Raw genomic sequence first — 60,948 nt, forward strand, 5'->3', positions numbered from 1 at the left:
GGCTGGTGTGTGGCTCTAGCTGCCACCGCCGGCGGTGGCAGCTGGCTTTCGCCCGGCTGGCACCGTGCCTTGCCGGCCTGCTACGCGTTCGATGGATTTGGTCGCGGGAGGTCGCTGCGGCCATCCTCGGCGGGCACTGACGGGGGCGCTGCGTCGCTCCCGCTCGCTCCGTTGGGCTTGCGGTGCTCGGTCATTGCCGTTGCCGCCATGTCCCTCGTGCCCCGTCCTTGGCAGGCGCCGCTGGGGGCGTTGCGCTGCTGCCGTCGGGTTGCCAGAGTCCGACATCGCCGCCTTCTCCTCCTGGTGCGTCGCGCCTCGGTGGCCCTTGTGGACTAGGGGCTGCGACCTCCGCCTTTGGGTGCTTCGCCTGGCCGTGGGGCCGTGTGCCCCTGCCACTCTCGGTTGTCATGAGTCGTGGCTTCCGCTACCGGCTCGGGGTCCGTTGCCGCGCCGCCTCTTGACCGTCGGCTCTGGGTTGTAAATGGGCGGTGGCGAAAGCCTTGGATCCTATTGTGGACCGATGACGACGACGCCCGGGGGCGCCGATTACCTTCTTGAAGGCGTCATCCTTCCGCCCATTTCGTCCCTCTCCAGCTAGCCTCCGGGTGAAAACCTGGACCATATTGGTCGGACAATGTCGGCGCCTGTGGCGTCGTTTCCTTCCTGGAGGCGTTATCTTGGAAGCTTTGCTGGTGGCGGTCACTGGCTCTCCTCTGAGAGTTTCTACTTCTGTGCCTGCCTTTGCTTCTGTTGATGCTTCTTAAAGCGTCAATTTACGTACCGCAAGCGCACGGATCGTGTATAGCTTTTCCCTTAGAGTATTCCCCCAAGGTTTATCAATCCACGGAACAAGTGTATTACTATGCTTAACTAAGCACTAATGATGTTAGTAAAAGATCTATATTGAATGATTGAGTGTGAAATAGATCTAATCTAACCAATCTAATCTAATCTAGACTAGTGAGCAATGATAGATGTGTGCACAAGATATGAAGAGCATTTGTCCATAGGGTCTAGGATCACTAGAGATGTAATCGCCAAGCAACGAAGAACAGATCTAATCTACCAAAGGTGTGTTCCAAGATCAAAACCTTTCCCTCCCGCATACTGTCACTACATGAGGATAATCGGTAACGAATCAACAAGAACACGATAGTTGATGTAATCTAAGTAAACCATGCAAGAGCAAAGCAAACTCAAAGCCAAGTCGCGAACTATTAGGCATCAAAGCATCATCAACAAGAATCGTGATAGATCAATCTCATAAAGGATTCGGCAATTACAACTCAAGATCTCCTTACAACCCCATGAACAAACGAGGACTTTACCCCATGAAGCTAAGCGAAGCGTAGTCGATCATGGTGGTGAAATCTCCGGCAAGGGATGGATCCCTTGCTATCCTCCAACTTGCAGCGGCGCCGAGGAACGATGAGGCCTCCGGTGTCGCCTTTCTCTTGTGTCTAACTCGAATGTATCTCTGGATGCTCTTCTCTGCGATCTCTGCGATCCCTCTGCGGTCCTCCCTCGATCTCCCCTTTTTTGACGGCGGCTTCGGGGTATTTATAGGCAGATATGGTCGGTGGTTTTGGTGAAACATAGATTAGGGTTGACGCATACTTCGTGCCGAAGAAAACCGAGACCGATTGGGCTCCGAAAAGGGCTAGGCCGGCCGGCCCAAGGACTCCAGGCCGGCCGGCCTGGGCCTTTTCTGGCCCCTTTCGGTCCCATCTCTTGCGTGTTGATTCTTCCTTTTATTCCTCATCTTAGCCCAGTTGTAACCATGCGTCAAAACATCTCCAAAAATGTCCAAATTCCTGTCAAAATGCAACATGCTCCAAAATCCAGGACAAAATCGAAAACGGTCAAGTTCGGGTGCCAAGTGGCGGGTTAGTACATGAATCATCCCGAAGAATTTACCAAAACAACTCCTAATCATATAGTAAAATGGGTACTTAAGGAGTGCCAACATTCCCCCCATGCTTAGCTTTTGCTCGTCCTTGAGCAAATCAAATCATCAAATCATCAAATCCTTCCATGGGTTGCTCAAGAGTTCTCGAACTGCAAAATTTACTTATGCAAACAAGTCTAACAATATTTCTTCAAACAAAGGTCAGAGGAGCAGCGAGGATAATCATATCATGGGCATTTTAAAAAACTCATTCAATATTACTCCACAACTCTTACCTTTAGCCGGCAACTCGAATATCGACAACACTTGCTTTTCTTGCCATCCTTGGAGGTTTTTCTCTTTTTTTTAGAAGCAAAATACCCTGTAACAAAGGTTAGACCAAAAATTCTTGCACAAGCCCTTTCATGTCTCTCAATATAAGTGGCTATCCTATTTTTATTTGCAAGCTCTTATCTCCCGAAAGTCTCTCAAGTATAAAGTGGGGCTATAGGTGAGGCTTAGCAAAGTATATACATATATTGTCAAATTAAGAAAACCTTCTAATGATTGCTTACCTTCCGAGCCAATGATCATGAGAGTTTCTCCATAATGTAAAGGGTTCAAGGGTAAGAAGATTTAGAATGGTGGACATGTGCAAAGGCATACAAAAAGATTGACTTCAAGGCACAAGCATCGTCCTCGTTGTCGGATTGCACATGGTTGGAATTGAGGATATTGTTCTCAAACAACAAGGTAATATCTCTTTGCACTTCTCTAACCATAGAATCCCTTCATTTTTTTTCTTCTCATATATTTTTTTTCTTTCTTTCTTTCTCCCGAATTTTCTTTCTCTTCTCCGAACCTTTTCATAGGACACTTTCTATAAAACATAGATAGGCAATTCTCCGAAGTGTCTCCCTGAATTTTTGGAGCCCGAACCGAGACCAGAGAGGCCTAGGCCGGCCGGCTCAAGGGGTATAGGCCAGCCGGCCCGGGGCTTTCCCAGGTCAGATTCGGTCCATCTTTCGAATACTCCTTCCTTTCTTCATCCCAAAGTTATGTTTTATACAAATCATGCGCAGAAACAGAACGTATCCTCACAATTGGGTTGTGGTCAAGGAAGACGATAATAAACAAGATAATCTCGGGTTCGAGTTTTGGAATCCGGTAGATTTCATGAGTTGTTCCAATGAGGAATTCTCATTTCCGAATATTGACGTGACTAGCAATTCAGAGATGAAAAATACGGACATGATCATTGCTCGAAATTAAAACTCCCAAGAGAAAGATATCCTAACTCAACTCAATGTACATCCAATACTTATGGTGGAACGAATAAAGCTTTTGGATGATAGGATTTTTACTCTCGACTTGTCAAGGACTTGATCAACCTTATGTTTGTAGGGGTTTTATTATTTTTATGAAATTAAAGTCCTCCAAATCATGCCTTACTCGCAAGCGTAATCAAAACCAAGTGCTAGATCAAAGCTCAAGTGTGGGTATTAACATGGACGAATAATCTACTAAGCTCCACAAATACGAAATAAATTTCAAGACAACGCTCATGAACAATTACTTTAAAGAAAATAAAGTAAAACTGAATGCATAAATAAAATTGCACGATCCAACAAAAACAAAGACTCTTTTTATTTTGTTTTCATGACTCAACACTAATTTAAGACTCACTCTCACACATGCGAAAAATAAAGCACACAATGCTAAACTATGACTCTCACACATGCGGAATTAAAGCACACTCACACGACGAACTTTCGAGTAAACAAAGACCAAAATTCAATCTAGGAGCCGTCACACCTCCCCCCCATGCTTAGATTATGCGGCGTCCTCGTCGCAATGATATAAAAGACGGGTGTGATGCTCGTCGGCGTTCTCAACGGCACCTCAGGCAATTGCATCTTGGACGCCCTCCTCCTTGCTTTTGTAGATCTCCGACCATCCCAAATAACTTCCTTATATTGCGGACAAGGAAGTTGTAGTCTTTTTCGGCCAAGCTCTCGATGTCGTCCATCCTTTGATCCATTGCCACGGTTTGATCGTGACACCTATCGATGGTGGCGCGGAGATCCGCGATTTCATTGCGGCACTTGAAACAGCACCCGAAGTGATGCCCGCCGCTGTTGGCACTGTCATCTTCGGGTTTGTCGTCGTCCTTCTTCTTCTTGCCGCTATCACCTCCGGAGGGGTCATCTTCCTCTTTTCTCTCCTCTTCGGCCCACCCCGGCCAATCATCATCGTAGTCACGACCGGTGGCACCCCATGAACCAGGGCTCATGATGCTCTCCCAATCGCTGTCCCCCGCATAATCCTTCGGCTCCGGGGTGTGCTCGATGTAGTTCTTTCTTTTGACTCCGAGGAGGCGCAAGGAACGCCTAGGTGTGGGTGGCTTTTTGTCTTGTCGCTTCTCGCCTTCGTCTTCGTCGCTGCTGATGACGACGACCACCCTTTGGGCTTGAGCTAGCCTCTCGTTGTACCATTGACGGCCCTTCCCTCCGACGCTCATCCGTGCTTGGGTATTGAATTTCTTCGGAGGGGCCTTCGCTTCACATCGCTTTGCTTCAACAAGGAGGGGCTGCGCACCGGTTGCCGAGATGGGGCTAGGCGTCTTTGGCGTGGGGGTGTCAAGCGTCCAACCCCTCTCCTCGATCTGCGCACCGGTTGCTGAGATGGGGCTAGGCGTCTTTGGCGTGGGGGTGTCAAGCGTCCAACCCCTCTCCTCGATCTCCATTGCTGCAATCATGGCTCTTGCGCTCGCTGAACCGGCCATTGTCGACGTCTCTCTCGAGGTGGTGGTGTAGATTGAAAAGTATGAGAGAATAGATCTACCCTGCCCCTCTATTTATGTCCCGAAAAGACTTGAACGAAAAGTCCAAAATCTCTTCGGTTTTGGCATGCGAAATATATAAGGCACAGGTTTGAAATTTCCTTATCTCGCACCTACCAAAAATTGAGACCGATTCGCACACGAGGAGGCTTAGGCCGGCCGGCCTAGGGGTGTTGGGCCGGCCGGCCCAGGGGTTTTTTCAGCCCCCTGGACTCCAACTTTTTCCGAGGTGCACACCAATAAATTAGAAGCCTATGTTTTACTCAAAGTTCGTCCAGAATAGAAATAAAACTATGAAAATAAAATCTAAAAGAGAATATTTACAAACTTACCTTGCTTAACGTCGTTAGGCTTGACGTTCCGGTTCCTCCTCCATGGTGTATATGTCGATGTAATGAAGGGGCACGACGTCGGGCTCCAAGAATACCTTTAGTCGCTGTCCATTCACCACATATTGGTCTCCTTTCGCATCCATGATTGTCACCGCTCCCGTGGGTGAAACCGAGTGTACGACGTATGGTCCATCCCATTTGCTTTGTAATTTTCCTTTGCCAAAGAGTTTGAATCTTGAATTGTAGAGTAGGACCTTGTCTCCTTCTTTGAATTCCTTGTTTTGTAATCGTTTGTCGTACCATCTCTTCATCCTTTCTTTGTAAATTGATGCACTATTGTACGCTTTCAATCTTAACTCCTCCAATTCGCTTATTTGGATTCTCCTTTTAATTCCAGCGGCTTCCGCGTCAAAGTTCATTTCCTTCATTGCCCAATACGCCTTATGTTCTAGCTCAACTGGCAAGTGGCATGTTTTTCCATAAACAAATTGATAAGGAGTCATACCAATCGGGGTTTTGTGTGCCGTTCGATATGCCCATAGTGCATCATCTAGTCTCTTCGACCAATCTTTTCCTCCTTTTACCACGATCTTCTTTAAAATGTCCTTCAATTGCTTGTTCGAAGTTTCCGCTTGTCCGTTTGTTTGGGGGTGATAAGCCGTGGACACTCTATGTTCAATTCCCAATTTCTTCAAGCATTTACCAAAGTCTTTGCCCGTGAAGTGTGTTCCTCCATCGCTTATCAAGATTCTCGGTACGCCATATCGAGGGAAGATTACCGATTTAATCATGTGTATGGACTCCTCCGTTGATGCCTTCCGACATGGCATAGCTTCAACCCATTTCGAAACATAGTCCACCATCACCAATATATGCTCAAATCCATGTGAGTTCACAAATGGTCCCATGAAATCGATTCCCCAGACATCAAATAGATCTATTTGCAAATTGTAGTTCAATGGAATGGCATTCCTTTGCGAGATATTCCCCGTCCTTTGGCATTCCGGACAAGTCGAAACGAATCTTTTCGCATCTTCATGCATCTCGGGCCAATAGAATCCACTAGCCCATACCTTAGCTTGAGTTCTAAAGTGCCCATAATGTCCTCCATATCCCGACGAGTGACACTTTCTTAGAACTTCTTCACGTTCCTCTCTCGGTATGCATCTTCTTAGGACTCCATGTTCTCCATATCTATATAAGTATGGTGGATCCCAATAGTATTTTCTTCTTTCCGTGATCACTCTTCTCTTTGCATTCTTGTCCAAGTGATCCAAGGGCATCCCTTTTATTGCCCTTATTATTTCATTCATCCAACTATCTTTGTCGAGAATTCTATATAGGTGATCATCTCTCATTTGATCCTCGATAGGTTCTTTTCCATCATCTCCATGGTTCATCCTTGATAGGTGGTCGGCCACAACATTTTCTGCCCCTTTCTTGTCCCTTATCTCCACATCGAATTCTTGTAGCAATAGGATCCATCGAATCAAGCATGGTTTAGCATCTTTCTTGGACAAGAGATACTTGATTGCTGCATGGTCGGTATACACTATCACCTTAGAGTTTACTATGTATGATCTGAATTTTTCGAAGGCGAATACCACGGCAAGCAATTCTTTCTCCGTTGTTGCATAATTAACTTGGGCTTCATTGAGAGTCTTGCTTGCGTAGTAGATAGCATTTACCTTCCCCTCTTTCCTTTGTCCAAGAACGGCTCCTACGGCGTAGTCGCTTGCATCACACATGACTTCAAAAGGTAGATTCCAATTCGGAGGCTGCATGATAGGAGCACTTATGAGGGATTGCTTGAGTGTTCGAAATGCGTGAAGACAATCACTATCGAAGATGTATTCCACATCTTTTTGGAGAAGTTGTGTCAATGGCTTGGTGATTTTTGAAAAATCCTTTATAAACCTCCTATAGAATCCGGCATGACCGAGAAAGCTCCTCAAAGACTTGATGTCCGTAGGTGGTGGCAACTTCTCAACGGTTTCTATCTTTGCTCTGTCCACCTCTATCCCTCTCTCGGAGATAACATGACCGAGAACAATTCCTTCTTTCACCATGAAATGACACTTCTCCCAATTAAGCACAAGATCAACCTCTCCACATCTTTTAAGAACTTTCTCCAAATTTGCCAAGCAATTATCAAAGCTAGTACCATGCACCGAGAAATCATCCATGAATACCTCCATAATCTCTTCTATGAAATCTGAAAATATAGCCATCATGCACCTTTGAAAAGAAGCGGGCGCATTGCACAACCCAAAAGGCATCCTCCGATACGCAAAGGTTCCATACGGGCAAGTAAATGTGGTCTTATGTTGATCATCCGGATGAATAGGTATTTGGAAGAATCCCGAATATCCATCAAGGTAACAAAAGTGTGAATGCTTTGCCAACCTTTCTAGCATCTCGTCAATGAATGGTAGTGGAAAATGATCCTTCCTCGTTGCCTTATTCAATTTTCTGTAATCGATGCACATCCTCCATCCCGTGATGGTTCTTTGTGGTATCAATTGCTCCTTCTCATTTTTCACAACCGTGAGTCCTCCTTTCTTTGGAACGCAATGAACGGGGCTTACCCATTCACTATGAGGCACAGGGTATATTATTCCGGCATTCAACAATTTGATAACCTCCTTCTTCACCACATCACGCATCGCATGGCTCAACCTTCTTTGATGCTCTACGACTGGTTTGTATTGCTCCTCGAGCTGTATACGATGTGTGCAAAAAGCGGGGCTAATACCTTTCAAGTCGTTAATCGAGTAGCCGATCACCTTCTTGTGCTTCTTCAATAAATTCAGCAACTTCTCCGTCTCTTCCGGGCTCAATTCGTAGCTAATAATCACCGGAAAAAGTCTTGCCATCTCCTAAAAATTCATATTTCAATCCCTTAGGTAGTGGCTTCATCTCAACATCGGGCGCACCGTCCTCTTCTTGATCTAATACTCCAATGTCTTCAAATTTTTCTTCCTGCAAATTCCCGTGTTGCGGCTTCAATTCTTCCATTGTTTCCGCTAGTTCTCCATCTTGATCATCTTGAGCGTCTCCATTTTCCAAAGCGCGTTGGAGAGGATCCCTGAAAGAATCGATGGAACGAATGCTCTCTACCTCTTCGTTATCAAGAGGTAGAGGTGAAGCAAAAGACGGTTTTGAATGAAATTCGAATGAGCGCTTCTCTCCATCTAGATCAAAAGTGACAATCCCTTTTCCAACATCTAGAACAGCATTTACTAATTTGAGAAAGGGTTTCCCAAGGATTATGCCTTCATGCTAATCATTACTAGCATTAATCACAAAAAACTCGGTAGGAATTTTTTTACCCACTATGGCAACATTTAGATTTCTAAGCACTCCTAGCGGTTTGATTAATCTACCATCTCCCATGATCAATTTAATGATTGTGGCATCTAGGTTTGATGTTTCGTTAAAAAGCTCAACATAAACTTTGGAACTCATCACACTAACATGGGCGCCAACGTCACATAAAACATTGCAACATTTTATTCCTTCTATCATGCAATCAACGCGAGGTGTAGGTGATGGGTTACCTTCGCCTTGATCGCTTCCAATCACATATACTTGGGCTATGTGCGCGTAGGGTGACGATTCCGAGTTCACTCCTAGGGTCCTTTTGATTTCCAGCACTTCGTCCAAGTCGATCTCTTCCTCTTTTTCTTCAAAAAGTTTCCGAATAATATCACCGGCTGATTCCTTGCCAAATGTGTATCCCGTGTGATTATCCGGCGGGAAGTCTTCTGCTATCACCTTCGCCATTCCTCACTGATTTGGATGCGGTCTTGCTTTGTCGAACAATTTTCCGAAGTCAATTGGTATCCAATCCATTTGCTCGAATTCCCTTAGCGATTTGGCGGTGCCCATGGTTCTTCCTTTCTTTTCCGGGTCGTCTTTCGTTGCACTCCGGATCGATGCTTCTTCATCGTGGTTTGTCCCTATGACTTTCCCATGCTTCGGTTGTTCTTCCCTCACTTCCGATGCCTCTTTTCTGAAAATTCCAGCAAGCACCCGCACTTGAGATTCTTCCTCGGAGCTTGCCGAACATCGTTTTTCCCAATCTCTTCGCATGGCCGCCCCCTTGCTGATTTTTTGTAGGAGTTGGGCAGCTTCCGTGAGTGTTTTCTCCATGAGATCTCCTCCTGCACACATTTGAACAAATTGCATGCACTCGGGGGTTAGGGAAAAATAAAAGGTATGCAAGAGTACTTCACCGGAAAATCCGAGCTTCGGTCCTTGTTCAATCAATCCATTGAATCTATCCATGCTTGATCTATCCCTTCTTCTTCTCCTTGCGCGAAGTTGATCACTTGCTTCCGAATATGTTGAACCTTGCTTAACGGAAAGAACTGCTCGCAAAATTTCTTCATCAAGTCATCCCAATTTCCTTTTACCTCGAATGATGCAAGTGCAAACCATCTTCTCGCTTCTTCCGCAAGTGAGTATGGGAAAAGATTCCATCTAAACCAAGCTAGCGGAACTCCGTCTTGTTGTACCGTATTGCATAGCATTGTGAACCACTTGATATGTCTATATGGATTGTCCGTCTCATCTCCTCTAAAGGGGTTTGCCGCTGCCATCTTGATGATTTGAGGCTTGATCTCATACTCGGTGGCTCGCAACACCGAATCTGATTTTTGCATGTCGAAGTCCTCCGATCGCGGGCTTGCATAATCCCTTAGTGATTTTTCTCCTTCCTCCATGTGTTGAATGAGATGGCCCATCTAGACAATCAAAACAAAAACAAGAAAACAAAAATTTTCTAGGGAAAAGGTTAGGTGTTAGTGACCAACAAAATTAATACAAAGTTAAACGTAGCAAAATCGCTTGTTCCCCGGCAACGGCGCCAGAAAAGCTTGTTGACGCTTCTTAAAGCGTCAATTTACGTACCGCAAGCGCACGGATCGTGTATAGCTTTTCCCTTAGAGTATTCCCCCAAGGTTTATCAATCCACGGAACAAGTGTATTACTATGCTTAACTAAGCACTAATGATGTTAGTAAAAGATCTATATTGAATGATTGAGTGTGAAATAGATCTAATCTAACCAATCTAATCTAATCTAGACTAGTGAGCAATGATAGATGTGTGCACAAGATATGAACAGCATTTGTCCATAGGGTCTAGGATCACTAGAGATGTAATCGCCAAGCAACGAAGAACAGATCTAATCTACCAAAGGTGTGTTCCAAGATCAAAACCTTTCCCTCCCGCATACTGTCACTACACGAGGATAATCGGTAACGAATCAACAAGAACACGATAGTTGATGTAATCTAAGTAAACCATGCAATAGCAAAGCAAACTCAAAGCCAAGTCGCGAACTATTAGGCATCAAAGCATCATCAACAAGAATCGTGATAGATCAATCTCATAAAGGATTCGGCAATTACAACTCAAGATCTCCTTACAACCCCATGAACAAACGAGGACTTTACCCCATGAAGCTAAGCGAAGCGTAGTCGATCATGGTGGTGAAATCTCCGGCAAGGGATGGATCCCTTGCTATCCTCCAACTTGCAGCGGCGCCGAGGGACGATGAGGCCTCCGGTGTCGCCTTTCTCTTGTGTCTAACTCGAATGTATCTCTGGATGCTCTTCTCTGCGATCTCTGCGATCCCTCTGCGGTCCTCCCTCGATCTCCCCTTTTTTGACGGCGGCTTCGGGGTATTTATAGGCAGATATGGTCGGTGGTTTTGGTAAAACATAGATTAGGGTTGACGCATACTTCGTGCCGAAGAAAACCGAGACCGATTGGGCTCCGAAAAGGGCTAGGCCGGCCGGCCCAAGGACTCCAGGCCGGCCGGCCTGGGCCTTTTCTGGCCCCTTTCGGTCCCATCTCTTGCGTGTTGATTCTTCCTTTTATTCCTCATCTTAGCCCAGTTGTAACCATGCGTCAAAACATCTCCAAAAATGTCCAAATTCCTGTCAAAATGCAACATGCTCCAAAATCCAGGACAAAATCGAAAACGGTCAAGTTCGGGTGCCAAGTGGCGGGTTAGTACATGAATCATCCCGAAGAATTTACCAAAACAACTCCTAATCATATAGTAAAATGGGTACTTAAGGAGCGCCAACAGCTTCATTTCATCTGCATCGTTCGGGTCGCACTTGGTCGTCGGATTCTCTTCGCTGGCGGATTCTTTGCCGCCGTTCCATCTGGCGGACGCTTTGCCGCTGTCGTCGCGTTGGTTCAAGTTTGCTTCGGGCGAATGCTTTTCCGCCGTGGTTGGTTGTTCGGGTGGATGCTTTGCCACCGTTGTTAGGTCGTAGACCTTGGCACCCTGGACGTTATTGTTTCTGCTAGCAGGTTCAGTTGTAGGGTTCTAACTAGGGATATGGGTCATGTCCTTCGTCTTCTCCGTGTTGCTTTGCTGCTGTTCGGTTCAGTATTTCTTAATTTTTAGTTTTTTGTGCTCTTGTGCTAGTCAAGCTCTGCTTGGGCGCATCAAGATTGTGTCCATAACAGCTTTCTTCTTAATAAAAAACAAGCTTAGGCACTGTCGCGAAAAAAAAACTATGAAGCGCAGCGCGCTGCTGAAGCGTCCCCACATAAGTAGAGACTAAATGTGATACAAATATCAGTCCCAGGAGGCTGATAACACATTTATTCAACATATAGTACAGTCACTGTACAAACCTCCGAGGAGGCGGACACTCGATACAAACGATAATAAGTAATAAAATAGCTACGGTGATACACCAAAGCACGACCCAGACAGTCTTCAGCTCGGGCTCAGAGTGATGCGCTAGCAGAATCATCTTGAAGAGGGCCAACACCACAGGCAATGTTGGGGTTCGGACACAACCTCTACTCGACATCTTCAACAACAAAGTCCGGATCTTCTTCTGGAGAAAAACCACAAAGATATATCGGGTGAGTACAAAAGTACTCAACAAGTCCAACCACATCCACGGAGGGGGTACACAGATATGCGCAGGATAAATCAAGGATAGGGCTGAGGTTTATTTGCGGTAAAGCTAGATTTTACACATGCAGGGGTTTAGTTTTGAAAAAGGTTTTCTTAAAGCGGTTCCTTCTTAACCAAATCATGAGTGGGGTTGATCCTACACAAAGAATCCAAGTTTTAATGCTACCGGACTCCTCATCCGCAGTAGCTCACGGCACAACTGCCGGACACCTTTCCAAAACAACTCACACCACGAAAACATCCCTCCCAAAAGTCTAGTTGTGTGACCAAACCGTAACCCGCTCAATACTGTGAGCACGGCTATTCGAATAGGTTTTACACTCTGCAGAGGTGTGCAACTTTACCCATAAGTGGGGTAGCACAGCACAATCACCTTAGTGTCGGTGCAGATCCCATCAAAGCCATTACCCATCTTAGCTAGATCTGACTAGCCAACACGGGTTCCACCAAGGGGCCATTGACCTGACACCGAGGTTTAACCGGGGCATAAGTCACCACGACCTTATCCCTTCTCCTTGGTCACCCGTTGCTCTCAGCTCTCCTGATGGCTATTAGACTAACTAGTGGGGTTTATGCTAAGCCGTTGCCACATACAACGGTCGAGTTGTTTGCACGATAGTTGAGTCAGGCAAGATGACACATCAACTCGATCCTTAATTGTGACGGGATGGCTATCTCCCAACCTCCTTGTTCTACCACAATGGTACGAGCCTCCAACGCATGACAATCCACCCAGGGAATGCCATTCATCCATCCCATCTTACATTTTATTCTTTATAACCCAATTTCCCTTTTCTCAATACTGATGCATTTTCCTTTTTATAAAGCATGTTGCAACCATTTTAGAGTGTAATAAAATGAGTACCGGGTCCTAAGCGGCGCTCTAGCAGCGATCAACATCCAAATAGAATAAATCATATTTAGACATTAATCTAGGTGGTCAAGGAATGGTTATAACAAATCAAGGGGTGGCTATCCAACCATGTTTTCAGCAGTAGAAATATATGCAATTTTATAAAACAGGCCAATAGGTTGTGTTTATAAAACTGGGTCGAAATATGCAATCAAAGGATGAGATTGAGCTTGCTGTCTTCAAAGCCTTCCGGGAGGTCCTGATCGAGGTACTGTCCTTCGGGTTCCGGGCCTCGGTACTGATCCTCGCACACCTGCTTGCAGTACTACTCATCGACAGGTTCTCCCTGGTTCACACCATGATCTATGGCGCACACAACCAAACACACAATAAAGCAAAAAAATAAAGGTTTTATCATTGAGCTCGAATTGGAAGAAATTAATATATGGAGATGAGAGTAATATTTTTGGGTGGTTATCTAATGGCATGGCTGAAATTATCTTAGAAATAGCGTGGTAAAGTTTTGGGGCAAACGGATGATTTTTGGCGCATGAAATGATAGGCCGAAGAGAGGATTAGGGGCTAAACGGGGGTTCAAGGTCATCTTTGTAATTATTTTTGAGAGTGGAAGGACTTGATTATAATTTTTGATAATATTTGTGTTACTCCGGAAAGGGGCAGGGGTCTATTTAAAATTATGTTTATATGGTGGGATGGCTTATTCATTAAAAGGATAATATTTTTGATAATGTTTGAAAAAAGAATAGAGAAGTGGGGGGTTCTTATTGGAAATCAGGAAAGGGCAGGGGGCTAAGGGCTAAATCGCCCTTTCTTCTTCCTCCTGTCGACCAAAACAGGGGAGGGGCACATGGGGGCGGCGGCGCTAGGGGTCGGCGGCCCTGGGGACTTGGCGGCGGCCGGGGAGAGAGGGAAAACAGAGAGGGGAGCGAGAGGATTCGATTACCGCCCTCACCTTGCGCGGAGGCGGCCTGTGGACGGCTCCCCATGGCGGCGGGCGGAGGTAGGCGGCGGAAGCAATGGCGGCGGTGCTGCAGGGCCGGGGAGGGGGCGAGCGGCGGTGGCAAGGGTTTGTGGGAGTGGAGAGCTGCGGTGGGGGGTCTATTTATAGGCCGAGGCGAGGCGGAGGGGAGGGGTCTCGGTGGTGGCCGGTGAGCTTCAAAGGACGGCGATTAATGGAGGTGGGGCTTGCTTCGGCATCGTGGAGTGGCACGGTGGTGCTTGGAGGTGATGGCGAGGTGACGGGTGGCGCAGAGAAGGGCGGCAAATGGGCAAGTGGAGGGGGGCGGCGCAAGGGCCCGGCGTGCTCGGGGCGCTCGCTGCTTAGCTCGGCATGCTCCGAGCTCGCTTGGCCGGCGGCACTGTGCTATACGAGCGCCGAGGCGAGCAGGGGGGCGGCGTGGCAGCGCAAGTGGGAGGTGGGGGGCCGGCGTGTGGGCGCTCGGCGTCGAGCAGAGCGCTCGGCGTCGTGCAGCTCGTGCGCGGCAGGGAGAGAGGAAGGAAGGAGGAGAAGGGAAGAAGGGAGAAAAAGAAAAGAGAAAAAAGGAAAAAGGGGAAAAAAAGGAAAAAGAAAAGTGTTGGCGCTCCTTAAGTACCCATTTTACAATATGATTAGGAGTTGTTTTGGTAAATTCTTCGAGATGATTCATGTACTAACCCGCCACTTGGCACCCGAACTGGACCGTTTTCAATTTTGTCCTGGATTTTGGAGCATGTTGTATTTTGACAGGAAATTGGACATTTTCGGAGATGTTTTGACGCATGGTTACAACTGGGCTAAGACGAGGAATAAGAGGAAGATTCAACACGCGAAAGATGGGACCGAAAGGGGCCAGAAAAGGCCCAGGCCGGCCGGCCTAGAGTCCTTGGGCCGGCCGGCCTAGCCCTTTTCGGAGCCCAATCGATCTCGGTTTTCTTCAGCACGAAGTATGCGTCAACCCTAATCTATGTTTTACCAAAACCACCGACCATATATGCCTATAAATACCCCGAAGCCGCCGTCAAAGAGAGGGCATCCAGGGAGATCGCAGAGATCATAGAGAATGAGCATCCAGAGATACATTCGAGTTAGACACATGAGAAAGGCGACACCGGAGGCCTCATCATCCCTCGGCGCCGCTGCAAGTTGGAGGACAGCAAGGGATCCATCCCTTGCCGGAGATTTCACCACCATGATCGACTACGCTTCGCTTAGCTTCATGGGGTAAAGTCCTCGTTTGTTCATGGGGTTGTAAGGAGATCTTGAGTTGTAATTGCCGAATCCTTTATGAGATTGATCTATCACAGTTCTTGTTGATGATGCTTTGATGCCTAATAGTTCGCGACTTGGCTTTGGGTTTGCTTTGCTCTTGCATGGTTTACTTAGATTACATCAACTATCGTGTTCTTGTTGATTCGTTACCGATTATCCTCGTGTAGTGACAGTATGCGGGAGGGAAAGGTTTTGATCTTGGAACACACCTTTGGTAGATTAGATCCATTCTTCGTTGCTTGGCGATTACATCTCTAGTGATCCTAGACCCTATGGACAAATGCTCTTCATATCTTGTGCACACATCTATCATTGCTCACTAGTCTAGATTAGATTAGATTGGTTAGATTAGATCTATTTCACATTCAATCATTCAATATAGATCTTTTTACCAACATCATTAGTGCTTAGTTAAGCATAGTAATACACTTGTTCCGTGGATTGATAAACCTTGGGGGGAATACTCTAAGGGAAAAGCTACACGATCCGTGCGCTTGCGGTACGTAAATTGGCGCTTTAAGAAGCGTCAACAAAAAGAAAAGAGACAGAGGGAAAGAGAGAGAACTGTTGGCGGGATTCGCGGCGGCGGTCGGCCACGCGCGTGCTACGGCGTTCGGCCGCCAAGCGACGAGCACGCGGAACGAGAGAAAGGGAAAGGGGAAAGGATGGCAATTGGTACTGGTGTCGGGACGGCAGATCGCCTGGAAAAATATTTCGGGGAATCAGGAGCTCAGACAGGAAAGAATTTGGAATGATTTGAGCTCAGCGAAAAAGATTTTGGAAAATAATATTTTTAGCGGGTGATTTATTTGGGCATATTTTCGGGATGTTACAAACCTACCCCACTTAAAACGAATCTCGTCCTCGAGATTCGGCTAGTTCCTAAAGAGATGGGAAAACTCCTTTTTCAGTGCATCTTCGCGTTCCCATGTAGCTTCTTCTACTCCGTGTCTGCTCCATTGCACTCTGCAAATCCGTACCTCTGAGTTCCTTGTTCTTTTTGTGACAGTGTCTAAGATTTTGACAGCCACTTCTTGATACCGAAGATCCTTTTGCAGATCAATTGTTTCCACTGGTACTATTTCTTCCTCAGGTACCCTCAAGCACTTTCTGAGCTGAGACTCATGAAATACTGGATGTATATCCGACATTTCTTCAGGCAATTGAATACGGTATGCTACTGCTCCAACTCTTTTCACTACTTGGTATGGTCTGATATACCGAGGAGCTAATTTTCCTTGAACTTGAAACCTTCGAGTCCCTCGAATCGGAGAGACCTTAAGGTATACAAAATCTCCAACCTCAAAATATAATTATCTTCTTCGCTTGTCTGCATAACTCTTCTGCCGTGATTGGGCTGCTTTTAGCTTCTCTCTAATCTCAACCACACGGTCTTCTGACTCTTTTATGAGAGCTGGTCCGGTTAAAGTACGTTCCCCCTATTTCTGACCACATCAAAGGGGTTCTACACTTTCTTCCATAAAGAGCCTCAAAAGGCGACATGCCCAAGCTTGCTTGTTAGCTGTTGTTGTATGAAAACTCCGCATAGGGCAAACTCTGTTCCCAATCTTTACCATAGGTAAGGATACATGCCCTTAACATATCCTCCATAATTTGGTTTACCCTTTCAGTCTGTCCATCAGTCTGCGGGTGATAGGCCGAACTAAAATCCAACTTTGTGCCCATGGCTTTATGCAGGCTTTTTCAAAACTTAGAGGTAAATTGGGTCCCTCTATCTGAAATGATTTTGCTGGGCACACCATACAACTTTACTATGTTATTCACATAGAGCTGGGCTAGCTTTTCTCCTCCATAGTTGGTCCGTACGGGTAGGAAGTGAGCGACTTTGGTGAGCCGGTCCACTATTACCCAAATGGAATCATAACCTTTCTAGGTCTTGGGCAATCCTACCATAAAATCCATTCCTATCTCGTCCCATTTCCAAACTGGGATAGGTAGGGGTTGTAGTAATCCTGCCGGCTTCTGATGCTCAGCTTTGATCCTTTGACATGTGTCTCAATGGGCCACGAACTGGGCAATGTCCGACTTCATTCCATTCCACCAATACTTTTGTTTTAAATCCAAATACATTTTGGTGGACCCTGGGTGAATGGAATATGCCGAGTTATGAGCCTCGTCCATGATCATTTGTCGGAAGTCCCATTCTTTGGGCACACAAATTCTATTCTTGTACCACAAGGTTTCTTTTTCGTCTACTCGAAAATCTGGTGCTTTGTTTCCTCCGGTATGTGTGCGGATTCTCATTAAATCCTTGTCCGATCCTTGGGCTTTTCTGATTCTGTCCTCCAGGGTGGGTCGGACACTCAGCTTGTGGCTGGAGCCTCGAGGGACAATGTGCACATTCAATCGTGTAATTTCCTCTTGAAGATGGGGATCCTTGGGTCCATAAGATTCTCGGCTTAAGGCATCGGCTACCACGTTAGCTTTGCCGGGGGTGGTAATGGATTTCCAGATTATAATCCTTAACCAATTCCAGCCACCGTCTTTGCCTTAAATTCAAATCTGGTTGGGTAAAAATATACTTCAGACTCTTATGGTCAGTGTAAATCTCACACTTATTCCAGATCAGATAATGTCTCCAGATTTTGAGGGCATGCACTACGGCTGCAAATTCCAAATCATGTGTTGGGTAATTCTGCTCATGAGGCCTGAGTTGGTGGGAAGCATATGCAACTACTTTTCCATCTTGCATAAGGACACACCCTAAACCTTGTCAGGATGCATCACAATAGACGACAAAGTCCCGATGGATATCCGGTAGGGTCAGCACTGGGGAGGTCGTCAACCTTTTCTTCAATTCTTGGAAGCTCCTTTCACAGGACTCTGTCCAAACAAACTTCTTTTCCTTCTTAAGCAGCTCCGTCATGGGCCGGGCGATTTTGGAGAATCCTTCAATAAATCTCCGATAATACCCAGCTAAACCAAGGAAGCTTCTGATTTCACTAACATTGGTTGGCTGCTGCCAATTGGAAACTGCCTCAACCTTCTCGGGGTCGACTGCTACTCCTTCTGTGGTCAGAATATGACCAAGAAAGGCTACTTTCTCGAGCCAAAATTCACACTTGCTGAACTTAGCATATAACTTATGTGCTCTTAACTTTTCCAGGACCACTCTAAGGAGTTGCTCATGATCTTCAGCACTTTTGGAGCAGATGAGTATGTCGTCAATAAAGACTACGACAAACTTATCCAACTCGTCCATAAATACCTTGTTCATAAGGTTCATGAAATAAGCAGGTGCCTTAGTGAGTCTAAATGACATCACAGTAAACTCAAACTGCCCATAACGGGTGACAAAAGCTGTTTTTGAGATGTCACTTTCCTTAATCTTGAGTTGATAATATCCTGACCTAAGATCAATCCTGGAGAAGTACTTGGCTCCTTTTAGCTGATAAAAAAGATCATTAATCCTGGGGAGGGGTACTTATTCTTGATGGTAACCTCATTCAGTGCATGGTAATCTACACACAACCTCATACTCTCATCTTTCTTCTTGACAAATAGGACTGGGGCTCCCCACGTGGATGAACTAGGCCTGATAAAACCATTTCGTTGGAACTCTTCTAGTTGTTTCTTCAGCTCTGCTAGTTCTGAGGCTGCCATCCTATTGGGTCTCTTGGCAATAGGAGAGGTTCCGGGGATAAGTTCTATGACAAACTCTATATCTCTGTCTGGTGGCATTCCGGGGAGTTCTTCCGGAAAAACATCAAGGTACTCATTCACAACTGGAACTCCTTCTAGGGATTTCCCATCCATACTGAAAACCATTGGGTCTGGTCCACTTCCCCGAGTATGGCAGGTCACTTGCATCCCATCTGAGTTGGTTAGGTGTACTACCTTGTCAGCACAACCTATGAGGCCATTGTGTAGGCTTAACCAGTCCATTCCAAGGATCACATCTATTCCCTTAGACTTAAGTACTACTAGGTCTGCTAGAAATTCTACGCCACTTAAAATGATCCTTACCCGTAAACAATCTAGTTGACACTTGATGTCACCTCTAGGCGCCCGGGTTAATAGGGGTGTTTTTAGTAGTACCGTAGGTATTTTATGCTTATCCACGAAGCTTGATGATATGAATGAGTGTGATGCTTCAGAATCAAATAATACTGTTGCCAGAGTTGAGCTGACTAGAAACTCACCAAGTACCACTCCTTGTGCACCCTGAGCCTCCTGCGCATTGATGTGGTTGACGCGGGCTCGTCCATAAGGCTGCTGGCTGTTGTTGTTGCCCTTGTTGTTGCTCCGACGGGGACACGGTTGGCTCCGGATACAGGTGGCCTAGGCCCATTCACCGAGTTGGAGAAGGCTGATGCAGCAGGCTTGTTTTTGGCATATGGGCAGTTGGCAATGTAATGCCCTGTCTCACAACAGTTGAAACAGACCCTAGCATTGTTGTTGTTGGTGGTGACTTGGCTGGCATTGTTCTGCGGGGCTTTCATGGTGTTCTGGCTCCGGAACTGTGTGTTAGGGGCCTGGAGCCCTGTCACTTGAGACTGGGTCCTATACTGCATTGGGGCCTGAGATCCTGGTGCAGAATAGCTGGAGCTTCTTGGTCTCTGGAAGCGGTTCTGCTGGCGGGCCTTATTTTCCAGGAACTTACGCTTGTTTTCTTTCCTTTCTTCAGCTTTGGCCCTTTCTGTGAGAATGGCCATGTTCATCAGAGTATTGAAGTTCGGGTATATCTGAGGGGTAAGCAAGATCCGGAGTTCTGGGCTTAATCCCTTCTTGAACATATCATGCTTCTTTTCATCCTTGTCAACTTCCTCTGGTGCATAGCGGGCAAGTTCCATGAACTGGTAGGTGTATTCTTCCACAGACATGCTCTCTTGCTGCATTGCGCAGAACTCATCCGCCTTGCACTTCAGGGTGGCTGCGGGGATATGGTAGCGACGGAACTCTTTCAAAATTCGTTCCAAGTGATGGTGGTGGCATCTTCAGCAGCGGCACAGTAATTCTCCCACCAAGCTAAGGCAGTTCCTGTGAGTTGGTGAGCTGCCAAAAGAACTTTATCTCGGTCTTGGCATTCGAATGGCTCGAGCTTCCTTTCGATCACACGAAGCCAGTCATCTGCCTCCAAGGGGTTGCTGGATCCGACAAAGGTGGGTGGCTTGGTTCTCAAGAAAGCTGTCGGCTTGTCATTCATGGTCTGCTCTCGTGGCTGCTTATTGATGATGGCATTGGCCAGGGCTTCTAGTATGAGGGTCTGATTATTTATCGCCTGTGCCAGGTCCCCGACAGGTGGAGGTGGTGGCAGTGGCACTTCTCCTTCGTCCTGGTTCACTTCCTGTTCTCTGAGGAGGTCCTGTCCGTGCCCATTTTGCGGCCCTCCTGTGCCAGGGGCTGCAGAGTTCCGACTATGGGAGGCTCTTGAACCGTGTCGGGAAGTCATCTGTAGATTGGATAGAGTTTTTGTGAGATTGGGATTAGGATTAAGTGATGTTTAAGTTATTTAGTTTGTTTTTTTTTTGAAAAGGCAGAATCCACCTCCTGCCGAAGGCACACCAACTAACAACAAACACACAGACTAGCAAGCAACAAGCACAAACAACTTCATTACTGCAAGGGGGGTACAACACTGGGGCAAGGCCAAAATGCGTACTACACGTCCAGGTACACAACTCCAGAAGAAGGGGGGCACAATTCTAACTTCGGACCACACGGCTTCATCCCTTGACGGCCACTAGCAATTAGGCGGATTCATTGGCTTGAGTGGGTTCTCCCCTTGGAAGAGAACACACATCCTCTAGGGGAATGAGCAGTCCTTGTTCGCCGTTCTCTAGGTCTCCGTTTTCCAGGGGTTGCTCAGCAGCTTCTCCTTCAACGGCGGCAGTAGGCCCTTCAGGGTTCTCGGGTGGGGCTTGTGGGGTCCCAAAAAGTGGTCCCCATCCCATGATGGGCGTCCCAAGTAGGACATGGGTTTCTCCAACTGCCGGGACTGGCGTTCCACTTCTGGTCCATTCTTGTATACGCAGGTCCCGGGCATGCCTGAGGCTCTCTTGGGCAACCGCTTCACTACTGACCGCGGCTGTGGCTCTTACCTCGGCTTGAGCCACCCAGATTTGATGCATCCTTATCGCGAGCTCTAGTTGCTCGGCTCGACGGGTCTGCTCCCTCAGGATGCTGGCTTGCTCGTCAAAGAGCTGATCCAAGGAGGCTAGATAAGTAGCCACTTGGTACAGGGGGTCCTCTTCATGGCAGCACCGTTCCAGGCTTCTCATGCGAGCCTCCCAAACTGGGGTTTTGATGGCCGGAGGAAAGATCCTCATTGGTGTGGGGGCGAGATGTCCCTCAAAAATCTGGCACAAATAATGGAGCGCCTTCCTGACGACCAAGAGATAGGTGTCTTGGTACCTAAACCCGGTGGTGGTCACTCGCCATGGCTGGATGTCGGGGTAGCGGTCACTTTTGGCGATGACCAGGATCACCCTGTAGCAGAGGGTACCATGGCGCTCGTACTCCCTGCTGTAGTACCTTGGGCATTCCGTAATGCCAAGGCTCTCCAGAGCATTGATCAAAAGGCTGGGGAAGCCAGGAGCAGCTTGGCAAATGCCATGGGTCCATCCTTCCTCAGCCATCTGAAAAACAGAGATAGGATGAGCAAGCTTTGCACAAACACTTGGGTACAAAAGGGGATAGACGGTCTTTATTTCATCACAGGGTTGGGTACATGGTTCATGGATACACTATTAAGATAGCGGTTCTAGCCTGGACATACTACTCTCTACTCATTGGGATGCTTCCTCAAACCAGGTGTGGCGCTTCTTTGGTGGAAGGCAGTGCTCTTCATCTTCGGTCTGAGTACCCTTATCCCAATGGGTTTCTTCGGGTTCTTCCTTTATCCACCCACCTACTCCTCTGTGAGCCTCGTGGTCTTGCCATTGGGCTTTGAGAACGGCTAGGGAATACTCGGCTCGTACGGCTCTTGTCTGTTGTTCCTCCATTTCTTGGGTTGCCTTTTCTGCCCTGTGGATTTGGTGCTTCAGTTGTGCTGCCTGTTCGTGGTAGAGTTCATCCAGGCCGGTGAGGTAGATGGATAGGTGGGAGACCGTATCTTCTAGGTCTTCTTCTTCTCTCCCAAGTCCTCTCATTCGGGCAATCCATGAGCGTCCTCTTCCTCCAGTAGGCGGGAAAAATCCCATAGGAGTCCGCTGAAGATGATGCTTATAGACCACACGCAGGCGTCGCAGGGTTTTTCGGGCGGCCTTTCGGTAGGTATTTGGGAAGCGAAAGCCAGTGGTGGAGATGAACTAGGGGTCCACGTTAGGGTAGCGGGTGCTTTTTCCCACGAAGATCATCATGTCGCACCGAAGAGTGCCCCTAGAGTCGTACTCCCGGTAGATGTACTCCGGTGTGTCCACAACTCTGACGCGTTCCAGGCTGAGTAGCAATAACTTAGGGAGGCCAGGTTCTGCGAAGCAGATTCCATTACTCCATCCGTTCTCAGCCATCTGGAACAAGCAAGAGTCAGTGGTGAGTGTTTGTGTGGAAAAAGGATTAAGCAAGGAAAGTTCTAATGTGGAAAGGCTTAGAAAAAGGGTTTCGCTCCTAGGGGTCACGTCCTACGGCCAATTTACGGCTCTGATACCACCTAAAGCGTCCTCACATAAGTAGAGACTAAATGTGATACAAATATCAGTCCCAGGAGGCTGATAACACATTTATTCAACATATAGTACAGTCACCGTACAAACCTCTGAGGAGGCGGACACTCGATACAAACGATAATAAGTAATAAAATAGCTACGGTGATACACCAAAGCACGACCCAAACAGTCTATAGCTCGGGCTCAGAGTGATGCGCTAGCAGAATCATCTTGCAGAGGGCCAACACCACAGGCAAGGTTGGGGTTCGGACGCAACCTCTACTCGACGTCTTCAACAACAAAGTCCGGATCTTCTTTTGGAGAAAAACCACAAAGATATAACGGGTGAGTACAAAAGTACTCAACAAGTCCAACCCCATCCACGGAGGGGGTAACACAGATATGCGCAGGATAAATCAAGGATAGGGCTGAGGTTTATTTGCGGTAAAGCTAGATTTTACACATGCAGGGGTTTAGTTTTGAAAAAGGTTTTCTTAAAGCGGTTCCTTCTTAACCGAATCATGAGTGGGGTTGATCCTACACAAAGAATCCAAGTTTTAATGCTACCGGACTCCTCATCCGCAGTAGCTCACGGCACAACTGCCGGACACCTTTCCAAAACAACTCACACCGTGAAAACATCCCTTCCAAAAGTCTAGTTGTGTGACCAAACCGTAACCCGCTCAATACCATGAGCACGGCTATTCGAATAGGTTTTACACTCTGTAGAGGTGTGCAACTTTACCCACAAGTGGGGTACCATAGCACGATTACTTTAGTGTCGGTGCAGATCCCATCAAAGCCATTACCCACCTTAGCTAGATCTGACTAGCCAACACGGGCTCTACCAAGGGGCCATTGACCTGACACCGAGGTTTAACTGGGGCATAAGTCACCACGACCTTATCCCTTCTCTTTGGTCACCCATTGCTCTCAGCTCTCCTGATGACTATCAGACTAACTAGTGGGGTTTATGCTAAGCCGTTGCCACATACAATGGTCGAGTGGTTTGCACGATAGTTGAGTCAGGCAGGATGACACATCAACTCGGTCCTTAATTGTGACAGGATGGCTATCTCCCAACCTCCTTGTTCTACCACAATGGTACGAGCCTCCAACGCATGACAATCCACTCAGGGAATGCCATTCATCCATCCCATCTTAACATTTTATTCTTTATAACCCAATTTCCCTTTTCTCAATACTCACACATTTTTCTTTTTATAAAGCATGTTGCAACCATTTTAGAGTGTAATAAAACGAGTACCGGGTCCTAAGCGGCGCTCTAGCAGCGATCAACATCCAAATAGAATAAATCATATTTAGACATTAATCTAGGTGGTCAAGGAATGGTTATAACAAATCAAGGGGTGGCTATCCAACCATGTTTTCAGCAGTAGAAACATATACAATTTTATAAAACAGGCCAATAGGTTGTGTTTATAAAATTGGGTCGAAATATGCAATCAAAGGATGAGATTGAATTTGCCGTCTTCAAAGCCTTCTGGGAGGTCCTGATCGAGGTACTGTCCTTCGGGTTCGGGGTCGCGGTACTGATCCTCACACACCTGCTCGCGGTACTGCTCATCGACGGGTTCTCCCTCATTCACACTGTGATCTATGGCGCACACAAACAAACACACAATAAAGAAAAAGAAATAAAGGTTTTATCATTGAGCTCGAATCGGAAGAAATTAAGATATGGAGATGGGAGTAATTATGTTACTCCGAAAAGGGGCAGGGGTCTATTTGAAATTATGTTTATATGATGGGAGGGCTTATTCATTAAAAGGAATAAGAGAGGGGCTTATTGGAAAATACTTTTAGAAGAGGAAAGGACTTAGTTGTAATTTCTAGAAATAGTTGGGCCACTCTAAAAAGGGGCAGGGGTCTCTATGTAATTAGGTTTGTGTGGTGGAGGGGTTCAATTTTGGAAAAGAAACATAGGAAGGGCTTCTTTGAAAAAAGAATAGAGAGGTGGGGGGGTTCTTATTGGAAATCAAGAAAGGACAGGGGGCTAAGGGCTAAATCACCCTTTCTTCTCCCTCCCGTCGACCGAAACAGGGGAGGGGCGCATGGGGGAGGCGGCGCTAGGGGTCGGCGGCGCTAGGGGCTTGGCGGCGGCCGGGGAGAAAGGGAAAACGGAGAGGGGAAAGAGAGGATTCGATTCCCGCCCTCACCTTGCGCGGGGGCAGCCTGTGGACGGCTCCCCACGGCGGCGGGTGGAGGTAGGCGGCGGCAGAAATGGCGGCGGTGCTGCAGGGCCGGGGAGGAGGCGAGCGGCGGTGGCAAGGGTTTGTGGGAGTGGAGAGCTGCGGTGGGGTGGGGGGGGTTCTATTTATAGGCCGAGGCGAGGCGGAGGGGAGGGGTCGCGGTGGTGGCCGGTGAGCTTCGAAGGACGGCGATTAATGGAGGTGGGGCTTGCTTCGGCGTCGTGGAGCGGCGCGGTGGTGCTCGGAGGCGACGGCGAGGTGACGGGTGGCGCAGAGAAGGACGGCAAGTGGGCAAGTGGAGGGGGGCCGGCGCAAGGGCCCGACGTGCTCGGAGCGCTCGCTGCTCAGCTCGGCGTGCTCCGAGCTCGCTTAGCCGGCGGCGCTGTGCTGCGCGAGCGCCGAGGCAAGCAGGGGGGGCGGTGGCGCGTAGCGGTAGTGGCAGCACAAGTGGGAGGTGGGGGGCGGCGTGGGGGCGCTCGGCGTCGAGCAGAGCGCTCGGCGTCGTGCAGCTCGTGCGCGGTAGGGAGAGAAGAAGGAAGGAGGAGAAGGGAAGGAGGGAGAAAAAGAAAAGAGAAAAAAGGAAAAAGGGGGAAAAGGAAAAAGAAAAGAAAAGAAAAGAGAGAGAGGGAAAAAGAGAGAACTGTTTGCGGGATTCGCGGTGGCGGTCGGCCACACGCGCGCTGCGGCGTTCGGCCGATCAGTAACGAGCACGTGGAACGAGAAAAAGGGAAAGGGGAAAGGACGGCGATTGGTATTGGTGTCAGGACGGCGGATCGCCGGGAAAAATATTTCGGGGAATCAGGAGCTCGGACAAAAAAGAATTTGGAATGATTTGAGCTCAACGAAATTTTTTTTGGAAAATAATATTTTTAGCGGGTGATTTATTTGTACGTATTTTCGAGATGTTACATCTGCTTGGTGTGACGTGACCCTCGGTCGTCGGGGTGCCGCCCGCCGGCCGGCGTAGGTGTGAGCGTCCCATGGCATGGCGGGGCAGTGGCGCGGAGACATCGAGGGGGCCGAGTCGCTGCGTCTCGCGCGTTCGTGTAGGATCAAGGCGCGTGTCATGGAGCTGGCCAATCGACGTGACAGGTTAGCTGCTAGACTTTCATTTACTAGTATATATTTTAAAAACTTTCATTTACTAGTATATTGTTTAAAAAATAATTAACTATGTTTCCTCTCTTGTTACATATTTAGAGCATCTCTAAGAATGCTCAATAAACATTTTAATTCATTGATTTTGGGTGAAAAAAAAATACTTCAACGGATGAACAATTTCGTTTTCAATTTTTTTTATGTGCCTAATACTGAGTTAAATTTACCGCTGCACTCTCCGTGCTTCAAATCCCATGGAAAAAAATAGCGCGAATAAAAACTTCCGCTGGATTATTGTTCACGCATATTACTGTTCACATTGGGGACACAATAGGCAATGGTCTCACGGATGGATGGTGCTGCATCTATTAAATCTTTTTAGGACTAACTTTTTAGGAACTGTTAGTTGCTTGGAGGTGTATTTTTTAATTTCCTCCCGGTCATTTTTGGCAAGGTCACAAAACCATTTTAGGACTCTATTCCTTTGGCACTTTTGAAGATGCTCTCATGTGCCATCTTCATTGCATTAGTTTTGGAGTTTCAATTCTTTGTTCCCTTTAATTTGTTGTAGGTACAAGGTTGATGATATTGCTCCTACCAAGAAAACCCATGTTGACCCTCGCCTAGAAGCACTGTACACCAAGATCACTGAACTTGTCGGCATTGGCGAGGCAAAGGAAGAAGTAATCACAAGGTTGGCAAACGGAGACCAACAGGAAACGACAGTAGTCTCTATTGCTGGATTTGGAGGACTCGGCAAGACCACACTTGCCAGAGCAGTGCATGATGAAATCAACAAAGAGTTTGATTGCACGGCTTTTGTTTCAGTGTCCCGTAATCCTAACATGGAGAAACTTCTCAAGGACATTCTGTATGGCCTTGACAAGGAAAAGTTCGAGGACATCCATAGCAAAATGTTGGATGAGAGGATTCTCATAGATAAATGAAGGACCGAAGCCGCCGACCAGAGGGGGTGAATAGGAGCCGATCAAAATTTCTTCGAAATTCGAATCGTCGGCCTATATCCCAAAATCGCACAAGCCCTCAAGTGTTCTGACCAAAGTTTGGAGTAGCTATTGAAAAGCTAACCCAACACAAAAGGCCTCGAACGAGCGAGCGAAACCACGAAGCAAATCGGAAGCGAATCGGGAAAACTGCAGAAGTGATCTACCTAGACCGATCTGACCGGTGCGCTGGACCGGTCTGACCGGTCTTGCCTACCGGTCTGACCGGTGGCACCCAGAAAACCCCCGAAAACTTAGATTCAAACGGTGAATCTCGACCAAACGACCACGAAAATCGGTGAAACTTGGGGAATTACTTCGCCCCTACTCCGTGAACATATCCCCAAAAGATCTCGTCCTAAAGATCATCGAATCTTGAGAATTATGGAGGAGATCAAAGGGGATGGGGTTTTCTCTAGAACTCAAGAAATCGAATTCAAACGAGCTGGTGATTCCAGAGGGTTCAGGGCAGGGTTAGAAGCACGGGAATCACAGCAAAGAACTCGTAGCCTCCTCTCAATCAAGTGAGCCAAAAACGAAATCGAAAATCTATTGCACAAGGCACAAAACCAAGGGATTGAATCGAATCAAAAGCCCAGAGGGCACGAGGAGGATAGGGCCTCCTTTCCCAATCAAATCCCTTACAAGGTTTCAACAATCCATGGACAAAATCAACTCAAACGAGAGGAACAGAGGGAGGGAGACGCAGGGGCGGCGGCCTGGGGAAACAGAGAATTCACGGGCAAGTTCTAAAAGCCGCCCCTAACCTAACACAAGTGAAGGGGTATTTATACCCGCGGGACCGGTCAGACCGGTACGCTGGACCGGTCAGACCGGTTGGTTAGACCGGTCAGACCGGTGCCAGGGACCGGTCAGACCGGTTGGCCTGCAGCACCCCCTGTACACGATCTCATCCGACGACCGACGTTCTTTCTTTGAAACGAAGTCTTCTCCGCGATGCCACCGTCTTGATGAAGATCCAGTCCGCGGTTTTGGAGGGTCCGCGAAACCCGGGTAGGTGGCCGGTTTTGAGAAAACCGCCAAAACCTCACGCGCGGGAAGATTCCCGCCTCCACGCCGTGGCCCTAGACGCCGTTCCCGCCTCGGCCTTCTGACGGCCCTAGACGCCGCCCGACGCCCGTCACCTCCTCGCCCGCAGCGAGACCCTAGACGCCGTCGACGCCCGTCGCCTCCGTCAGTCCCGAGACCGACGCCCGTGCCTCCACGACTTGGCATCTTCAACCGCCGTCTGCCTCCTTGGTTTTGTGGCGCAAACCAAGAAACCCGCCTTCCGTCGCTGCTTACGCCCTCGATCCAGGAGTGGACGCCACAACTGCCGCCCGGTCCGAGCTCCGGTCCCGGCTGCCCTTCACCACCGTCCACCGCACGGTCCATCTGCCACAGCACCTCCACGGCAGCTCCCCGTCGACACTCGACGCCCGTGTACCTGCAATCCAAAGACCAAGCGCACGATCACACCGCACGGTTGACAATTCACTCATCACAAGCAGGATAGAGTACTCTCGTTCCTCAAACTCCCCCTTGATGAGTGCATTGTCAACACACCACAAACGAACCAAGAGAAGTGAAACCAAAGAAGAACAAAGAAGCACGAAAGAGAAGAACTCAAGCAAGTGACAAAAACCTCAGAAAGGCAAGAACAGTCACTTACTCAAGCAAAGATCGATCCCCTAAGACAAGGGCAACGACTCGACGCAATCGATCAAAAGCCAAAACATGACTCCTCAAAGACAGAGGTAACGCTCGACGCAGTCATGCAAGAAGCAGAGGGAAAACGAGGAAAACCAGGAGCTAAGAACAAAGCAGAAACTCTCCAAGCAAAGTTTTTCCCTCTCAAAGGTGCAACTCTCCTAAAATGATGCACTCTCGAAGCCCTGTGCACAACAATTTTTTCGAAAATCAAACAAGTCTCCCCCTTGTTCGATCACTTCTCTCAAAATTCTCCCCCTTGTTGGCACATGCACACATCAAGCCTACAAAGACCTAAAGCTCCCCCTGAAGCTGAAACTCCCCCTGAACAGATGCTATGCAATGAATGCAATGCAGGAGGTGTAAGTGAAAGCATTCAGGGATACAAGGATATGAGCAACATCTAGTCTCAAGCACGTGTGCATCCATAAACAGGACCTGCATCTAGCTCAACAAGGTATATCAAATCAGTCTAGAGCTAGGCAAGTTCAGTTTAGGAGAAATAAAAGCATCACCCATGATCTAGCACTAACAAGTAGGGAATGAAAAGCAGTGCTACTCATACTCATACAGGTGAGCCAAATCAGCCAAAACAAGTTGCCAACATTCATTTTTCAATCAATTTTTATATCAATCAATTCTTAATGCCAGGGGTTGAAAGCTTGTCATGCTTTACTTAGCAACGAGGCCAAGCCTATGCCAAAAGACAATCAGAAGCTTAAAGCACTCGTTTCAGTCATGCACAGCCTTGCCCGGGTTCTCACAAGTGCAAAGTGAGCCGTCCCGAAAGCTCGATCAGTGCGACAAGCAATCCCACCTGGATCTTTTCAATCCATTTCAAGAACAGTTCAAGCAATTTTTTCAGATTTAGATCATTTCAAGTATGAATTGCTGAACGAAAAGCCACACTAGCATGAATAAGATAGCAAAGCATATCAACACACCCTAACATGCTAGTAGCCAAGACAGGGTGATCATGTTTTCAGATTTTCAAATCAAAATAGCTTAACTCAGATGATGTCATATACACAATGGAGCAAGCTATACATGATCAAGTTTATCAACTCACACTAGCAGGCACTAGAAGATCATAGCAGTGTATACAAGAATGCTAGTGCAAGTGAGACAATGCAAAATGCAAACATGTATAATGCATATGCACAATGCAACTAACCAAGCTAAAACTTAAGATAAAGACAAAGAAAAGCCAAAAGCTAAGCAACTGAAGAATTCAGCAAATACAACAGCTCAAAGACACACAGGACAAGACCAAATGGATCCAACTGAGTACCATGGAAAAGGCAACAATCAGAAAACCACAAGTCCATCCTGAGAGAAAAATGTACAAGCCGAATGCTCACATACCTCGATGAAGATCCCGCTGGACCTAGAGCATAGCAAGCTCAAGGTCACCTCCCCTGCGTCCTCAGCGGATCCATCTTCTGCTCGAACAGGTTCTTGTAGAGGTGAACGATCGAAGTGGAAGTAGTGGTACTGGATCGTCCTCCTGAGCTGAGGTAGTCGAAGCAGAAGGGGCCAGAGCCTGCAGCCGGCGCAGTAACTCCGGATCATCATCGGCACCTGAGGTAGAGCCCCCCTCAACAAGTGATACCTAGCACAAGAGAAGCTAGGACACAAGAAAATAGCAAACTCCAAAAATCCAGAGCAAAACTCAAGCAAACGATTAGGTGTTAATCAAGCTACATGCAAAAGTATATCAAAAGACACTCTAGAACATATCAAGACGAAAGATATTCCTAGAAAAGTCTAAAGGCACTCAACAACATGAACCAAGGTAGCAAGACTATATGAAGAAGATACTTGAGCTAGCAACCAGAACTAAGGAGCAAAAGCTACACAAGCATGAGGGGACTGGACAAAGCACACACCCTGAGCTAGCAAGAGTCATGACAAAATGAAAATCACAAAAACTAGCATACAGAGTGGCTAGTCCACCAAAGCACAAGTACAGACCTAGCAAGCAAAGCAAGTAGAGATGTAGAATTTACGACAAGTTACACGCAGAAAATGTACAAAGAGCTCAAAAGACAAACTCAAATGTACATAGGATACAACAGCCACCATGGGCTATCCATCAGCCTTGGAGAACCATCAAGTCTTGATCAAACCTGCATAAGACCAAGATCCATGGAGCACTTGTTCTCCAGGCCTCCAACCTGCATCACCAACGAGACATAGGAGGAACAAACGTCTCGACACTGGGGTTAGCAAAGTGAGAAGCAAACCAGTGACGAGCCATCTGCTCTACAGAAGGGTAAGCAAAGTCAGGCAAAGCGTATCCCCCGTCCCGTCTACCGCGTGACTGACGAGCACCACTGCGAGGAAAGCGTGGAGCCTCAACACCTCCTCCAAAGCCTCGATCCCGTGGTCCATAGCCGTACTGAAAATGACCAGGAGCACGACCGGCCAAGCGACCACCCGCTGGAGCCCGGTAACCACCACCGTCTCCCTGACCTCCACCTACACAGCGCGCCCTAGCATCTCGCCTATCACCACGCCGAGAAGGACCATGCACCCGAGCAGAGTACATGTCCGCGTTCTGTCTCTCCTGCTCTCTCCTCACAGCCCGCTTCATCCTGAAGCAAAACTCCTCCAGGTGACCTTCCCTGTCACAGAACTCGCAGTGGTACCTCACCTCACGCTTGGGAGGTGGAGGCCTAGCCTGCGGACGGGGAGGAGCAGCCCTCTTCTTCTGGGCAACCTGGGCTATGGTAGCAGGGAGCGTGTCGAGGGGGTTCCTCAGCGCATTGGGCTTTGGAACCCAAACCTGCTTCTGCGGAGGTGCTTTCGATGGTTCTTTAAGCACACCATCCGCGGGGTCAACAAGCGAAGGCTGCGTACTCGTGCTAGCAGTGTTTCCAGCAGTCTTGCCGATCTTACCATGCAACCTGTCAAAGTCTAACTTCGTGTATGTGTAACCAATCCCAAACCCATCACCACGCTTGAACTGCTTGATCATCATGCCCAACTGCAGCTCACTAGCAGAAATCCAACTAAGAATCGCCCTAAGATAGGCATTCTCATTCTCCAGGTTGGCTTTCTCTACCACAAGATTATCCAAATCAGAGATCAAACCAGGGCAAACAGAGCAGTCAATAGGTGGGCTAGACTCTATGACCTTAGTCTTTCCAAAAGACTTGATCAAGGCGTTCTTCTCCTCTAGCTCCAACCTAAGCGTGGAACAAAGCTTACAAGCGCCAAGCAAAACTGGCATAGACTTCATCTCCTCTAGCTCGCACACAACAGTAGCAAACTTAGACTGCAACGAAGCTAGATCAGACTTAAAGATAGGACACTCCTTGCATTCAAACACATCGCTAACAATAGAAGCATCCTTAACCAGTTCTAGTTCATGCTTGGCCTTAACGAGCTCATGAGACACGTCAGCAAGCGAAATCTTAGCAACATCTAAGTTCGCGACATTCTCATCATGCTTGGTACGGAGAGCAACAAGATCGTTCATGTGAGATATGCAGCCAGCACACTCATCCTCACTAGACTTCTCCCTAGCACAAGCCAGCTCAGACCTAAGCTTTCTACGCTCTCTAGCTGCTTCCTTAAGCAGCCTCTTCTGGTTGTCGAGAGCGGCGTACAACTCCCTAACCTCTGTATCAAGCAGGTCGATCGTGGAGTTTATCTCTGAATCGCTCTCGGATCCAGGAGAAGAGCCGGAGTGCGTCGGTGTAGCATGTCCACCCGAAGACGCACGAGCACCATCGGCTTCGCCCGCCATGGTGCAGAAGCTCTTGCGCCGACCGGCCGCCAAGCAAAGGCCGATGAAGCCGGTGGCTTCCTTGTCCCGCTTCTTCTTCTTCTTGTCGTCGTCGTCGGAGGTCGGTGAAGAAGAGCGGTCGGTGTCGGAGCTCTTGTCAAGGTCGCTGAGCTGCGCCAGGAAGGCCTTCTCCCGCTTCTTGGCCTTGTACTGGAAGCGCTTCTTGAGCGACTCCTTGTCGAAGCGTCCTCCCCGGTCATGACTGCGGTGCTTGTGGCGCCGACGCTCCTTGTTGGAGCCTCCCTCGTCGCGGTCGCGGTGGCGGTAGTAGTCGAAGGAGTTGTTCTGGCCACCGCCGGACTTCTTGGGGCAATCGGCGACGAAGTGGTTCAGATCGCCGCAGTTGTAGCACCCGGGGTTCTTCTTCCTCTGCCTGTTGTGGTAGACGCGCTGGAACTTGCTGATCAGGAGGCACAAGTCGTCGTCGCCCAGCGTCTCCAGCTGCTCATCTGAAACAGAAGGCAAAGAGGTAAGAGAAAAGCCAAGAGCAGAGTTAGCGTTAGAGCTCGATCCACCTGGGCCAGTCACAAGAGCGACGCTCTTGGAAGGAGGGGCACCATTGAGCTTGGCTCATGTCTGGTTATCCACCTCCGTGGCCTTGAGCTTGCTAAAAAGCTCGTTCACGGTCAGAGTCTCATAGCCTGCAGACTCAATGATTGTGTTCACCTTGAGATCCCACACAGAGCGATCAAGTGCGTAAAGCAATTAAGGGCCTTCTCGTGCTCTGTGTACTCAAGGGCACCAGCAGATCTGTTCGCATTGACCTTGTTCACAATCGACTGAAAACGACTAAACATCAGGTCAATGCTCTCACCCGGCTCCTGTGTGAAGTTTTCGTACTCAGGCCGGTGAGTCTCGAACAGTCTGGCCTTCACCTGAGGTGTACCCTCGTGGTAGTTCTCAAGGCACGTCCAAATCTTGTGGGCTTCATGAAAACCCTGGATGCGTGAGAACTCCGCACGAGAAACGCCAGCGAATAAGGCATTGACAGCCTTGGCGTTAGCCTCGTGCTGGGTCACCTGAAGATGCGTGGTCCGAACAGCCAGCACCTCGTAAAGCTGGTTCGTGGTAATCTCCCAGACATCGGCTCCCATGCTCTGCAGGAAAGCTCTCATGCGAACCTTCCAGTAGGCATAATCCTCGCCGGAAAACACCGGGATCTTACCAAGACTCGCCATGGTCGCCGAGTGGTTTTCGAACCGGTTAAGATACTGAAAACTTCAACCAAGCTCTGATACCAATTGAAGGACCGAAGCCGGCGACCAGAGGGGGGGTGAATGGGAGCCGATCAAAATTTCTTCGAAATTCGAATCGTCGGCCTATATCCCAAAATTGCCCAAGCCCTCAAGTGTTCTGACCAAAGTTTGGAGTAGCTATTGAAAAGCTAACCCAACACAAAAGGTCTCGAACGAGCGAGCGAAACCACGAAGCAAATCGGAAGCGAATCGGGAAAACTGCAGAACTGATCTGCCTGGACCGGTCTGACCGGTGCGCTGGACCGGTCTGACCGGTCTTGCCTACCGGTCTGACCGGTGGCACCCAGAAAACCCCCGAAAATTTAGATTCAAACGGTGAATCTCGACTAAACGACCACGAAAATCGGTGAAACTTGGGGAATTGCTTCGCCCCTACTCCGTGAACATATCCCCAAAAGATCTCGTCCTAAAGATCATCGAATCTTGAGAATTATGGAGGAGATCAAAGGGGATGGGGTTTTCTCTAGAACTCAAGAAATCGAATTCAAACGAGCTGGTGATACCAGAGGGTTTGGGGCAGGGTTAGAAGCACGGGAATCACAGCAAAGAACTCGTAGCCTCCTCTCAATCAAGTGAGCCAAAAACGAAATCGAAAATCCATTGCACAAGGCACAAAACCAGGGGATTGAATCGAATCAAAAGCCCAGAGGGCACGAGGAGGATAGGGCCTCCTTTCCCAATCAAAACCCTTACAAGGTTTCAACAATCCATGGTCAAAATCAACTCAAACGAGAGGAACAGAGGGAGGGAGACGCAGGGGCGGCGGCCTGGGGAAACAGAGAATTCACGGACAAGTTCTAAAAGCCGCCCCTAACCTAACACAAGTGAAGGGGTATTTATACCCGCGGGACCGGTCAGACCGGTACGCTGGACCGGTCAGACCGGTTGGTTAGACCGGTCAGACCGGTGCCAGGGACCGGTCAGACCGGTTGGCCTGCAGCACCCCCTGTACACGATCTCATCCGACGGCCGAGGTTCTTTCTTTGAAACGAAGTCTTCTTCGCGATGCCGCCGTCTTGATGAAGATCCAGTCCGCGGTTTTGGAGGATCCACAAAACCCGGGTAGGTGGCCGGTTTTGAGAAAACCACCAAAACCTCACGTGCGGGAAGATTCCCGCCTCCACGCTGTGGCCCTAGACGCCGTTCCCGCCTCGGCCTTCTGACGGCCCTAGACGCCGCCCGACGCCCGTCACCTCCTCGCCCGCAGTGAGACCCTAGACGCCGTCGACGCCCGTCGCCTTCGTCAGTCCCGAGACCGACGCCCGTGCCTCCATGACTTGGCGTCTTCAACCGCCGTCTGCCTCCTTGGTTTTGTGGCGCAAACCAAGAAACCCGCCTTCCGTCGCCACTTGCGCCCTCGATCCAGGAGTGGACGCCACAGCTGCCGCTCGGTCCGAGCTCCGGTCCCGGCTGCCCTTCACCGCCGTCCACCGCACGGTCCATCGGCCACAGCACCTTCACGGCAGCTCCCCGTCGACACTCGACGCCCGTGTACCTGCAATCCAAAGACCAAGCGCACAATCACACCGCACGGTTGACAATTCACTCATCACAAGCAGGATAGAGTACTCTCGTTCCTCAATAAAGCCATCGAATTCCTCAAGAACAAGAGGTATGTGTGCCTGCCCTCTCATAATGTGTATGTCTCCAAGTGCTTCTTCCCCTAGTGATATGCCGTTCATTATGCACGTCCGGTTATATACACTACTCCAAGCAAAACCCAAACTGCCAGTGGCATTTTGAAATAGACCCCTGCATTTCCGTGTCCTCTTGGCTATCATGCTTTCACTAATATTGCAAATTATTATCACTGGAATATTCAAAGAGCAACATAAGTTCTCCTCACTTAAATTATTATCTTGTATCCTTATCCATTGCCACAAAACAGGTACCTCATTATTATTGATGATATATGGGATGAAGAATCATGGGATAAGGTAATACGGCATGCCCTAATCGAGAATAACATGAGAAGTAGAATAATCACAACCACCCGCATTATTGATGTTGCTGAGCATGTCGGCGGTTGCTATAGGCTCAAACCACTTTCTGAAGAGAGCTCTGAAATGCTATTCTATGGAAGGATATTTGGCTCAAAAGATATATTTCCTAGGCAATTTTCAGAAGTATCTAAAAAGATTCTGAAGAAATGTGGAGGTATTCCATTAGCCATCATTACCGCATCTGGTTTGCTTGCTAATAAATCAGAGAACATAAAAGAGTGGTTTAAAGTGTGTGACTCAATTGGTTCTGGCCTTGGAGGCAATCATGTTATGGACAATATGAGGAAGATATTGTTGCTTAGCTATTATGACCTACCGTTTCATTTGAAGACATGTTTACTATATCTAAGCATATTTCCAGAAGACTATGCAATTAATAAGACTCAGCTGATATGGAGGTGGGTAGCTGAAGGTTTTGTCCAACAAGCAGGGGACCAAAGTTTGTTTGAGATTGGAGAGAGCTACTTCAATGAGCTCCTAAATAGAAGCTTGATCCAGCCTGCATACATGGATATGGATGGTACACCTCGTGCTTGCCGACTGCATGATACGGTGCTTGATCTAGTTATTTCGTTGTCAATAAAAGAACATTTCATCACAACTATATTGGGCGATGGAAAGCATTCTTTGGAAAGCAAGCATCAGGTTCGTTGGTTATCTCTTCTGAATAATAATAACACTGCTTGGTCTGTCATGAAGATGCCAAAATTGAGGTCCCTTACCATCTTCAAACCTGCTGGTGTAGCAATTGATCCGATCACGCCCACCCTTTCATGCTACCATCTTTTGCGTGTGTTGGATCTACAAGGTTGCAATGTCGAGGACCTTGCAAGCCTAGGGTTGGTGGGGAGCTTAACTCATCTACGGTATCTTGGTCTACCAAGTAGTAGTAAAAGAAGTGCTAAACTGCCAATAGAGATCGGGAAGCTACGGTTTCTGCAGACACTGGATTTATCTAAAGCTGGAGTAAAAGAAGTGCCGTCAAGTGTTATTACAGGTCTAGGACGACAATTGATGTGCCTACGTGGTCTGAATGATTCGGGCACAGACCTACCATTAGATGGGTTGGAGAACCTAACCTCCCTTGAAGTGCTAGAGTTGGCAACAGTAACATCCAAATGCATTGCTAAGAAGCTGGGCCATCTGACCCAACTGAGGGTACTCCATGTCATAGTCAGATTATATACACCGGACGATGATGAATGGAGCGCGTGCACAAATGCTCTGGTTGAATCCCTGGGCAAACTGACCAGAATTGAATCTCTACAGATTCAGCCTCTCAGATTTCATCCAATCGATCTTGATGGCTCCATGGCGGAGCCACTGGAAAACCTGAGCCGGCTTGTCTGCTTCGATCTGACCACGCTTCTGCCGGCATGGATTCAAGCCGCATCGCTTCCCATTCTCTCCTACTTGGCGATAGATGTGTTGCACGAGCAAAGGGATGACATCAAGGTCCTTGGCACGCTGCCGTGCCTTCGTCATCTCGTGTTCAGAGTGAGTCTTGCCCCTGAGATGGAAAGGTGTGTGGTTGGGCCTGATGCTTTCCCTTGTTTGGTAAGCTGTGAGTTTCTTGTAAGGGGAGGAGGTGTGGTTCCAGGTTTGTTCCCACGGGGCGCTATGCCAAGGCTCCAAAACTTTACGTTCCGTGTCGAACCAGAGCATTTCCGGAGTGGTGGTGGATCTACCGTTGACGACCTGGTTCTAGGCCACCTCCCGTCACTTCGGAGTGTCACAGGTATTCTTAGCTTTACTCACGATCTTGAAGACGATACGATCAAGAGTGTGAGAGAGAAGCTTGAGCTCGAGGCGGCTGCCCACCCTAACCATCCTCTTCGCATTCTTTTCAACAGATAGCTTGCTAGTATGGCTAATGAAGGTATGTTTCATTAATTAATGTTGACTATTGCATTTTTCTGAACCATATACCCATTGTTTTTGTTATTAATTTATTAATAATAAATTATTGTCCTGTTTGCAGGTGGGGCCTGATGCTTTCCCATGTGGTCGGACGACGAGGCTTGTTCCCAGGTACTAGGATGATCTTCGCCGCGCCCGTATAGGGGTATGATGATGTGATGCTAAATGATGTATCCAGCAAACAAATGGTTGGCAGCGTGTACTGATTCGGTTAACTGTGAGAAAACATAATATCCAATAACGAATGCCAACCAAAATTCTGAAAGCATAATATCCAATGTCTAGGTACGGCACTATCGCATAGGCACGACGTAAAAGTACATCTACACTGAAGGTTCACCCAAGTAAAACTGATGTCAGCTGCCATGATATAGTGTTGTTTCTTCTTTATTCTGATCATCTCAAAGTCTCTTAGTACAAAGTAGTGTGCTTACTTCCCTACCTGAAGCATTCAATAAACAAAGAAGATTAACACGAACATAATTAGAATATCTGTGATTGGCAATGCACATTTGAAGCAATGTAACTGTAAGCAGCAATGGATTGATATTGGCGTACTATAACCTACAAATAGAGCTATTCAATCAAACTCGGGTACCATGACAGTGGACTACCAATTCTCTTTCTTGTTGAATGCAAAAGAAGCAAGATTATAGCATCTGAGTTGGCCAGACAGGACATCAGATACGAATCCAATCAACGATAATTGGTAGTACATAGCAAGTTGATTGCTTCGCTGAACTTAAGTGGCCATTGCAAATGATTCAGCTTTCATGCTGCTCTATTAGTATGAGACTTCATGGTAGTGTCGATTGTATTGAACAATAAAGGGGAATTGCTATAATATAAACTTGACATGATGAAGCTTCGTTATGCGTGCACTTTGGCATTGCTAAGTTCAGCACACTATGATATAGTGCTGTGAACATACAACAAAAAAACAGCAGGATATAGGAGGGTTGGAAGAATAATGTGGCGCAAGGGGAAATATAATGAACTATTTTTGTATGCTGTGCTATCAGCCCTATTTGTACTATGATATATATGCAGGGGGCAGCCAAGTGAGTTCAATTTTTATATTTCTTTCATGTCACATGAAGATGGCACAACTATGTTAACCTAAATTGATCTGGGATAAGATTGTGCAATCAATGACAAACAAAAATATCAGATCAACACGATCATGCAATGATGATCCAAAATCCCTTTGTAATGATTCAGTACAATGATATAGGAACTGAAATCCATATGAAATTGATATAAACTCTCACCAAGAAGAGGAGAAAGAAGTTAGAAAAATGAATCATGGGGTCATTTATTTAGTCCATCAAACAGAAGGATATGCTGACCATGCAGTATGATTCATCCCTGCAAACATTTTTCTTTTCCTGTCATGAGAATGAACCACAACTAAAGAATTTTTGCTTGAATGCTTATAGAACTGGTAGACCTAGGGATGACCACTTTGTAGATTACTTGTTAGGTACCACTTCGAAGGCTGGAATTAATTTGTAAGACAAAGGACAAATATAACCTTGAACATCTGATCCACTAAATAGAAGGAAAATACGGATGCAGACTTTATAGGGTAGCAAATGTTGACTTCCACTCATAGAACAATAGATGTACCGATTATGTATTATTACCAGATTAAGATAGAGATTATGTATTATTACCAGATCAGGATAGAAATGGTCCTCGATATTTTGTACTAAACAATATCTCTATGCTGAGTACTCTTGTTGAATCTGCAGAAAAGACGTTTTGATTAAATATAGAAAACACAAAGGTACCTACAAACATATAAGCTGAAGCCCCATGAGACAAATTGCCACACCATTACTGCTGGGACAAACCAAATGTGGTGTGTCCCTGTTTCATGTAGCAGAAAGACACAAGACAGGCTGCCTTGAGGTGAATGGGTAATCCAGAAAGTGGTAGCAAAGAAATTATTAGGAACAATTTGGAATATTTATGGACAAATAATGGTCACACAGGTGATTCCTATCCTAATCAGCAATACAGTCACACTTTGTGATCTTGTTAATCCAAATCTCGTAATTATGTGAGTAGGCATCCTAAAATTGGTTTTAGGGAGAACGGGCTATCGGATGAACAAAACATATGTACACAGCGGTGACAGCGGGGGCAATCAACCGGGAGAGCGACTGGAACAGGGGGAGGGGAGAACTGAAGCAGAGATGTAGATGGAGGCGAGGACGGAGAAGCCCGGCCAGGGAGGCGACATCTGTTCTGTTCACAAATGACGAACAGCAGCAGGACGAACCCGATCCAGTCAGCACAGGCAATCAGTGAACGGCGTCCGTCCGAAGCAGCAGCACGAACCCACCTCGGAGACCCTAGGAAAGCAGCTAACGACGGAGCACGAACCTATCTGCGGGTTGGATCGGCCGCGGCTGCTCCGGCCGCAGGAGTGCCATGCCCAGCGCTACGTGGGCCGGTCCACCAAGTCTCCGTCGCCCCTGGACCACGAACCCTCGGACCGCCACAGTGCCGCTCCGCAGTGGCCCTCGCAGCCGCCCCATCACTGGCATGGCGCCGACCCCCGCCACCGCCCCACCTCTTGGCGTTGCGCCGCGTGCGGCTCCACGCGCATCGCCCACCGAGTAGAGCCGTCCACCCCACCTGCCGACCCAGGGGCCACCTCCGCGGGCCGCTCCCGCTGCTGGGTAGAGGCGCGGCCAATCCCCCAGTGAAGAAGGAGGGGCTGGTCTGACGAGCGGCGAGGAATCCCTAACCCTAGGTCTCTAGTGGCGGCGGCAGAACAAGAACGGGAGCAAGACGGAGAGAATTGTGAGGGAGCGGAGGACTGGGCGAGGGGACCCCGGCGGCACCCAGGCACAGGCGAGGCGCTGTGGCAGCAGTGAGCTCCACATGGAGGGGAGGCGGTGCGGCAGACTGGCGCGGCCCACGCGCAGCAAGAGCGTCGCGGGAAACGACGGAACTGCAAATCGAGGGCCAGCGTCGGGCGTCCTCCCTCCGTGACGTGTCGACCGGAGAGCGACCGGCTGCTCTCAAGACTCCCACTCCAGGGCGTATAGGAGTAAAGGTAGGTATGTTCCTACGGCAGGCGCAATGCCCAGGCTCCAAGACTGGAGGTTCGATATCAAACTGGAGCAGGAATGTACCATCGACGAGCTGGCTGCCTGGCCCTAGCTCACCTCCCGTCCCTACAGAGCATCACTGTTGGGATAACAGTCATCACTTCAAAATTCAGAATGCGCATCAGTTCAGTGTCTAGGACTACCAATTGTGGGAGGCAATAATAGTATCTGTTCATTGAACTGACAAAAGTTTAATCCGTTACCAAATTACTTGTCTCAAAATTATGTGAATATATATCTGTGTTATACTAGAAAACTTTGTACATACATGGTAATGTAAAAAAACAACATAATTGAGAGACCGGGTGTGGCCACTCTAGAGAGATGAGTGATTGACAACTGCTTGGTGTATTGATGCATGTTCTAGGACCACTAGTAGATAGGTGGGCTTTAATCCCGATTAAGAACAAGCTTTAGTCCCGTTTTCAACCAAGACTGTGGATCCAAAACTTAAAGTTCCGGCTTTTAGTCCCGGGCTACGCAATCGGGACTAAAGTCCTCTCTCGAGAACAAAAAAAAAAGTCGCGAGGAATCTTTTGTGGTGCGTGAGATTCAAACTCAGAACCTTTGGCATCATGGGCAGATTGTTTGCTACCTCATCTACACAACAAATATGATAAAATCTTTGATGCTTTCCTTTTGAATTCACTTGTGAGGGACCTTTAGTCCCCGTTCGTGACAATTGAGGATGGCTGCATGCGTCTTCTTTCAACTTTGTGAAAGGGAGTGCATGCTTGTGGTCGTGGGTCCCACATCTGCATGCAGCTTGTGCAAGTTTCCCGGCCACTTTCCTTTGCGTGAGTGAAATTTTGAAAAGTCTGTGGTGGGGCCTAGCTTTGCATGAGATTACTATTGGCTGGACTCCTATGCGCGGCCACGCCACCGGCATTGGTGCGGCCGTGTTCCTCCGCCCTCCGATGCCGGGACCAAGCTCACCCATGGCGGCTCACCTTCTCCTATCTAGATCGGCTCAATTCTCTACCTAAACTGAAAGGGGAACCCATGAGAAGGTAACTCCTCAAATATTGGATATCCTGGCATGTTTTCTCATTTCTTTTTTATTTTGCAATTTAGGAGGTCAGATAATTCTGAAACATTGGCGTTTGGTTCAGAACTACCAAGTTGAACATTTTTGACTTGGGAGTATCCATTCAGAAGTTAACTGGTATTAGAATGATATATGGGCCCCCAATGAAATCACGATCCATATGGGATATATAGTGAGAAAATTGACTATTTTACACTAGAAAAGATGGAGTTTGCTCATTTGACACGGGAAGATTAAAACTTGCCTATATGTCCACATTTAAAAATTTTGTTGCTCATTTGACACTTTGTCCATTTTTGTTAGTTTCTGTTGTTATAGGTGTGCCCCCGGCTGCGCCAAATGACCAAAATGCCCTTTGGGCCACACACGAAGAAACAGGGGCTGCCAGGACCAAGAGGCCACTCGGGCTGGGTTTAAGTGTAAAGGTGGATTCTTTCCAAGGGATTTTTTACAAAAGGACCAAAGACACACATGAAAGGATACACATAAAAGAAAGAAATTGTAGGGTCTTGTTGCAAAACGACCTTTCTTCTTCTCTCCACGGCCATGGCTGATGCTTGCGCGTGGGGAGAAGGGGTTCCTGCCCGGCGGCGCGGCTCCCACGGCCGCCGCCGGCGGCGGCGGCCGAAGGGTGTCTTGCGTAGGCGCGCTCGAGCGTATCACGGCCTACTGTCTTGCGGGGCCGGCGCGGTGGCTTCCGCGGCAGGGTACGTGACCGGGGGAATGCGGTGGGAGAGCACCCAGCGCGAGGGGCGCGGCCTGCTGGAGTGTGTGATGGGCAGAGGGGGTTCATGAGGTGCTATCCCCATGGGGAGTCGAACTGCGGCGCCGTGGTTTGGGCTAATTTCTCAAGGGCGAAGCTCGAGCTTGAGCTCGGCAATGGCGGCTGTGGGTCCAGAACAACAGCTGACACCCTTCCCTCTCTCTGTTTCCCCTCGCGTGGTCAGGCCCCAGCGGCCGGGCGTTCAGCAAGCAGCGAGTAAACCACCAAAACATTCGGGAGTAAAGGCCACCATGGCCAACCTCGAACCAAGCACGTGCCCTGCACGCCATCGCTGGTGCGATGCACGCCGTGGCGCCAAGCCCTTCCACAGCCACCTCGTCGCCGCCGGCCGCACCCGACGTCTCGTCTCCGGTCACCTCGCGCCTCTCATCCGCCACTCCGTCGTGGCCCAGCACCGTTTCCCTGCCCCGGCATCACGAGCAGGCGCTGCACGCCGCCGTCATCGTTCCGCCGGCCTCGACGCCGAAGTTCGTCTCCGTGTCGCCGGCCACCTTCGCCTACTGCCACAAACACCAGTCACTCCCGGGTGCCGGTGCCGCGCATCCGTGCCGGCCGCACGCTGCCTTGGTCGTTTGGTCATTTGGTGCAGCCGGGCCCACACCTATAACAGCAAAAACTAACAGAAGTGGACGGAGTGTCAAATCGTCAGCAAAATTTTCAAATGGAGACATATAGGCAAGTTTTGATCTTCCGGTGCTAAATGAGCAAACTTGATCTTTTCTGGTGTCAAATAGGCAATTTTCTCATATATAGCCCGGTGTAGAGGTGCAGTGGGGACCCCTATGGGTCGCAATCGCCGACTTATAAGGGGGCGATTTATTGGATTTGGATCCCCTCTCATATGGCAACAAGAGTTTATTCTTGCAAAATGTTAAAACAACATTCAAAATATTTTAAAAAGTAAATTATAAAAATAGGAAAAACTCCTTCCCAAACTCTCGTAGTGAGTGTTATGAAGAAATAGATTAGTGATCAATTTCTGTAATAGTTAATTAGATTAATTAGGCGGTTACCTTTCTCGAAAGGGCCAACTCTCGAAAGGGCCATACCGAAGGTGCATGTTCCTTTGGCCTCCTTTGATCTTGTATACAAACAGTGATCTCTATCAATCAATACAATCAATCACTTTAAAAAAACAAAATCCACTTTTGATGTTAGCCTTACTAGCAAAAATGGTTTGGCTGCCATTTTGCCTTTCTAGACTAGGCCAATATGAGCTTAAATACAACCATCATTAATTAAGCATCACTTAATTAAGAGGATCTGATTTTATTATAATTAAAATAATTGCCAATCAACAAAATAGATAAATTATTTATGTTCACATATACAATTTTCTGGTCTCGAAAGCAAACAATGTATAGGTATAAAAACTCTACCATACAAATACTGTTAGAGTCCACGACTAAACCAGAAATCATAGACACAGAAAAATTATGTAAACATTAAACAGTAATCATAGACACAGAAATCTCCGCAATATAATGTATTATGATGCAATTTCTAAAGACCCATAGGTCTCAAAAACTATCTATTTACCCATAGGTCTCAAAATATTTTAAAAAAGTAAATTATAAAAATAGGAAAAACTCCTTCCCAAACTCTCCTAGTGACTTAGTGAGAACCCATCATTCCAGTCCCGAACCTGCTTTGCGCCCGCCAGCTACTCTCCCGAAAGCGGTTTTTTCTTTTTTATATTTAAAAAAAATTAAAATTTCAAAAATATATGTCGGTTTTGGAAAATTTCAAAAATATACCCCGGTCGCCCTATGGGGGGCGACAGGCCTCAAATGTAATTTTTTTTCCTTCAAATTTGCAAAGAAGTCCCTGGAGAAAAAAAAATTGGGAGGCCTGTCGCCCCCCCAACGGGCGACAGGCCCCTGTCGCCCCTCCCAGGGGCGACCACCAGCCGGTGGGCCTGGCCTACAGGCGCCAGGGGGGCGGTCGCCCCTCCTGCGGGCGACAGGGGGTGTCGCCCCCCCCCCCTCCCCCACGGGCGACCGGGTCAGGCCGCCTATATAAGACCTCCCCCTCATTCCCTCCTCTCATTTGACCTCAAAAAATCCAAAAAAATCCAGAAAAAAGAGAGGGGTGAGAAGAATGGAAGCGGCGAAGCTCTGTCGAATTCTGCATTTGTGATCTACCGGTAACTTCCGTATAACTTCGTTGATATTGTATAACAATTTGATTTAATTAGCAGATTAGCTGAATTAGATTTGGTGCTTTAGAACACTAGTTTAGTATTACAATTTGAGTACTATTACAGACTTTTTCAAATAAAATAATTATACATTAGAATAGAATTATGATAGTACCTTATTGATATTGCAGTATAAGACAATAGAATTATATCAGTACCAATATTTTCACGCATCGATTTGGTATACGATATGTGCATTGCTTAAATTATTGTTTGTTATTTGGCGCACCACACTATAGCGCCAATGTCTTCGTCAGGATCAACCTACATTCCGTGGAGCAAGTGTAAAGCCACCGTACCCAAAGGATTTGATGTGCCAATGTGCTTCTGCGGTTCGTTATGCAAGTTCATGCAATCTGAGGTTTTAGGAGATGACTACGGCATGAGGTTCTTTATGTGTGAGAACTACGAATATGATCCACCTAAGCGATATGGCAAAGACCAGGCCAAGGTAGCGGACAACATACGCTATTTTTCTATATGACCTAACATTGAGTTATGATTCTAACTTGTGTTGGACAAAGTCTCATCCGCCTCTTTGTGATTTTATGCAATGGTTCGACATCGTGCAGTTGCAGCAGGCAAAGGACATTGTGGAACAAAAAGCAAGATGGGCTGCAGAACGTTGGCGCCGAATGAAGCACGAGGAACAGCAAGAGGAGAAGCGCAACAAAGAGCAAGAAGAGATCCGCAAGAGGATGGAGGAGGTGGATCGTAAGGCGGCGGCCGAACGTGAAGCTGACAGGGAGAGAAAGCGAGAGAGGGCACGCCGTGCGAAGGAAGCCGGGCCCGAAGCAATTAGGAAGGGCAAATATCCTAGGTGCACTCTGTAGAGTAGTACCATGTAATCCCGGCATTTTACATTCCATAAGGCATGGTAGGTTTAGATGCAACAAGAAATTATCTTGTCGCGTGCACATGCCACTGCAATTAGTTGTTTATGTTTTAAGTTGAGAGCTTAACTCTGTGTGTTGTAGCCTTTACCATTAATTTGCAGTTGTAGCCGGGAGTCTATGAAATCTTTAAACTTTTCCTTAATATTTTCGGAGCTTTTCATGTCACTAGAATACTAAAAACCACACATTAATATAACGATAAGAATTAAAAACTAAGAAATACATCAGGGTCTGCTGCTAAAAAGCTCGAATAGCTCAAAATAGGAACCAAAGTGTATCTAGCTGCGAGTACGAGATCACAGGTTGCCACTGCTCAGCACGGCGATCACGGGTTTCCCAAATGTCCCATTCTTTGCCCAGACATACGTGACAAAAGACGACAACCCAATAGCAGTGCTCTTCCACCATTTCAAAAAGATGTGACAAGACGGCAACCACACCAGCTCACCTTCAAAGCAGTCTCTCTGGCGAGGACGACGGACCTGTCATTCTACAGCGAAGGTCTGTGGCGTGTAGTGGGGAAGGCGGCTTCTAGGCGCGATCGACCGAGCGGCAGCAATGCAGTGCTGTGAGTCTGCATGCACAGAGATGCATCGAGTAGTCATTTCGAGCATCGAATCTAGCCTTTTCAGTGTTAGGTCAGCTAGCCTCTTCACTGTGTTGTCATGTAGGTTTTTTAGGTGCATTTACACTCCACACTCCGGGTATCAGACCTTTGTGCGCCTATAAATACTCCCAAGTTTGTGAACTCCCAGCACAACTCAAACACCAAACCTCATTATATACCCAATGTCTGGAGGTGGGTCTAGCGGGAAGAATTACTATGGTTTTGGGAAAGGAAAAGGGGGAAGAAAGGGAGACCCCATAATATGGGAGGGGCCTCTTGGACCTGATTCCTTTCCGGAACCAGTGTTTGAGTTTCCGCCACAGCACAAGAGTGAATTTACCAATGAAACTCCTCTTCGACAATACGATAACCGTAGAGAACCGTGGCCAAAATGCAGACATGGTGCGGACTGCTTAGTGCAGATGTGCACCGACGGGATGGATGGCGGTCGGCGTTTCTTTAAATGTCCACACGCATGGGTAATACTCGGTTGTTTCATTTCTTTATCTTCAATGAGACACCTTACATGGAATTTGTTTTGCAGTCTTCCGATGCTCCAGAAAACTGTGGTTTTACTAGGTGGGTAGATCCTGCACCAATTGATTCTGTTCAGGAGTTCATCGAGTACCTCCAGATAAAGATCTTTGATCTGGAATGTAAGGTGAACCATTATGAGGAAGTGAGCGAGGGTAACAAAGACGACGAAGATGATGATACCAGCAATGCAGCCGGTTCACAGGATGAACCATGCACTATTCCTTACTGCAACTGCTCTTGTGACAAGAAGAAGGGCCATGCGCCTCCGGCACCACCGCCTGCACCACCTGCAATGGGTGGATACTGCGGAGAAGGCTCAACGCAGTTTGCTACGTGGGGGTACGGCTACTAGGACTACCCTAGTGCTAGTGACATGCTGCATCATTGTGTTTGTTCTGTTTTTTTTTAAATTACCTAAGGCATGTTAGGTTAGTCCGGAATCTGTTTACCGTAGTTTGCAACGGGTTCTGACATGCCACTGCATGTGTGATGTGTGTTTCATTATCGTTGTATTATGATGTAAAATTTGGTGGTTCACATTACGTAATGCATTTCTTAGTTCTTATTTCTTATCGTTATATTAATTACATGTGTGCTTTTTAAAATTCTAGTGACATTAAAAGCTCCGAGGGCCATGTCCGTGCCCAGCAGAGGCCTAAGAGGGTCCGACGCATTGGGGTGGTTAGACATATCTGATGTTTGTATCTCTGATGTTTATTTGTAATGAGATAGTTGTGGACCGCTTATTTATACACTTCAACGTTCGCCTCTGATCACTCTCGTATTTTCCATTACAATCAATAGATGATATGTTTATACTTCGATGCTCCATTACGACTAAGTACGATTCAAACTCGACATTATGTACATGTCCAATGAATGCAAGTTTGGTACGAGACATACATACAAGCATAATACAACATTAACAATACTAAATGCGAATACATCTTAAACCGATGAGCATCATATGTTATAGATCATGGCATGAAATCATCTAGGTGTATAATTCGGCAGAGCTTCGCCGCTTTTCTTCTCCTCACCCCTCTCTTTTTTTCTGAATTTTTAGGCTCAAATGACAAAGGGAATGGCGGGGACCCTGTCGCCCCCCCAACGGGCGACAGGCCCCCCAATTTTTTTTCTCCAGAGACTTCTTTGCAAATTTGAAGGAAAAAAAATTACATTTGAGCCCTGTCGCCCCCATAGGGCGACCGGGGTATATTTTTGAAATTTTCCAAAACCGACGTATATTTTTGAAATTTTAATTTTTTTTAAATATAAAAAAGAAAAACCGCCTCCCGAAAGGCCGTCCGGGCTTGGCCCAGATAACAACAGCAACAAGAGAGTATCGATGACGACCGGGCGGCCCAACAAACGCGGACACGGGCTTCATCAGGGAAATGTAGTTTCGGCCTGTGGGCTGCTGTGTCCGATGCTATTTGTTTCTTTTTTTTTTTGAACGGTATGCGATTTGTTTCGACGACACATCATGATTCATGACTCATGAGGGCATGAGGCAGGAGCAAAGCATGAGGCGCTGTGATGGAGACTTGTTCGGAGAGTTCAAATCGGTGAAGTAGACTTATGCATTGTTAATATTTTTAATGATATTTCTCACGGTAAAAAGTCAGGTATCAATTATTGCATCTCTGTATTTTTGGTGATCGATTACCTTCCTCCTTAGTGTATCCTAAGAATTATTTTAAAATATGCTTACCAAGAAAAAGTCAAGATTTAAAAAACACAATATTTGTGGACCGAGAGAGTTTCATACTGTCCCGCAAAATTACGGTACGACCGGTTCCTTCTTAAAATTACTACCAATAGCGCTATCAATATTTTTTAAGAATGGCAAGAAGAAAACAATGCAATTCGTAGGAAGTGGATATAAACTAGGGTTATCTAGGAGCGACATAACATAGGACAGTCGAAGCTGGTATTAAAAAGTTATCCATTTCGTGCCAAGCTAGATTTCCCAACATTGCCAAAGGATGCTAGCCCAGTTGGTTAGTCACTCCGACGGCAAATTTCCGACGCCAAAGGAGTTCGACTCCCCGTGGGAGCAAATTTCAGGCTGAGGGTAAAAAAATCCCCTCGCTGGCCCCGTGTGCCAAAGCACTGGTTGTGAGACGACCCAGGTCGGCCTGAGGACCCTTACATGGCCCAGGCAGGTAGTTCCCAGGGGTTACGTCTCCCAGTGTCAGGGCGGGGCCAGGGTTCGGGGATTTTCTTGGTCGGAGAAGCCGAGGCTTCTTCTTAAGCTAATACCGGTGGGGCGGTCTTTCCTCACCCGGCCGAGTTTTTTTAGATTTCCCAACATTGCTTCTTCTTTTTCTGATGGTTAACCAAAATACTTTTCTTGGCAACATGCGGTACGGACGACGGTAGTTTTCGGCAGTTCGGTGTCCCCTACTTTCCTATTAAATTGCAGCTTGCGTACACGACATGTTCATGCATGTACCTGGCCGGCAATCCAGTCCCAACTGGCACTTAACCTACGGACACATTCCCATCCAATGCAAGCGTACACGTACTGATGGGAACTTGGAGCTAATCTCGTCAGTAATCCCAACAGGATGCATCCAAACATGCTTATGTTTTTCAGGCGACACTGTCAAACAAATGAAAATATATCTGTCCAAAGAGAGATTACACATGCATGCATCTGCATGTTCTTTGCTTCTCATGATTGTTGCACAATAACCGGCTAGGTTTGACAGATTTGGGCTCTGAAGAAGAATGCGCTGCCATGAGCCGGGCCGGCCGGCGAGACAGGCGGAGCTGAGAGAGGAGAGAAGCAGGCAAGCAGCTGGAATGTGGCCAGCAGGTGACGGCGATCTATCTGGATAATCACTTCATTTACTCATGGGCGGTTGTCCGATCCTCTGTGTTGCGGCAGTTTATTGTTAAACTCCATTGATTGGACTGCTGGTAAGATTACTTGCTGCTGCTGGCGGCGATTTACGTATGCAACAGGTCACTGGCTATTTGATAATAGAACACCCAATCAAGATGGCCAGGAGAAAGGTCCATCTGATGCGTCCGAATAAGAATAAGCTACTCTCTACATAGCTACTAGCAAATGTAGGGGGCGTCGATCTTTTCCAGCTACTTGAGCTCTCTCTTTTTGGTTCTCGTTAAGATTTGGATGCTGTGCCAAGCTCTTTTTCCTAGCACCTAGAGCTAGTTATCTAGCTGGGATTCCACTAACCCTGATCCGGTTCAGTACGTCTGAATTGAATATGGTATACAATGGTTCTCCTTCTCCAAGCAGCAGCAGGAACAGTATGGAAACGTGCAGAATTACTCAGGCATTATGCGTGATGGAAAAGCATAGGTGCAATATAATTAAGGAGTGTGGTCATGATCATCTAGCTATATATCAGTCAAGAGATGTGTGCAAGTGCAGGGCGATCAGACTTAGGCTTTAATCCCTGTATGGGTGCATAGTCGTCGTCGTCGACACATATTCGCTGGGAATAAGCAAGGCTGGCCGTGGAACATAAGCAAGAGTGGCGTGTTCAAGTTACGGTCGTCCATGGACTTGTCACTTCAGCTCCTGCCACGTTTGAGCGACCACATGCCGATCGATGATCGACGACGGTCGCCGTCGCCGTCCGCGGCGTCACGGTCGTCGTCGCCGTCGTCGGCGTCGTCCGCGCGAGGTGTGCGTGTAGGTAACCTACCCTAATGGCCATAGGCTTGACTCTTGCGATCAGAGAGCCACTTGAGCGGAAGAGGCAAGTGGAAAAGACGTTGGTATCATCCGATCCGTGCATGGGGGGATGGAAAAGGGGTTGAGGAAAGATTCAATGGTGGCGATAGACCTCTCTTCTCTCCTTTTATCATCATGTGCACCAGTGAAAAAGAGAGGGAAATGGCGATCGCTTTCGGAGGGATTAGAGGAAGCAAACCAGCAGCTCGGGTGAAAACCTGGCTGCCATGTGTCGACCGTGGAACGCAACCAAGTGTTGGTTTCAAGGTCCCTTCAGGTGAGGTCAAATCAACGTAAAGATGCTTACACGTACGGCAAGCAAGTGGCCTGGTAACAGTAGTGTTTTGCACAATATGAAAAAACCAATCTAATCTAATGAACTAGCAAGGCAGCCCATGCAAATAGTGCGGGTAGCTAGTCTTTTGCTAATTTTTATGTTTCCTCTCTCCTAAAATATAGCAATGTTTAGAAGTCATATATTTTCATCTTTAATCTACAAGTCCTTCAAAAATAATTAATTTTAAATAGAAATTTATATGTTACGATAGTTGGTTTCATTATTGATCAAAACTAATATTATTTCTATTTTATCAATCTTTATATTTTTACTATTAGAATTGGAAAAAAATCTAAACTTTGCTATATTATGGGACAGAGGGAGTAATTCCATATATGTTCCATGAAGGATTTACCAATGTCTTCTTTGGTCTCATGTATGGAAGATTAAATACACTAGTGACATCTTTCGGCTTCCTAACACATGCAAGTAGATGTACAATGTCGGGGGCCACTCTATTATTGACTTGCGGGTTTAGGATTACACATATTAGTTTAACATTTAGGAGTCACACAAATCTATCAAGACCTATATTTAGATAAAATGAAATGAGATTTCTGCCATATATAGTCTTGTTTCGATCTTAGGACTAAATTTTACTCCTTGAATTTGGCACGGACTAAGTAGGATTAAATATAGTATTGCTAAATCACCTGTATAGATAATAGCGATAATTAGAATCCATTAGCCTTTGATTAGACCAGGATTACTCCATAATCACATGCCTAACTAATTTTTAGTCCATCCAAATAGGATCTATGTATATGATACGACCATCTATCTATTATATTAATAAAAGAGTATTAAAAAAAGCCACCACATTCGCCGAGAGAATATAGAAATTCTTACATTAATTTAAAAAGGAGGAGGATTTACATTGTTAGATTTTATGAAGATCTAACAGTCTAAACTAACTCAGGAATCCATATAAAATATGATTAATAAATAGCTAATATTGAAATAAAAAAATAAGATATTACAAAAGAGTCAATACCAAATATGATTAGTAAATAAATAAATTTGGAATTAGAAAAATAGGGAAACTCAATTGAGAATCCATGACAAATGTGATTAAATAAATATCTAATTTCAAAACTAAAAATTAAGAAAAATTAGGACATGACCAAAGAGTCCATATCGAATATGATTATTAAATATATAAAATTTTAATTAGAAAAATTAAAAAATTAGAACTTCATGAATATCGAATGCAGTTAGCAAATAGCTAAATTTGGGATTTCAAAAATACGAAAATTAAAAATTATTAAAAATGAATTACTATTAGTGAATAATTAAATTAATAATTTAAATCATAAGGAAATTAGTAGTTAACCAAAGAGTTCATATCGACTAATAAAGAGATAAATTCTAGAATTAAAAATAGAAAAAAATATTAATTGATCATGTAGCAATTAAGGAGCAAATTAGGAAGGATAACAGTTAATTAAATAAATAGTATAGGTCTAATATAAATAGTAAATGACCAAATTTGAGGTAAAAAAGAATGAAATTTCACAAACATTTTGTGCCAAATATGATTTTAAAATAGCTCAATTTAAAAATAAAATTAATAAATTTATTAGTTAATTTGTATATGAATTGTTTTTATAAAATAGCTAAATAAAAATATGGTTAAATAAAATTAATACAGAATTGAATTTGTAATGCAAATAAAATGGATGATCGAGAGATAAAATTTAGGAGAGAAGAATGATGATGTGATCTAGAGTAAAGCAATTCAGACATTAAAATTTATCATGCATGCCACCTATAATGAGGATGTGTCTTTGATGACTTCTGGGTAGTAGATAAAGATCCTTAGGAGAAGCTGAGGAGGGAGAGAGAGAGAGAGAGAGAGAGAGAGAGAGAGAGAGAGAGAGAGAGAGAGAGAGAGGAGGAGGAGGAAGTGGGGAGTATAAAGGATAATGCGACACGTTGCCAGCTACAATAATAATTTTTTTTACTTAGGCACATGATTCATTTTGGAAAGAAGATGCAACTGACATATAATATGGAAACATGCATACATAGCGCTGTAGTAAGTAGAGATCGAAGATCGAAGAAAAGAAAAGAGACTTTGATACAACAAGAACTAAAGAGGATTTCTCCACTCCTCATTAATATTTCGGTGCAAACTTAAATTTAATTCTATATATTAGTGTTGGTAATACACGTCGAATCACTCACATAGATATTTTTTTCAAAAAAAATCTATGATTCATTTATCATCATAGCTAAAACTCCCAAACAAAAATGTTCGCACCTGGTCCAAAAATAAACAAATATATCCCTTACAAAAATATAAATATTTAAATATATTTTTTATAAGGTACTCTTTTCTAAAACCATGTTCCCTAAAGATATGCTATAGAATATGATGATGAAAAAACATATATGATAGTTCTTGATCGACACTGTACGATTACAACAAAAGTTACAATGGGATGACTAAATCAAAATCTATACATCCATTTACTTTGAATTAAAAAAACCATAAATATGAATTAAAAACTAGCCAAACGTGTTATATTTGCGCGGGCCATCTTGCTAGTTAAACTATATATATTGTTAAGAGCGCTCATACCCCTCCATACATGCCTACACACATCCATATGTGTGTAGGCACTAGCACATGAGGGAACCATTATTTTTTGTAAATAATTTTTTATATATGATATCTTATTCCGGAGAAAAAGGATAGTTCCTCGTGATGGGCTCAAAACTGCCAGCAAAGTTGCACACAAAGCTGTGCCTAATTATTTCTAATTGATTAGCCATTGCTGAATTGCATTATATTCATCCTATAAACTTATTTCTTCCTTCACTCGAAAATATAAGTCCTTCTACATTTATCCTAAGTCAATATTTTATAGTTTTAACTTTTAATATAAAAATATTTATATATAGTGGCAGCACACGAATTGGAAGATTAATTAGATTCATTATTAAAAAAACTTTCATAATGTGTAGCTATTTTCATCTAACATAATCTTTTCTTATAGACATTGCTAGTCAAAGTATGATGTTGGAGACAGCGCCGATGTTTTAACAGGCTTGTATTTGTGGTTGGAGGAACTGTGTGTTTTTTCAGAATAGTTTTTGCTTGCACAATTAGGCATATATAGCTTGGTTAAATGCAGGGCTAGAGAGTGGTCTTCCACATAATTTATATCTGGTATGCTTAATTAGATGACATGCATGCATGCATCTGAACTGACTCTTGTAGAGCTGCTCACTCCAATGTGACATGTCAATTGATGTGGCATCAAGGCTCAGTTAGGACGTAAAACTAACCAACAAGGACCATGCAAAAAAAAGGACCACGCACGAGCCAGACAAAAAAAAATGCAATTGGATGTATTTTGATGAGACCCGTGAACACAAATGCATTTCTGCACGTAAAATTACTGCACAACACGTCAACACCTATATATAATGCCAAAGAAAAATGAATAATTCACAATGCGCAAGCTATATAACCATTAAATTAAGAATTTTACAATGATTGAAAAAAAATGAGAGCCGTCCATCTAACAGAATCATATGATGGTCAAGGTAGTAAGTACATAGACTAAAGTACCTGGTGGTACAAAAAAAATATGAGACTATGTACCAAAAAAAACTAGGACCAAATACCCTTAACGCTATTAATTGGATTTTTGAAACTACCTTCCATAGATCAACAACCATGAAAAATTTAAGGAAAAAGTACATGAAAAGACCCTCTGGTACTTGATGACAATCATTGTAACAAAGCTCTTAAATTAAAAAGAATCGTTTTTTTTCAGATTCTAAAAAAGATGTAAGCTGGCCTGTACCAAGACTACAGTGCATGCTGATGGAAATGCTTTTTAGTAGTATTAATTATGGAGTGAGCGTTTGGTGATACATACGGATCATAACTCCTTGGTCACGGTATGTAGTGCGTGGTCCATAGCGAAAGCTTGCATTGCCGGCACACAATAAACGCAAGTGTAAAATTTTGGACCACCAATTGTAATTTTTTTTCTCCCTTTCGTGCTAGTTGTTGTTTGTTACTTTCAGCTGGCTAGAATTATCGCGAGCATTCCTAGCTAGAGTAGGACTCGATCGATCAGCAACCTAGGTTGGTCCATTTAATCTACAACTAGCTAGCTACATGATCTGTACCATCACGCACGTTCTAGTTTATAGATTATTCCAAGGACAGTTGTAAAAGCAGCAGGTTTTGCAGCTAATAATTGAAGGAACTAAACCACCATGGATCACCACAAATTAGCACAGATCCGTCTGATCGTACACCTGGTACGCTGTGTTTCTAGACAATACTGTAGCACACGCATTATCCTTGGTCGAAATGCTTGCTATTTTGTAGGCTAAATGCATCACTTTCGAATACCTCTTTTAGGATGAAGGAAGTACAAAAGCTCTCAATGCAAGACTCAAGGGTGGTGTCTCACACGTACCGATTGCTCCATGTTCAGGCTGGACTTTGAAACACTCATGCCCCCCAACAACTTTGGTATATACTCCATCCGTCCCATAAAAAATTGCAGTTCTAACTTATTAAAAAAAATTATATAAGAGTGCAATCTTAGGACTTGGGCCACAGCCCACAAGTGCGGTCTACTTAATTACCTGGCATATGCCTAATAATCAGGGGCGAAGCTAGCATTGAAATGACCCTGGTGCACTGTCCATTACATAGAAAAAAAATTATATTATTTACATGGTAAAAATTGAATTAACTATTATAGATTTGATTTTTACCATGGTGCATGTGCACCAGGCAAAGTCAATGTGGCTTCGCCACTGCTAATAATCATGTGTCCAAGATAAGTTTTACAGTAGTACCAAGATTTACGCTGGTAAAAAAAGAAAGAGAGCATGCCTTATAATCGCACTGATCTGTCTGAAAAAAAAACTATAATTGCACTATTTATAGGATGGAAGGAGTAAAATATAGTAAATGCCTTATATATATGTCATGTTAAATCAACCAGCTAATGACCTAGCAACAACATTAAATTTGGTATATATACACACAGTTTAGCAACTAGGTTGTCTTGCAAAATTAGGGCTTGTTTTAGTAGGGAGGGATTAGACCCAATCGAAAGGGTTTAGACCTAATTTCTCGGCCCATTCTGACAAATAAACCCTTAATTAGCGTCAAATGTTCACTTCCAATCAACTGCAGCTACTGTGTGTTTCTTGTTGACTTGTTGTTTTTTATCGAACAGTTTTTATAGATGGCTTGCTGCTTAAAACAAATAATCTACATCGGGATAAATGTTCATCCATGACGCAATAATGGCCTGTCATTTGACTATATTTTCAAATACAGTCACGCATGCTCTAAGTAGAACTTCTCTCCAGACTTTAGAGTGATTTGTTGTACAGAAAATCTATTCAAGGAGGCTGCAACTTGCGAAGCCGCAAAACAACCACTTCTGATGACACAATAGGTGCGGCACAAGGATTTGACCGCCACTGTGTGTTCAAGCTTCTAAACCTTTGAATTGTTTTTTTACCAGCATGCCTGACAGTTAGGTCAAGAATCATTAGGTTCTACGAATATTTTATATGATTATCCAGGAAACCTGCGCAGGCATTCCTACCTAATCTTTGCTTACTCCCCAGGGTGCTGTCTCCAAAGTTCAGTGTTTCATTGGCTTTTTGAGAAAACAGAGCTGCAAAAGCCATATGCTTTGCCAGCAGAAGTCTCCCTGATTGATTGCTTATTCTTTGCTTGAAGTAGACAAGCTCTGGCCAGATAATTCCTTGTTTTAAATCGGTAAATTATTACGCACCACGTTGTTCTGATACAAGACAGATCAGTGTCGGTCATAGGCTCATAGTAGGCGGCTGCTTGAGTGAAGAAACATCTGTATTTCTTACTATGGAATGAAGTGTGTTTGCTTTGGACAAACATGCCACAATGATTTGAAGTAGGAATAAAAATAAAAATGCGATTGTAGCATGTATGCGTACGTGTCATGCAGTATTGATTTTGATCTTATCAGAAAGAATAATGACCCCTCAAAAAAGGAATAATATTTAGCAAGTTTGTATTTTTCGTGCTTTCTTTATCCCAGTCTATTCAGTGCAAAAGGAAGGAGGCGTGGTTCACCTCCAGCATGTGTACATCCAACAATTTGCCCATCTCTCCAAGTCACTCCCCTCTCTCGTCTAATCCCAATAGTGCAAGGGTGACAAATTGTTCAGTCAAACACGCTTCATGTAGGGAAGAATCTAAAGAGTGGGCACTATTTCAACAAAGCCTCTCTCTCTCTCTCTCTCTCTCTCTCTCTCTCTCTCTCTCTCTCTCTCTGCCTTTGGTGTGTTGCTGCACACTAGCACTACACTTGGCCTTCTTCTCCTTCATTCCCCTCTCTTCTCCATGCACAAGAAGTAAAGGTAGCCAAGGCAGCCACCAAACCACCCTCTCCTACGAGTCCTCAAGTCGTAGGACTTGGGATCCGAAGCTGCCCCCTGATCAGACATCCCTGCATATGATTGCCACAAGTCATTATAAAAGGGAAGCCACCAATAAGTTCTCTCTGTCTCTGCATGCAGCTAGGCCCCAATCCTCAACTTGTTGGTGTTCTTCTCCTTCTAGCTGATCATCTCTCACCTTTTCTTTTCCAAATCCCCAACACCTACACACCCACCCACAACTTTAAGGTAGCTGCTAGTGCTAGTGCATGGCTATATATATGCATCTATAAGTAGGTTGCACCCTCCCAGGGGATCACCATCCAACACCTTAGAAGGTGCAGCAGGGAGGCAGGCCACAATAATGTCTCAGAGGAAAGGGGCCATGGCTGCAGTGACGAGCAGCAAGCATGAGGAGGAGATGATGGAGCTCAGGAGAGGCCCCTGGACGCTGGAGGAGGACAACCTCCTCATGAACTACATTGCTTGCCATGGCGAGGGCCGCTGGAATCTCCTCGCCCGCTGCTCCGGTGAGTTCAACTCGTTGTTGATTTCTTTCGATCCATGCACACACCGGCTCCATTTCCCAGCTATTACTTGCATCTCCTCGCAATCTGATCTTGATCTGCTGCTTGGTTCAATTCAGGGTTGAAGAGGACCGGAAAGAGCTGCCGGCTCCGGTGGCTCAACTACCTCAAGCCTGACATCAAGCGCGGCAATCTCACGCCGGAGGAGCAGCTCCTCATCCTTGAGCTCCATTCCAAGTGGGGAAACAGGTAAGTGATGAACAATAAGCATCAAGTGTTAATATTTGTAATTATTTTGAGCGTGTAAAACATTACTGATGTGGATTATTATATTCTTGTGATCTTTTTTTCAAAAAAAAAAGAATAACATGTATGCATATGGGCAGGTGGTCGAGGATAGCGCAGCACCTGCCGGGGCGGACGGACAACGAGATCAAGAACTACTGGCGGACGCGGGTGCAGAAGCAGGCGCGGCAGCTCCGGGTGGACGCCAACAGCGCCGTCTTCCGCGACGCCGTCCGCTGCTACTGGATGCCGCGCCTGCTCGAGAAGATGGCCGCCACAAGCGCGGCGCAACAGGTGGATCCGGCGGCGCTGCTACACCCCGCGCACATCGCCGCCGGCGTGGGCGGCGGCGCCGCCTCCCCGCCGGTCCACGGCGGCCAGCACGACGCGACTAGCGCGCCGCCGGGAAGCGGGTACGGCGGCCACCACCAGAGCTACGCCGTCGACCCGAGCCCGAGCACGTCGACGTCCGGCTGCTCCGGCTCGACGCCGGCCGCCGCGCTCCCGCCGGTGCCCTGCTTCTCCGAACTGAGCTGGGTCGTCGACCAGTACGGCCCCTACGCCGACCTCGACGGCGCCGGCGCGTTCGACTCCTCGGCGCTGGGGAGCCTCGGTCTGGACGGGCTGGACCTGGGCCCGGCCGACGGCGACGTCTACCCCGACTCCACGCTGCTGGACTACCTCAACTCGGCCTGCACCGGCGGCGGCGCCATGGTGACGATGATGGGCGGCGGTGGCAACGCCGCCCTCAGCAGCTGCGGCGGCGCCATAATGGGCGGACACGACGGCGACTACGGGCCGTCGTCGTGGCGCACGGACGAGCTCTGCCAGGCGGCGGCGAGGAAGCTCGGCGATCATCATCAGTGGGGAGGAGGAATCTAGAAGCAAGCTAGCTCGCTAGAGGCATGATGGGTGCAGGTTGCTTCTTGCCACGCCTCTCTCCTAAAGCTAGCTAGCGATGATCGGGATGTCACACTAGTTAACTATATATCTAGTGGAGCTAAAGCTAGCAGCCAGTAGTCGATCGAGATACCAATTAATTACCAAGGCTTATTAGACGTCTCGGACGATGATCCATCGATCGAGCGCTCGAGATTCAGCCAGCTAGCTAGCTGTTAATTTGATCATCCATCGTTCATCATGGTTTGTTGTGTAGAATTAAAGCTGTAGTTTGTTGATGATGCACGTACGCGTACGCGTGCGTACACGTGTTGTCACTTTTAAATGGCGCGTGATTTCCATTTGGAGCTAGCTTCCACTGGTTTCTTGTGATCTGCTTCGTTTCGTTGTTGAAAGCTCGCGTACGTTGGTAGGAGGGTACGGTGTTCATCTGCTGGGAGATCAGAGACGACCGAGAGAGACAGGTCGTTGTCTTCAAGTGATCAGATGGTCTCGTGTGCTGGTGGGGTTGTGTACGTGGTGGGTGGTGGTGAAGGAAAAACACATCGATGATCGTCAGATGATCGGTGGTCGATGGATACGTACAGTACGTGAGCGATGGAGATGGTCTCGATCGTATACCTGCGTGCTCGCCAGGGAAAGTCATCAATGACATGTCGATTCGAGATCGATTCTCTCCATCGCCGTGTGGTGGCGAAGCTACATACAGACAGCTGGTGGCAACTGCTTTTTGGAGGGATCGATCGACGCAAGCTCACTTGGCTATAGCTTTAGACTGCACCTGTCCGTGGATTTGGAGTAGTAATAATAATGCACGGGCAGCGGGCAGCGGGCCGCTCTAGGTTTTTGAACTCTCCACACCAAACTGGGAGCACGCACCACCCCTTTATTTTCTTCCTCACCTAGGGTTATTTTTTTCACATCTCTAGTTAAGCCTACTTCGCACCCATTCTTTCTCGAAGTTATTAGATTTTTATTAGATTAAACAGTGTGACTCAGACACTCACAACGCACGCACACTCACACCCATATGAATACACGTACGCAAACATAGTCCTATGAACATCTTCGAAGACTGAGCCGGCAAATCCTTGAAGTTATTAGATGATATTTTCACGGCCCTAAGAACGAATATCATCTATTAAATTATCTCAAGAATATCACTTAGCTACTTTAATTTTTCTTTTTTCTCTTGATGTAGTAGGATGATATTCCACACCTCATGGATTTCTATTGTCGATCGTGCAAGAACGTTTATCGGACGGTTGGGTTTCCTTCAAGGAAGATAAATTTCCGCCGCCGGCCTAAATGTCGAGTTGCCAAGTCCTCTGTATCCCACACCAGTAGAAAAGAGATCATTGGTCCACCGCAAAAGTACTAAAATCATAGTGACCTGGTACTAATTCTAGCATTGATACCGGGTCATCTTCGTTTTGGTACTTTTGAGGTGGATGGAAAGGTCCAGGGACCATTTAGTATCGGTTGGTAACACCGCCCGGTACCTAAAGATGCTCCACGTGTTACTTCAAAAGAAAATATCTCCCTCTCAATTACAACTATTGTGTGGGTGAGATGGTAAGAGAGCTATTTGCGAGGCAAGAGGTTGCATGTTCGAATTCTGGCCACCGCACGCATGCGTATTTCGCGTGACTTGTGACTTTGAATGTGCGCGTGTGTTGACCTTTTCTCTTGGGTTTAATATTTTTTAACAAAAGTGAGCCTTAGGCATCGGTTCTTTATTTTACCTGGTGCTGAAGACCGAGACTTTTAGTATCGGTTTTGGGGTATCGGTTGGAAAACCGGTACCGATGGCCCTTTCTACCCGGTATTGAAG

The 60,948-nt window shown here is 46.5% G+C and overlaps 2 protein-coding genes and 1 long non-coding RNA gene across 5 annotated transcripts; 2 read left to right on the forward strand and 1 right to left on the reverse strand.

Annotated features, from left to right (window-relative positions):
- Positions 1 to 26,013: 26,013 nt before the first annotated feature.
- LOC120706122 (disease resistance protein RGA5-like) lies at positions 26,014 to 38,013 on the forward strand. Of its 2 annotated transcripts, none has more exons than XM_039990695.1 (5): positions 26,014 to 26,050; positions 26,628 to 26,999; positions 35,405 to 35,431; positions 35,708 to 37,701; positions 37,804 to 38,013. In XM_039990695.1, the coding sequence occupies exons 1-4, from the start codon at positions 26,025 to 26,027 to the stop codon at positions 37,677 to 37,679; spliced, it is 2,397 nt and encodes a 798-aa protein (XP_039846629.1). In that variant the 5' UTR covers positions 26,014 to 26,024; the 3' UTR covers positions 37,680 to 37,701; positions 37,804 to 38,013. The 2 variants fall into 2 exon arrangements, with proteins under 2 accessions (XP_039846629.1, XP_039846630.1); XM_039990696.1 differs by lacking the exon at positions 37,804 to 38,013 and having other exon boundaries at positions 35,708 to 37,345; positions 37,423 to 37,663.
- Positions 37,918 to 40,090, reverse strand: LOC120706124. Of its 2 annotated transcripts, none has more exons than XR_005688203.1 (2): positions 39,419 to 40,072; positions 37,918 to 38,184 (listed from the first exon to the last, which is right to left on the reverse strand). It is a non-coding gene; the product is annotated as an uncharacterized LOC120706124 (long non-coding RNA). The 2 variants fall into 2 exon arrangements; XR_005688204.1 differs by lacking the exon at positions 37,918 to 38,184 and adding an exon at positions 38,724 to 39,110 and having other exon boundaries at positions 39,419 to 40,090.
- A 17,451-nt stretch (positions 40,091 to 57,541) lies between these two features.
- LOC120706125 (transcription factor MYB62-like) lies at positions 57,542 to 59,465 on the forward strand. Its single transcript, XM_039990697.1, has 3 exons — positions 57,542 to 57,932; positions 58,049 to 58,178; positions 58,316 to 59,465. Exons 1-3 carry the CDS (start codon positions 57,767 to 57,769, stop codon positions 59,094 to 59,096), a joined length of 1,077 nt encoding a protein of 358 aa, XP_039846631.1. The 5' UTR covers positions 57,542 to 57,766; the 3' UTR covers positions 59,097 to 59,465.
- The last annotated feature ends 1,483 nt before the right edge of the window (positions 59,466 to 60,948 follow it).

The sequence above is a fragment of the Panicum virgatum genome, chromosome 5K, assembly GCF_016808335.1.
Source record: "Panicum virgatum strain AP13 chromosome 5K, P.virgatum_v5, whole genome shotgun sequence".
Taxonomy (NCBI): domain Eukaryota; kingdom Viridiplantae; phylum Streptophyta; class Magnoliopsida; order Poales; family Poaceae; genus Panicum; species Panicum virgatum.

Excerpts from the sequence above, each read along its gene's own strand:
- LOC120706125 (XM_039990697.1), top strand. The coding sequence starts at position 57,767 with ATGTCTCAGAGGAAAGGGGCCATGGCTGCAGTGACGAGCAGCAAGCAT. Across the intron at positions 57,933-58,048 it reads TCTCCTCGCCCGCTGCTCCG|GGTTGAAGAGGACCGGAAAG; the intron begins GTGAGTTCAACT and ends GGTTCAATTCAG. Across the intron at positions 58,179-58,315 it reads CATTCCAAGTGGGGAAACAG|GTGGTCGAGGATAGCGCAGC; the intron begins GTAAGTGATGAA and ends GCATATGGGCAG.
- LOC120706122 (XM_039990695.1), top strand. The coding sequence starts at position 26,025 with ATGGAGCTGGCCAATCGACGTGACAG. Across the intron at positions 26,051-26,627 it reads CTGGCCAATCGACGTGACAG|GTACAAGGTTGATGATATTG; the intron begins GTTAGCTGCTAG and ends AATTTGTTGTAG. Across the intron at positions 27,000-35,404 it reads GAGAGGATTCTCATAGATAA|AGCCATCGAATTCCTCAAGA; the intron begins ATGAAGGACCGA and ends GTTCCTCAATAA.